The sequence below is a fragment of the Balaenoptera borealis genome (assembly GCF_965194805.1).
Source record: "Balaenoptera borealis genome assembly, chromosome: 6".
Taxonomy (NCBI): domain Eukaryota; kingdom Metazoa; phylum Chordata; class Mammalia; order Artiodactyla; family Balaenopteridae; genus Balaenoptera; species Balaenoptera borealis.
Genome location: NC_138863.1, coordinates 127,003,036 through 127,075,124, shown reverse-complemented (window position 1 = coordinate 127,075,124; position 72,089 = coordinate 127,003,036).

Genomic DNA, 72,089 nt, shown 5'->3' with positions numbered 1-72,089 from the left:
TTATAAATGTAGATGCAAAAATCTTAAACAAAATATGCACAAACTGAATATATATGTAAAAATATATAATCCATAGCAATCAAGTTGGATTTATTCCAGAAATGAGTCTATGTTAACATTAAGAAAATAATCAATTTAACTCATCACATTTATTTAAAAAGGAGAAAAAAATATAATTATCTAAACAGCTACAGAAAAAGCATTTCATAAAATTCAACCCTTATTTGCAATTAACAACAACAACAAACCTAAAACAAAAGTGATACTTATAGGTGAAATATGGAAAGATTTATCCCTGAGATAAGGCACAAAACAAAGGTGTCCACTTCTATTCAACAATTATGTTGTCCAAGACAGTATAACACGGGAAGATGAAGAATAAAATTTACATGGATTTGAAAGGAAAAAAATAAAATATCATTATTTGAAGATGATACAATTGTGCATACAGAGAATCCAAAAAGATATGCATATAGATTACTTGAAGTAATAGGCAAATTTAGCACCTGTGTAAGTTAGACATATTTAGCAATTATTTGCTTCTTCTGCTCACCTCCTGGGAAGAAGCAGATCTGCCTGCCTAACTGATGTTGGACATGGCCATAGGACTTGCTTTGGCCAGTGGAAAGTGGACAGAAATGAGTGCACTTAGGCTTTCGGGGTTTTATGATTGAGCCCTCTGAGAGTTTTCCACCTCCTCCTATCAAAGAACACATAGCAGGTATGTCCACCTGTCTGGTACCCGGGAATGAGACATGTCGAGTAGAGCTGTCACAAACAACTCCCAGATTCTCATTCAGAGGCAGAACAGCCCCAGCTAATTCTCAAGAACACTCTCACTCAGATCTTCATCAGTTTACCCAATATCACTGAACTTTGGGGTGATTTCTTATGCAGCATTCTTATACTGATAGATGATTATTGCAAAAAGACGCTGGGTACAATGTCACTATGTAACATTATATTCCAATTTGATATTCTAACAAAAAGCAATGTTAAAAGAACATTTTAAAACATGACGTAATTTATAAAAGCATAGAACTCAAATTCTTAGGAATAAATTTAACAAAAGATGTGTGACAACTCTACAAAGAAAACAAAAAATACTGAGAGTAAAAAAAAACCTGAATAAATGGAGTAATAAGCCATCTTTGTTTATTGGAAGACAACACCAAAAGATGTCAATTCTCACTCCTAATGATTTATAAACTTTTAATAATTTACAGTTAAGATTTTTAATAACTTACAGTAATTTAAACAGTGCAGGATTAGTGCAGTGAGGAACATGTAGATCAACACAACAAACCTACATATCCACCAAGAGCACAATAACAAATGCTGTCACACACAATCTCTTCACTTAAAGAACAAAGGTGGCAATGCAATGCAGTAGAGAAATCATGCCCTTCTCAAATGGGTTGACTGGATATTCACATGGGAAACGACACTGATCTACCCTTACCTCAAGAACAAAAACAAATTTCTGATGGGTCACATACATGTTTATGAAAGGTAAATACATAAAGCTTCTAATATAAGGAAATATAGGAGAATATATAAGGACTTGGCAAAATGTGCTTAAATGGGACAAATAAGTCCCTGACCACAAAGGAAAAGATTGATAAATTTGATATCAAGAACTTCTGTTTGTTAAAACAACACTAAGAAAACAAAAAAAGCAAGCCATATCTGGATATCCCCCAACAGTATGTTAATAAAATAGACGATGATCATATAGAAAACAAAAAGAATACCTACAAATCGCTAAAAAGGAGTCAGACAATCTTCTACAAAAATTGGCAAAAGTCTTTGAACAGACACTTCAGAAATGGCTAATGGGCAAATGAGACTGGTGCTAAATATAATTAATCATCGAGGAAATTCTAATTAAAACCACAATGAGATACAAGTACACACTCAAGCAAAATGTCTAAAATGTTTTGTAAAATGGCAATACCAAATAATATCAAACATTTGGAAGAACTGAAAATCTCTTTCTCTGCTGGGGGAATATATGTAGAGCAACTACTTTGGAAAACTGTGTAGCAGTACCTATTAATGGTAAATACACACAAATCCTATGACCCAGAAATTCCTCACTCCTAGATATGGGAGAGCAGGTCAGCTTCAGGGAAGGGATGCATCTTTATGGGCAGTAAAGAAACTATTTGCAGATATCTTACAGGTATGCATCACATGTGTTCACCAAAACACATGTGTGAGAATGTCCATAGTGGTTCTATTTATAGTAGCAAGCAGGGTATCTAGTTATAGCCATTGTGGAATTGCTGTTATCAAATAAATTATTGTGCTCTAAACAGGAATTAGATAAAATACATGACAACAACTTGTAGACAGAGAACAATGACTAAATCAGGGCTATTATCCTTGGGAGAAGGGAAGCACATGAGAAGAATTTCACATTCATCCTAGCTTTCTCCGTAGATGCATTTTTCCAAACCAGAGCATAAGGAAATAGAATCCAGGCAAAGAGCAGCACAGGGCATTAAAACTAGAGACCAGGCTGCTGAAGCTGCTGTGATATGCAAGACAGGGTATCAGAGGAGAGTCACAGTAAAGGATTCCCAGAATTCATATAAAAATTCTCGTTGAGCTCTTGACCTCAAGATAGATTACTCATGTGTATGGTAGTAGTCTGGAAGGCCTAGCAGAGCAGATTTACTTGGAGGATGGAGAGTTGTGCAGATATTTTAGAGACTAAACAGTGTTGGGAATTTGTTGAGTTCAGTGCAGTCAAGATGATGACTGAGGGTCCAGAAATGTCACAGTATAAAAACAGGCAATGCCCTCTAGATATAAGGGAAAAAGTGAAACATGCCTGCCTCAACAAACCCTAATGCCAAATCTCAACAAAATCAGGGTGATCTACTGGTGATTTAATTGCCCTCCAGAAAAATGTTAACATTTAACATACTTTGGAAAAGGATTATACAATCCAGAACTTCTAATATGTATCGTCCATATGAATGATCTATGATAAAAATGCACTGGATGCTAGATATATGAATAAGCAGGCAAAATGATTGGAAATCAGTAGTTGAAATAGTCAATAGAAGCAGATCTGGAGATGGTCCAGATATTAAAAAAAGCAAAGACTAACATATTAAATAAAAATAAAGCAAAAGATGAACAAGGATAAAAAATAAAGCACATCAACAGATAATATGAATCTATACAAATCAAATATATATTCTGCAGCTCAGAAAATACAATATCTGAAACTATGAACTCTTTGGAAGGATTTAATAGAAACTAACCACAGTAGAAGACAGGATTAGTAAATACAAACACAGGTCAATAAAGCATATTCAAAGTGAAGCACAAAAAGGTAAAGAATAGAAATGAAGAATAAATAAGTAATGCATGATATTCACAATGGTATGTTATATATCACTTTAAGTGAATGAAATATAGATATAAATAATGTTGAACAGATCTCAACAATACAATTATGACAGATAAAAACAATAGTGGGATGCTGTTTGAATAAATGCAAACACACACACACACACAACAGTTCTATATAACTTTTAGTAATATATACAGACTAAGAGTAAGAGAAAGTATATATTGTAAAGATATTTAGCAAATAGTTTATGACAGTGAAGAGAAAATAAGTAGGTTGAGATTGGGGAGTAAATCAAAGGGTACTTAAATTTACTGTGTATTGTTTTATTCATTTTATTAAAAAGAAAATCTGTATAGAAAATATATGACAATTTTAAAAAAATTCTGTGTGGTGGACACATTGTTAATGTACCTTCATACTTTTCTAAATCTTTCCATTTTTTTCTAAATTAAAAACAAAATTAGTGAATGCACTATGCCCATTGAAAAATATTCAAACAGTGTAAAACATGTAATTCCCCTTTGCCATCAGAGCTCCTTGCATTCCACTCCACAAAGATTCAAAATGTTACTTTGTAACCCTTTCCCATGAAGTTAAAGGAGGCTGTGTTGCTCCAAAATGGGAGAATAAACCAAGAAAGAGGGGACACATAATACAAGAGATCCAACACAGTCAAAGGGAATTCCCAGGATGATGGTGAATGCAGATCCTAGGATAAGAGCTATGTACAACCATAGAAGAAAGGAAGCCATATTGCAGAATATGAGAAAACTTCTGGAGAGATTTCTTCAAGAAGATGGATGGAAATCAGAGAAAAACTGATGCTTCAGAGTGGACTGAGTCTTACTCAGTTTTCCTCTGAGAGGACAATTGGCAAAAAGTTTGGGGCTGAGTCAGAAATAAGTACATTAAAAAAAAAAAGCAATCAAATAAAAGTTAAGAATTATTAATGTCAGGAAAAGTAATATTTTATGTAAATGAGAATAATAATAGAATACCATAATACTCAACTGTATATTCCATTTTATGTCTATAATTTTCTAAATGCTGAATATCAATCTACTAAAAATTATAATACAACTATACTGGGATAACAAGGGCATGAGGAAATTCCATTTATGGAATGAAATGAAATAGATATAAATCATGTTTAATAGTAGGAAGTTAACACATAATATCTGAAACAAACAAAAAACAAGAAAAAAGAAATCAGGTGATTGGCGTTTTCCATAACAGACTGTAGAAATTATGTGACTATTTTAAATCCATGTAGAAATAACTGGAAAAAGTAGACATTTTTAAAAAATGATTAAAGATAATAAATATCTTTATCTTCCTTTTCTATAACACTATCATCAGTCATCTTATCCCTATCTTTTATGCTACTGTTGTGCTGTGTTTTCATTCTGTCTTGGTTTTTAAATTTCAAATTATATTATTGTTGTTATTACTATTATTTTTGCTTTATACAATGGCTTTTTTACATTTGCTTTATTTTATCATTTTTTTTTTTTGCATTTCACATATTCCTTATGATATCATTTTCCTTCTTTTACACATTTAGAATTTCAGTTAGCAAGAGTTTGTTGGTATAAACTCAGGTTTATTTTTGGAAACTTCTTTATTTTGCCTCTATTATAGAAAGGCATGATTGTTTTGTCTATAAATCTATGTTGTCCGTATCTCATCACTTTGAAAATAGCATTTCACTAACTATAGGTATAGGTATGGGTTCATTTTTCATTATCTTGCCTAGAGCTATTTCCTGGTGTCTTTTACCAATTCTGGTAATTTCTTAAACTTTATCTGCTCAAGTACTCCCTTTCCCTCACTCTGTGTTTTTCTCCTCTGTATCTCTGGTAAGATTCATTTATATTAGGGACTTACTCTCTATCACCAATGTTTCTTAAATTCTATTAATTCTTTAAATTTCTTGTCTTTCTGTGCTGTGTTCTACAAAATTTTCTCAAATCTCTCTTCTGGGTTTTTTATTTATTTATTTATTTATTTATTTTTGATGTTTAATCTGCTGTTTAACTTAAATATTGAATTATTTCAATTATTATGACTTTTAACTTCTAAAAGTTCTAATTGTTCTGTTCAAACTTCCATGGTCAATTCTGTAGTCTCTTATTCCTTACATGTATTTTTGCTACCTTCCTTATGTACTTACTTTACATTCTATATCAAATAATTCAAATTTCTAGAGTTTTGTGGGTCTGATTCTTCTGTCTGTTGTTTCTTTTGACACTTACTCATAGTGTTTTATTTCCTATGTCTCAGGTGATTTTATTTAATTATTTTTATAAAATCATGTCTCAATATATTACTTGTGAGAACTCTTTGGAGCCCCAGTTTAAATAGTTTTCTACCTAGGAGAATTTCTTTTTATTTCTATCAGAGCCAGGGAACCACCACCATCAGCACAGCAGAAATTGTTCCTTTCCATAGGACAGGTGCAGCTTCATTTGTTTACCTCTATGGATTTGTTGTTTTGTTTTGGTTTGTTTCTATCTTTGTCTTTTTCCTTTTCCATGAGGAGATTTGGTGCCTTGGAGAATTTCCCATATTCTCTTGCTTGTTCTTTTGTTTTAAAATTATTTAAAAATATTTTATACATCACTTGTTTTAGTACTGAATTATTGTGGATACTTAAACTTCCACAATGAAAAACATTTATAAAAATACCATAAGGAAATCTTTCAATTCAGTCATGCTCACTTCGTGGTGGGGCACTATGGAAGTAATACCCTTTGTTATCCAGTCATCTGGGAGTTTTGCTTGCATCACAAGTAGATGGGAGTGAAGGCAGTTGTTGTTTAGTAAGCGAACACATGGATACCAAGTACGTAAGCTCCTCTTCTCTGCTGTGGAATTCTTCCCATCCAAGATGGCCAATACAATATACATGATACTTTTCTGTTTATATTTTATTTGTTTAAAAAATAATTGCTGCAATAGGAAGTACATTCACATGTTTCAAAATTCAGGAGGTACAAAACAATATACAATAAAAATTCTCACATCATATATTGATAATGAGGGAGGTTATGTACGTGTGTTCAACAGGGCATATGTGGGAAATCTCCATACCTTCCACCTGGTTTTGCTATGAATCTAAAACTGCTCTAAAAATTAAAGTCTATAAAAAGTTCCCCCACCTATTTTCCTGTAAACACTCATTTCTTCTCTACTGATCATCCAATATTGGTTTGCATTTTTTTTAAATATGGAAGCTTTAATATCTCTCAGTACTTAGATATATGTTTTAGAGGAACAAAGCTTTCATGAGCATCTAGTTTTTATAAGGATCTATCCCATTGAATTACCACCAAACAGCTACAATGTTTAAATTGATAGATTAACAAATACTCTACGTGAGAGACCACAGAACTTTTAAATGGCAAAGCAAGGGTTCACACTAAGCCCTGTATGATTTTGAAGCCCATACTCTTCCTATTTCCCTACCTTGCCCATACATGGGTGTTTCTTGATCACCATTTGATGAAGCAGAAGTGAAAGCCCTATTTGAAGTTTGCAGACATGGATTCTCCTGAGAGACCTTTAATTCAGCAGGAACATAAGTGTTAAATGCAATACAGAACTGTTCTCCACTTTTGTTATGCACTTTAGGGCAATCTTGAAGAGGTGAAGCAGATCTCTCATAGCTGCGTTTGCTGTCTCATGAGGCTCCCCCAGGGCAAGTGCACTGTTTGTCAGGTTCATAGCAAGACATGACATTAAAAGAAAGAAAGAGGTTGGCTAAGCTCTATTGGGATGGCTGCCTAGAGTCATTCAAATTACGGGGTAAGTTGGAGGTGGTCTTGTAAGAAGCACCCAACTTGCTGGACTTCATTTCCACCCTGAAGCGCTGGACCAGTTGATGTCCACAGTTTCCTCTAGGTCACATTTTATACAGCAGGAGAGTAAAGAATCATGTTGTTGTCCTTCACCCTTGGGTGAAGGAGCGCTCTCCAGTCCAGAAAGCACAGAGTCTCCCGACAAGGAAACATCTAGGACAGGGCTATCTTCCCTTCCCTGAATAAAGCTGAGCACCCAGGATGTTTGCAGAGACCATGCCAGGGGTCTCTATTCGGATTTAGCTTGTCTGAAAATTAACTTTTCAGGGGATAGTAAGCCAAGTGTTCAAGTCCATATTGCCTGGTTGCACCTGTTTTTTTTTTCGTTTTGAGGTTTTTTTTGAAGCGATACCATGTGGCAGTTTAGAGGGATGTTTAAGAATCAGACCTGAATTCAGGTCCTGGCTCCACCACACCCTCCCCATGTGACCTCTCCCAGTATCGGCTATCTCAGCTGAAAACAAGAATTTGGTAAGCCTCCTAGTGTTTGTTGGGATAATGGAGTAAAGCCTTTGTTAACTGTGTGCCCCCAGTATCTATTACACTCTCTTCCTCCAGTGCACAGTCTGCTCCCGTAGACTCTCCCTCAGGTGTGCTGTACCCATTCACACTTTCTCTCTGGTTTTATTCACACTGCTTCCATTTGTGCACATGCTGGGAGTGAATAACCTTTCCTATCATATCGGATAGTAATTCTCAACACTGGCTGCCCCTAGAACCAACCACTTGGGGAGCTGTTAATAAGCATAGATACCTGGGCTCCACCTCCAGAAATTCTGATTTAATTGCTCCCGCACTGGGAACCTGCTATAGACTGGATGTTTGCATCCCCCAAAATACATATGTTGAAGCCCAAACCCCCCACAGTGATGATATTAGGAAATGAGGTCCTTGGGAGATAATTATGTGAAGATGAGGTTATCATGGTGGAGCTATCATGATGGAATTAGTGCCCTTATAAGAAGAGAAAGATGCACCAGAGCTCTCTGCCAAATTTTTGAAACTTGGTATATTATGGAAAGAAAGATAAATATTTTCTGCAACTAGTAACACCAGAGATTTGGACTGACATTTCCAATTTTCTCAGCAAGTATAAGGGCGCCTACAAACTGTTCACATTCAAGACTCACATAGTTTTCTTTGCTTTTAAGATAAACAGATCACTACAGACTGTTTCTGTGTATTCAAACATGCACCCAGGACTCCACTCAGTCTGAATGTGGTGTGTTTCAAGATCCATTTCATTTCATGTCCTAATTTCTGCAGGAAGTCTTTCTTGATTTTTTTCAACCCACTTAACACTTTTCATTATTCTATAGCTTTTAGCGATGGCATGCTGAATATAAAAATGGGCAATCGCCAGACCATACATGACAGTAGAATTCTAACCCACAACCTCTACAGTAAGCAGCCCCAAATAGTTAGTGATCTCGGATGGCCTCGGACAGCAGTGGCTTGAAGCAGGATCTCAGTTCCCCAACCAGAAATTGAAGCCAGGCCGCAGCAGTGAGAGCACTGAATCCTCGTCACTAGACCATGAGGGCCAGTGGCTGGTGACAAGGCCCTGGCTTGTCTGCTTTGTAGAAATGAATTTCAACAAAAAGATAGAAAGTAGTGAAACAAGTAAAGGGTTTATTAGGTGGGAAAAAAAAAGAGTACATGTCAATTAGGCATTCATGGGCAGGCTCAGAGAGAGAGTCGCCCCTTGTGGTAGTTTAAATCACTTATATGGGACATTTCTTCTGGGTTTCCTCTGGCCAATCATCTTGCTTTGCCTGGCTCTGAGTCCATATATGATATAACTCAGAGTTCTCTCGTGTGTGTGCATGCGTATCTCTTAGCCAAGATGGATGCAGAGGCCTGTGGGAAGGTTGACATCACCTACAATGGGATGGCTCCTCCCTCCCTTTTTGACCCCCGAGGAGCCATTATGTGCATGTGTAGCCTTTCTGTGCATGTGTATACAGGAAGGTCTCCTTGACCTCGAGAATGAGAAATATGTGGTCTCTTTATCTCTTAGCTGAGGAGGACTCAGCTCCTCTCTGCCCCTTCTCTTATCTTTATCTTGGAGTATCTGTCCACAGGGGACAGACTCTAGCTGCTCAGCCTGTGACCCATCTATCTCCTGCCTCATTAGGACTTGATTAATAATTGACAATTCCCCTAATTTTTGCCCCTGCCTCCAACTTTGGACCAGCCAATCACATGGAGTGTCCTGCTTCTAGTTACCTCACTTGCAGCTTCCCCAGGCCCACAGTTTCTAGTCAGGGCACACCTGAAGCCTTCCCTGTTCTCCACTATAAAGTTTTTCCACTCCTCTGCCTGCCTTTGAGTCTCTGCCAAAATGTAAGTGATGTAGTAAGCTCTGAATAAATACTCAGTTCTCATTGACTTCAACAATGATTTCAACCACACAGCAATGTTAATTATTCAGGGGATCTTAATACACTTGGCAACTGGGAGGTTGGACTTTTGCTTTCTCATTCTGACTCTTAGCATTCCCTTAACTGACCACACACCTGGCTGGGAAAGGAGCAGGGATGAGAGAGCATGTGCATTGTGTCAGAAGTCTCTGCCGCAACTAAACTTTATCATGTGAAAAATCAATGGTAGGAGAGTGAGCTTTGAAGTTAGTCAAGCTTGGATAGATGGCTAGCACTGACACTCACTAGCTGTGTGACATTGGACCCAGGACTTACACTTCAGGGCCTCCATCTTTTCACCTACTGAATGGGCAAGAGAAACACCTACCCCCTAGGGTTGTTGGGAAGAGCACAACATAGTCATAAAATCAAGTGGCCAACATGCTTGCCCCAGCAGGAGCTTAAATAATGCCAGTCCCTCATATTCTTCCCTTCCTGGATATTTCTATTTAAATAGGTATCTCATATGAACTTGATTTGTTATTACTCACTTCTTTCAAATCAAAGGGTAACTTGCTACTCATGTGGCCCTTTAATACTAAAGGCTCTTAATACTTATTAACACAGATTATTCCCACAGGACTTTTTTCTACAAGTCAATTGTCTCAATGTTGAGGGAACAGCAATGCCTAAGCCATGCTTCCTGTTTGCTCACAGTTTAATTGAGGAGAAAAGTCATCACTCAAACAATTAAAGTAGATGATGTCATACGATATGCCCGACTAGTGACAAAGGTGACAACTGTTACTAGAGTTCATAGGGAGGGACATCAGGTACGTGGTGACCTGAAAATGATGTGTAGTCAAGTTGGAGTACATCTGGGTGCTGAAACACACATAGAATTGGCTAAAAATCACAAGTGCAGTTTTAAAAATATCACTGTGAAAATAATACATCCTTGTTGTATTGAAATTTTGGAAGACACAAAAAAAGTTAAAAAGAGAAATTATCCATAACCCACATTCTGGAGATAATCACTGGTAATATTTTAATATATTTACTCAATCTTTTTTACTATACATAGTTTAAAAATAATTTGTTAAACAGAGTTATAAAGATTAAATAAATGTGCACATATATACATATATATTGTTTCAGTATGATTTTTCTCAAATAATTCATCACGGGCATTTTCCTATATTATCAGAAGCCTCTGTACTTAGAAATTGAACAGGTGTAATATTCCTCAAAGTTTATGAAGTGGGGTGTAAAGGTCTTCTATTATTCATGTAATCAAATTGTTGTTTATGTTATCCTCTATTATGTATATTTCCATTTTTCAATATTACAAATAAAGCTGATAAATAAGGCAGCACTGTGGATCTTTTCACACAAACTATTTTTCTGAAGTTTAGATTATATATTTAGATTCCCAAAAGTGGGATCACTAGGTCAAAGAGCAAGAGCATCTATGAAGTTCTTGGTACATATTGTAAAATGTTTTTCATAGGGTCAGACACACCCCATCTCAGGATTTCAAGAGAAGTGGGTTACAAGAAAGAGGGGAAGCCATCCCTTGTTACAGAAACAGAATGAGTGAGTAGGTGTTTTTTTTTTTTTATGGGGAACAGGCTGTATCATCAGCAAGACCTAGCCCAGTCCTTGGCATTGAGTATTGGTCCAATAATTACTTGATGAGTAAATGAAAGCTGCAAAGAGGAAGAATTGTGGACAAGTTGGGAAAAGCAGAATGGAAACGTTATTTTGGAGGAGGTGAAGTCTTTGATAAACATTGTGAGACAAGATCGGAGAGGACTGTGGAGGGTCCTGAATACCGGAGTGAGGGCTTTGGATTTGACTCCATAAACCAACGGGAGCCACAGAAGAACTTTGCAAGGGAACAACATGATAAGAATAATGAATTTTGCAAATAATGCTCAGGGTATTTGTGTGAGGGTTGGGGAAGACTGGCTGCAAACAAATAAACCACTGGTGAGCTTATAGGAGTCAAGATTCTCTGTATTCAGTTATCTATTTCAATTATTTAAATGTAAAGTAAGACTATTTGGGATAAGGGAGTGGGGACAGGAATGGAAAAGAGGTTGTGAGAAAATAGTGCAGGAGGATTCCCTGGTGGTCCATTGGTTAGGACTCTGTGCTTTCACTGCCCATGGCCCGGGTTCAATCCCTGGTCAGGGAACTAAGATCCTGCAAACTGTGTGGTGCAGCCATAAATAAATAAATAAGTGGAGTTGATAAGTTACTGGACATGGGGAGAGGGAATGTGGGAGGAGTCTAAATGACCTCTACGGGAACACTAGGATCCTCTTCATAGGCGTGGGGGCTCCAAGAGGGAGCTGGTTTGGACAGATTGATGCTATATGAACACCTGGCATCTGGATCTCAAGAGAGATGGGAAACAGACCTAAGGACGTGGAGGGTCTCATCTATGGAAGAGCAATAGATGCAGGTCTAGAAAACTCTAAGGTTTTGGTTAATAATGGATGCAGGAGGGCTGAGGTCTGATTAAATTAGGGGGACAGTTTTTATGACTCAAAGGAAATCAAAGAAACAAAGGAATAAGTCATAAGATGTTTACACAAATAATTATTGTGAGGTCAGTGATTACAAACAGCAGGGTTTTACTTACTAGTGAAAAGGCTTAGGGCTAACCATCATAAAAAGAAAGAGAATAATAGAACCTAAAAATACAGAAACAAAAAGTCTTTCTGCTGCTGGGCCATCCCAAGCTATAAGAAATTCACTTCATTATTGTTTTCCAATCTATGCTCACAGCCACTATGCCAAAGGAGGTTAAAAGGCTGGAGGACAGATGGGAAAGTTGGCTCCAGGATCACAAATCATCTGTGAAGTCTAGGAAAATGCATCCAATCACCAAGCAGTCTGGAAATCCATGAAGCAAACAGACACCAAAGGACTAAAGCATCAAGAAGTCAGAGGGTTGAGAGGAGAAATACGCACATGGGCCCTTGTTGGAGGCATTTAGCAACCATACCAGACCATTACAGCAATTAGGCATTCTCCTAGCCCTACTGCAGGCATGGTTGTGATGATTCCTCATGGGAGTGTAGAGCACCACCTCCTGTGCGAGGCATGGAAACCACCTTGGCAGTGTCCCAAAGCTGCCCAGGCCGACATCTCATGCACCACATCCTTGCTTGGTAATCTGGTATCAGAAGGGCTGTTCAGCTCCCTTAGGAGGTCACCTTGGTGCAGGAGAACTGCCACCCTAATAGATGTTCTGGCAGGATGGCTGCAGTGACTGCAGGACACTCATATCCAACTCAGATGAACAATGTGTCCTTACAATGAAAACGCAATTACAGAAAGTGAGAAATGAACAAAGCAAACCAAGGATGGCAAGGAGGGGCCTTGTGGGAGTCCAAAGCAAGTCAAGGCAGAAACAGTAAAAGGCTGTGTACTGAGAACTTGCTTGGGCGCTTGTCTCATGTCAGCCGCTTCACATATATCATCTCAACCAATTCACAGAGCTGCCCCACCCTGCAAATGGGGGAAATGAAGCATTAAATAGATGGCTAAAGTTTTGGGGTCTGTGGGGCCCCTAGCATGGACACTCAGCCCCTCTCTGACCTCTCCCCATCGTTGTGGTTCTGTCTGTGTATCTGAGGCTGCAACAGAGGTGGGCAGAGGACTTTGGTCAGTGTTTCCTTCTAGAAATATTCCAATTCTAATTTAAAATTAGCCTACTGTTAGGAGACTTGCCCTCAGCCCAGGCACTGCCCTTCACTTTTCTGTGGTCTTGGGAAATTCACTCTTCCCCTGGGACACTGGTAGCAGGAGAAGGAATCCTGGTGGGAAGAAAGCCTGGCATTCGGTCTGGTTAGAAGATGCATGATAGGGCTGGGCCTCTGCTCTTGTGTCCTAGGACTTGGGTAAGGACCTGACCACCTGGGTCTGGCAATGCCCCTTGTCTGTACATTGGATTAGAATACCCACCTCCTGGAGGAGTTGTAGGGATCAAATGTGAAGTATATAGGAAAGTGCTTTATAAACTCTCAAGGGCTATCCAGGTGTGAAATAAATATTTTTCTAAATGAGTAATAAGTAACATATATCACATCTTGGGCATATGTGAATGCATGGTTCCATCCCAAGATAACACCTTGGGGGACTGCACACTCATCCCAATGACATAATCTGTCCTTGGGACTTCCTGGAGTTTATAGGCCAACTAGGAAGTAAAGACTCTGAGCTCCGTTTGACTCCTAAGGGATGAAAAGCCAGAAGCACAGCAGTGGGAGATGTAAAAGAACTATAAGTGGGAGGCAGAGGAAATAAAGAGCAGGAAGAGCCAGGCTCTGGGGACAGTTATGTCAGGACACAGATCTCTGCCACTTCGCTGCACCTGCCCCAACGAATAACCAAGGACCAAGCCTCTCTGGGCATCCTTGTCTTCATTGGTCGATGAGACAACAGCATCTTAATTGCAGGCTCACATCAAAATGAACTTGGGTAATGTCTCTAACTGCCTGGCAAGACATGGAAACCATGTAATTGAACAGTGGCAAATAAACCAGGAAGAATGTTCTGAGGTCTTCAATCTTCCCACTAAGTCCCTGTGGGCCAGTAGGTCAGTCCCCACTGTCCCTTGGGGACTCCATGTCATCTTGTCCTATGTCAGATCTGCCTTTGGGTTAGAGTTCAAAGATGAAGAAAGGCAGGAACAGGGAGGTTATTGATCAGTGGCGTTATTCTTTCAAGATGGTTTCAGAGCCAAATTAAAAAGCACTGAAAGAAATGTGTTTCATCCTTTGATGACTAAACCTCATTTTTGACCAAATGCACAGTGTCCAGTTGAGGTAACTCCTCAGTGACCAGATCAGGGATGCTAGGATTATTATGTGAGATGATGTAAACGGAAGCATATCTCACACGTGGTCAGTCTATTTATTTAAATTCGAGCAATAATAAGTTCTTTGCAATTGAATTGGCTTTATTGAAAAGGTATCCTGTATAAGAACTGACTAACTTACTGTGTAGCTGGATGGAAGAGAAGAAATATCTATTCCACTATTTTCATTTTGAGGATGTTACCAGAGAGGCACCAAAACTTCCTTAAGGACGTATAATAAATTCAGGATGAACCAGAACTTGAACACTGGTCTACAGAAATCTTACCAGGAAGATTCTTCTATTTTCCCCAATTAAACATGAGAGAATAAGGCTCAGAGAAGTTAAGTAGGTTGTCCAAGGTGACATAGATCATAAATGACAGGGCCAGAATTCAAACTCAGACAGTGTCAAACATAAGGCTATACTGCTTCTGAGTCAAGGCTACCTGGAGGGTAAGTACTGAAATGAAATGGGGCTGGCTTCAAACACCAGTGGAAAAACCATGAAATTGGCTTTTTTTGTCTTAGATGCAGGCTGCAGTTCCAGGGCCAGTATCCAGGTGGTGCTTCCATGGGTTTGCATGCCCCATGGAGTTGTCCTCTCCAAGCAGACTTCTGAATGAGCTGTACACGTGTCCACCTCAACCTCAAATCATCTCTTCTCTTAGTGGTCAGGGAGGGCCTGGCTATTTGTCTTATCACACTGTTCAGAGAGGCCTCTGTCTCTTGCTAGAAAATTTGGGGTGAATTTGATAGCTCTGGGGCCTCTTGAGGCTGAATGATCTGAAGTTTAAAGTTCTGTTAATGTGAGTAACCGTGAGCAAACTGTGAGAAGGGGTGATGAGGGAGTTGGACCTGGGAGTAAAGACAGGTCAATTGAGAAATAGACCTGTCAATTACTTAAACTCTCTTCACATATGGACATTGCAAAGAGATGGGTGGCTAGGTTTTGACTGGAATATCCACTTGTCAGATGAGTAAAATCTGTTAAAAAAAAAAACACCAAAAAAAGAAAACCAAAACAAACAAACAAAAAAACTTCAGGGCACACACCGTAGAGAATTTTTTTTCAAAGTCATTTAGATTTCCACATGTGAAAAATTAAGACATTTCTAAATGCCGAGGGCCTGGAAAGCGAGTGGGCAGAGCTGGCAGCAGAAATGGGACCCTCCCCAGCCCCTCATGCTGCTCTGCACATCCTTTCATGTGCTTGAGGGCTAAGGCCAGTGGGCCAGTGATTTCCATTATATTCTTTCCAAAACACATACACATTCTCATCTCACAAACCTCTGAGCCACAGGTGCTCCCCCTCCCACCCAACCCCCCAGCAGAAGAAGCAGAAGCTCAGCAATGTCATCACGAGGTGTGTTGGCAGCAGAGCCTGGACAAGAACACCTGTCTTCTGACTCGAGGGTCAAAGTTCTTTCCATGATATCTCACAGATCTGAGCCTGCACAACAGAACCCCAGGCATGGCGGTGCATGATCTGGGCTAGCTCCATCTGATACCAGCAGTGGGAGCCTGGAGAACACCAAGGTACTCTGGTCTGCTTCCTCATATGTGTACTGGGCTGATGGCCCCCACCTGTAGATGTGCATGAGCAAGCAGGTGAGATGATGAGGTCAGTGACCCAGCACCTGGCAGGTGTGCAACATTTGGTAGTTCCCATTCATGCAACTGACATTTCCCAGCAATCCCAATATTCCAGTTTCCACAGTAGGTTCTGGGATGCCAAAGATGGCAAGAAGAGCTCCAGCTTCCAAAGAGCTGCCAATGTACAGGAGAGCCAGGGAAGTAGGCAGCTGTGTATTACAGGTGCTCTACCAATGTCCCAGGGAAAATGGGTCAGGAAGGTTGTGAATAGAGGAAATGCCATATTGGTGCATAAAGCATTGATGCCTACACACCTGCAGGTCTCACTATTCTCCCCAGCTTCGTTCTTAGGAACAGGAAGAGGCTGTCGGTATGGAGTGACCTCAAGGTGGCCCGGAAGCTGACCTGAACCATAAAAGTTCTCTCACAACTCAAAAAGACCAGCTGGTGGAAAGGTATCCTCTGGTGGGTCGAGAAATATGAGTAAGACTGTGTTTTCTTTGAAGAAATGCCACCTTACACTATCAGTTACTGACACCTTACTGCAGATTATTTAATCAAGGTGTTTCACTGATAGGGAAGTACGTCACAGCTCACATTTTACCAGCTCGGGAAGCTTGCACTGACTATTCTCTTTGGAAGGGTTCAAAGTTCATATTTATATCAGGGAGATTCATCATTCTCTTTGAAGAGCAATCCCAGATCCATTTTTTTTTCCATGTGTCCTTGAAATAGCTCATCAAGACAGATACCGCGGTGGTAATTTCAAACACAGTATAAATGATGCCATAACTGTGAGAGCTCAAGCCTTCAGAGCCTCAAGTAGAAGTAAACCAAGCAAGAGGTTTGTCAAGCCCCGGAGGGAAAATAAATAAAACTGCAATCTTGGTACACATTCAGATCTCTGACTGATTTGTAAGCTTTCAGCTGAAAACTTAGGGATGTGTGTGTGTCTGTGTGTGTGTGTGTACACTCATCTTCCCAGCTATATCAATGTCACTAGATACCAATGGTGATGAGTCCCAAAAGTGAATTATCTGTAAGATGAGGAAATAAATGACTTTCAAATAAAATATAACTTATTTACTGTATAGATTTAAATGAATACAATCTATTATCTTTTTTCTTTTTAACATCTTTATTGGAGTATAATTGCTTTACAATGGTGTGTTAGTTTCCGCTTTTTAACAAAGTGAATCAGCTATACATATACATATATCCCCATATCTCTTCCCTCTTGCATCTCCCTCCCTCCCACCCTCCCTATCCCACCCCTCTAGGTGGTCACAAAGCACAGAGCTGATCACCCTCTGCTATGCGGCTGCTTCCCACTACCTATCGGTTTTACATTTGGAAGTGTATATATGTCCATGCCACTCTCTCACCTTGTCCCAGCTTACCCTTCCCCCTCTCCGTGTCCTCAAGTCCATTCTCTGGTAGGTCTGCGTCTTTATTCCCTTCCTGCCCCTAGATTCTTCATGACCATTATTTATTAATTTTTTTTTAGATTCCATATATATATGTGTTAGCATACGGTATTTGTTTTTCTCTTTCTGACTTACTTCACTCTGTATGACAGACTCTAGGTCCATCTACCTCACTACAAATAACTCAATTTCATTTCTTTTTATGGCTGAGTAACATTCCATTGCATATATGTGCCACATCTTCTTTATCCATTCATCTGTTGATGGACACTTAGATTGCTTCCATGTCCTGGCTATTGTAAATAGTGCTGCAATGAACATTGTGGTACATGACGCTTTTTGAATTATGGTTTTCTCAGGATATATACCCAGTAGCGGGATTGCTGGGTCGTATGGTAGTTCTATTTTTAGTTTTTTAAGGAAACTCCATACTGTTCTCCATAGTGGCTGTATCAATTTACATTCCCACGAACAGTGCAAGAGGGTACCCTTTTCTCCACACCCTCTCCAGCATTTGTTGTTTCTGGATCTTTTGATGATGGCCATTCTGACTGGTGTGAGGTGATATCGCATTGTAATTTTGATTTGCATTTCTCTGAAGATTAATGATGTTGAGCTTTCTTTTACCTGGTTGTTGGCAATCTGTATATCTTCTTTGGAGAAATGTCTATTTAGGTCTTCTGCCCATTTTTGGATTGAGTTTTCGGTTTTTTGTTACGGAGCAGGATGAGCTGCTTGTAAATTTTGGAGATTAATCCTTTGTCAGTTGCTTCATTTGCAAATATTTTCTCCCATTCTGAGGGTTGTCTTTTTGTCTTCTTTATGTTTTCCTTTGCTGTGCCAAAGCTTTTAAGTTTCATTAGATCCCATTTGTTTATTTTTGTCTTTATTTCCATTTCTCTAGGAGGTGGGAAAAAAGGATCTTGCTGTAATTTATGTCATAGAGTTTTCTGCCTATGTTTTCCTCTAAGAGTTTTATAGTGTCTGCCTTATGTTTAGGTCTTTAATCCATTTTGAGTTTATTTTTGTGTATGGTATTAGGGAGTGTTCTAATTTCATTATTTTACATGTAGCTGTCCAGTTTTCCCAGGACCACTTATTGAAGAAGCTGTCCTTTCTGCATTGTATATTCTTGCCTCCTTTGTCAAAGACAAGGTGACCATATGTGTGTGGGTTTATCTCTGGGCTTTCTGTCCTGTTCCATTGATCTATATTTCTGTTTTTGTGTCAGTACCCAACTGTCTTGATTACTGTAGCTATGTAGTATAGTCTGAACTCCAGGAGCCAGACTCCTCCAGCTCCATTTTTCTTTCTCAAGATTGCTTTGGCTACTCGGGGTCTTTTGTGTTTCCATACAAATTGTGAAATTTTTTGTTCTAGTTCTGTAAAAAATTCCATTGGTACTTTGATAAGGATTGCACTGAATCTGTAGATTGCTTTGGGTAGTATAGTCATTTTCACAATGTTGATTCTTCCAATCCAAGAACATGGTATATCTCTCCATCTGTTGGTATCATCTTTAATTTCTTTCATCAGTGTCTTATAGTTTTCTGCATACAGGTCTTTTGTCTCCTTAGGTACGTTTATTCCTATGAATTTTATTCTTTTTGCTGCGATGGTAAATGGAGTGTTTCCTTAATTTCACTTTCAGATTTTTCATCATTAGTGTATAGGAATGCAAGAGATTTCTGTGCATTAATTTTGTATCCTGCTACTTTACCAGATTCATTGATTAGGTCTAGTAGTTTTCTGGTAGCATCTTTAGGATTCTATATGTATAGTATCGTGTCATCTGCAAACAGTGAGAGCTTTACTTCTTCTTTTCTGATTTGGCTTCCTTTTATTTATTTTTCTTCTCTGATTGCTGTGGCTAAAACTTTCAAAACAACGTTGAATAATAATGGTGAGAGTGGGCAACCTTGTCTTGTTCCTGATCTTAGGGGAAATGGTTTCAGTTTTTCACCATTGAGGACGATGTTGGATGGGTGTTTGTCATATACAGCCTTTATTATGTTGAGGTAAGTTCCCTCTATGTCTGCTTTTTGGAGGGTTTTTAACATAAATGGGTGTTGTTGAATATTGTCAAAGCCTTTTTGGCATCTATTGAGATGATCATAAGGTTTTTATTCTTGAGTTTGTTAATATGGTGTGTCACATTGATTGATTTGTGTATATTGAAGAATCCTTGCATTCCTGGGATAAACCCCACTTGATCATGGTGTCTGATCCTTTTAATGTGCCGTTGGATTCTGTTTGCTAGTATTTTGTTGAGGATTTTTGCATCTATATTCATCAGTGATATTGACCTGTAGTTTTCTTTCTTTGTGACATCTTTGTGTAGCAGGGTAATGGTGGCCTCGTAGAATGAGTTTGGGAGTGTTCTTCCCCCTGTTATATTTTGGAAGAGTTTGAGAAGGATAGGTGTTAGCTCTTCTCTAAATATTTGATAGAATTTGCCTGTGAGGCCATCTGGTCCTGGGCTTTTGTTTGTTGGAAGATTTGTAATCACAGTTTCAATTTCAGTGCTTGTGATTGGTCTGTTCATATTTTCTATTTCTTTCTGGTTCAGTCTCAGAAGATTGTGCTTTTCTAAGAATTTGTCCATTTCTTCCAGGTTGTCCATTTTATTGGCATATAGTTGCTTGTAGTAATCTCTCATGATCCTTTGTATTTCTGCAGTGTCATTTGTTATGTCTCCTTTTTCATTTCTAATTCTATTGATTTGAGTCTTTTCCCTTTTTTTCTTGATGAGTCTGGTTAATGGTTTATCAATTTTGTTTATCTTCTCAAAGAACCGCTTTTAGTTTTATGGATCTTTGTTATTGTTTCCTTCATTTCTTTTCATTTATTTCTGATCTGATCTTTATTATTTCTTTCCTTCTGCTAACTTTGGGGGTTTTTTGTTCTTCTTTCTCTAATTGCTTTTGGTGTAAGGTTAAGTTGTTTATTTGAGATTTTTCTTGTTTCTTAAGGTAGTACTGTATTGCTATAAACTTCCCTCTTAGAACTGCTTTTGCTGTATCCCATAGATTTTGGGTTATCGTGTTTTCATTGCCATTTGTTTCTAGGTATTTTTTGATTTCCTCTTTGATTTCTTCAGTGATCTCTTGGTTATTAAGTAGTGTATATTTTAGCCTCCATGTGTTTGTATTTTTTACAGATTTTTTTCCTGTAATTGATATCTAGTCTCATAGTGTTGTGGTCGGAAAGATACTTGATACGATTTCAATTTTCTTAAATTTACCAAGGCTTGATTTGTGACCCAAGATATGATTTATCCTGGAGAATGTTCCATGAGCACTTGAGAAGAAACTGTATTCTGTTGTTTTTGTATAGAATGTCCTTTAAATATCAATAAAGTCCATCTTTTAATGTATCATTGAAAGCTGTGTTTCCTTATTTATTTTCATTTTGGATGTTCTGTCCATTGGTGAATGTTGGGTGTAAAAGTCCCCTACTATTATTGTGTTGCTGTCGATTTCCCTTTTTATGGCTGTTAGCATTTGCCTTATGTATTCAGGTTCTCCTGTGTTGCATGCATAAATATTTACAATAGTTATATCTTCTTCCTGGATTGATCCCTTGATCATTATATAGTGTCATTCTTTGTCTCTTGTAATAGTCTTTGTTTTAAAGTCTATTTTGTCTGCTATGAGAATTACTACCCCAGCTTTCTTTTGATTTCCATTTGCATGGAATATGTTTTTCTATCCCCTAACTTTCAGTCTTTATGTGTCCCTAGGTCAGAAGTGGGTCTCTTGTAGACAGAATATATAGGGGTCTTGTTTTTGTATCCATTCAACAAATCTATGTCTTTTGGTTGGAGCATTTACTCCATTTACATTTATGGTAATTATAGATATGTATGTTCCTATTACCATTTTCTTAATTGTTTTGGGTTTGCTATTGTAGGTTTTTTCCTTCTCTTGTGTTTCCTGCCTAGAGAAGTTCCTTTAGCATTTGTTGTAAAGCTGGTTTGGTGGTGCTGAATTCTCCCAGCTTTTGCTTGTCTGTAAATGTTTTAATTGCTCCATTGAATCTGAATGAGATCCTTGCTGGGTAGAGTAATCTTGGCTGTAGGTTTTTCCCTTTCATCACTTTAAATATGTCCTGCCACTCCCTTCTGGCTTGTAGAGTCTCTGCTGAAAGATCAGCTGTTAACCTAATGGGGATTCCCTTGTATGTTATTTGTTGTTATTCCCTTGATATTTTTAATATTTTTTCTTTGTCTTAATTTGTGATAGCTTGAATAATATGTGTCTTGTTGTTTTTCTCCTTGGATTATCCTGTATGGGACTTCTGTGCTTCCTGGACTTGATTAACTATTCCCTTTCCCATATTAGGGAAGTTTTCAACTATAATCTCTTCAAGTATTTCCTCAGTCTCTTTCTTTCTGTCTTCTTCTTCTGGGACCCCTATAATTCGAATGTTGGTGCATTTAATGTTGTCCCAGAGGTCTCTGAGACTGTCCTCAATTTTTTTCATTCTTTTTTCTTTATTCTGCACTGCAGTAATTATTTCCATTATTTTATCTTCCAGGTCACTTATCCGTTCTTCTGCTTCAGTTATTCTGCTAATGATCCCTTCTAGAGAATTTTAAATTTCATTTATTGTGTTGTTCATCATTGTTTGTTTGCTATTTAGTTCTTCTAGTTCTTTGTTAAATGTTTCTTTTATTTTCTCCATTCTATTTCCAAAATTTTGGATCATTTTTACTATCATTACTCTGAATTCTTTTTTAGGTATACTGCCTATTTCCTCTTCATTTGTTTGGTCTGGTGGGTTTTTACCTTCCTCCTGCATCTGCTGTGTTTTTCTCTGTCTTCTCATTTTGCTTAACTTCCTGTGTTTTGGGTCTCCTTTTCACAGACTGCAGGTTTGTAGTTCCCATTATTTTTGATGTCTGCCTCCAGTGCCTAAGGTTGGTCAGTGGGTTATGTAGGCTTCCTGTTGGAGGGGACTAGCGCCGGTGTTCTGGTGGATTAGGCTGGATCTTGTCTTTCTGGTGGAGGTCCATGTCCGGTGGTGTGTTTTTGGGTGTCTATGACCTTATTATGATTTTAGGCAGCCTCTCTGCAAATGGGTGTGGCCGTGTTCCTGTCTTGCTAGTTGTTTGGCATAAGGTGTCCAGCACTGTAGCTTGCTGGTCGTTGAGTGGAGCTGGGTTTTGACATTGAGTTGGATATCTCTGGGAGATTTTCACCATTTGATATTACATGGAGCTATGAGGTCTCTGGTGGACCAATGTCCTGAACTCGGCTCTCCCACCTCAGAGGCACAGGCCTGATGCCCTGCCAGAGCATCAAGACACTGTCATCCACATGGCTCAGAATAAAAGGGAGGAAAAAAGAAAAAATTAAATTAAATTAAATTACAAAGTTATTAAATTAAAAAATAAAAAATAATTATTAAAATTTTAAAATTAAAAAGTAATTAAAAAAAGAAAGAAAGAAAGAAGAGAGCAACCAAACTAAAAAACAAATCCACCAATGTTAACATGTGCTAAAAACTCTACTAAAAAAAAAAAAAAAGGACAGATAGAACCCTAGGACAAATGGTAAAAGCAAAGCTATACAGACAAAATCACACACAGAAGCATACACATACACACTCACAGAAATAGAACTGGAATAAATATATATATTGTAGCTCCCAAAGTTCACCACCCCAATTTTGGGATTATTCATTGTCTATTCAGGTATTCCACAGATGCAGGGTACACCAAGTTGACTGTGGAGATTTAATCCACCGCTCCTGAGGCTGCTGGGAGAGATCTCCCTTTCTCTTCTTTGTTCGTACAGCTCCCAGCCATTCAGCTTTGGATTTGGGCCCGCCTCTGCGTGTAGGTCGCCTGAGGGCGTCTGTTCTTCGCTCAGACAGGACGGGGTTAAAGGAGCAGCTGCGTCTGGGGCTCTGGCTCACTCAGGCCGGGGGGAGGGAGGGGTACGGAGGAGGCGGGGCGAGCCTGCGGCGGCAGAGGCCGGCGTGACATTGCAACAGCCTGAGGCGCGCCATGGGTTCTCCTGGGGAAGTTGTCCCTGGATCACGGGACCCTGGCGGTGGTGGGCTGCACAGGCTCCCGGCAGGGGTGGTGAGGATAGTGACCTGGGCTTGCACACAGGTTTCTTGGTGGCGGCAGCGGCAGCCTTAGTGTTTCATGCCCGTCTCTGGGGTCCGCGCTGATAGCCGCGGCTCACGCCCGTCTCTGGAGCTCCTTTAAGCAGCGCTCTTAACCCCCTCTCCTCGCGCACCAGGAAACAAAAGGGCAAGAAAAAGTCTCTTGCCTCTTCGGCAGGTCCAAACCTTTTCCCGGATTCCCTCCTGGCTAGCCGTGGTGCACTAACCCCTTCAGGCTGTGTTCACTCCGCCAACCCCAGTCCTCTCCCTGCGATCCAACCGAAGCCCGAGCCTCAGCTCCCAGCCCCGCCCGCCCCGGCGGGTGAGCAGACAAGCCTCTTGGGCTGGTGAGTGCTGCTCGGCACTGGTCCTCTGTGCGGGAATCTCTCCACTTTGCCCTCCGCACCCCTGTGGCTGCACTCTCCTCCGTGGCTCCGAAGCTTCCCCCCTCCGCCACCCCTGTCTCCCCCCGCGAGGGGGCTTCCTAGTGTGTGGAAACCTTTCCTCCTTCACAGCTCCCTCCCACTGGTGCAGGTCCTGTCCTTATTCTTTTGTCTCTGTTTTTTCTTGTTTCTTTTGCCCCACCCAGGTGCGTGGGGAGTTTCTTGCCTTTTGGGAGGTCTGAGTTCTTCTGCCAGCATTTAGTAGGTGTTCTGTAAGAGTTGTTCCACGTGTAGGTGTATTTCTGATGTATTTGTGGGGAGGAAAGTGATCTCCCCTTCTTATTCTTCTGCCATCTTGAGACTCCTCCCCTCTATTCTCTTTTATATGTCATCAGTTGAACTATGTACTCTTTTAAACCATTTTATCTGAAATAAAAATAAATAAAAAAACTGACATAGCAAGCAATTTATCTTTGCTTTCAGAGAGTGTTTGGAGGTTTGCTTCTTTGAGGAATTAGTGCAATAATAATTTTTGATTTTCGTTTTGCAACTTGACACTTCTGTCGTTAAGACTTATAAGAGCAGGCAGTGAACCACAGTCTCCAAGGACAGATCTGCAATCCTTCTCTCTCATGAGTGCCTGGCAGCCTGGCTGGTACTACTCCCATATCTGCAACAAGTAGAGATGCAAAAGAAGCACACACACACCCCACCCCCCATGCAAACCTTCTGCCGTCCAGAGTACACTTCTCCCCTCCGATTTGCCTGGGGATTCATTTCTAGTTGTCTTTAAGCTCCAGTGTAAGTACAGCCTTCCCTAGGGTTGTCATTTCCAGCCCAACTTGGGCTCAATGCCTGTCCCCAGCTCCCCCTGGTCCCTGCACAGACTGCTGCATATATGTTCTCTTTTTACTGCTGTCTCCCTCACTGGGCCTCGCTCATTCTTATACCTCGAGGGTTGGCACTCACTGACTGGCCAGGCCGACCACACAGACTAGATCCCTGGGGCCAACTGTCTAGAGTCAGATTCCATACCAACCCTTACTTAGCCTAACTCCCCCCTCTTACCACACTGCCCCAACCTCTAACCCTCTGCTTCATGTTTGATTTGACTAATAACTGTGTTACATAGTACTTTATAGTTTACAAAGCATTCATGTGTTTGTCATTTGGTTTCATGCCCTAGATAATATCATGACTTTGTGCCTCCAGGGGAAGCTGAGGCTTAAGGAGATAGTCACTTTGTAGAGCCCAGGCCTTTGGACACCAATTTCACTGTTCTTCCAGCAGGAGTGCCCAGTGCTGCCTCTCTAGACCCTGAGAGCAGAATGCTCCCACCCTGGTCAGGTTCCTCCAGGCCCAACATCCAGCAAGATCCCTCTTCCTTCAGCCCTGGTGCCCACAGAACAATACTTCTCCCTTCTGCTGGTTATTTTTATGGTGACACCTGCTCCTGTAATAGTGGCCTTTGGGTGATGTGTCAATCTCCAAATACACCCCCCCACACACAGATACATACACCGCTCCACACAGATATCTACCTAGTCATACACACACATACACCCCCACACACATATCCACATATGCATGTATCTATCCACACATACATACTCATATACATGCATGCATATACACATATACATATGCATATAAGCACACACATGCACACACACACATACCCATCCCTAGCTCTTTGACTTTGAGATACTTGTTTCCTGTTCTTATAATGCACCAAGAACTTAGTATGAAACCAGCCATATGGGAGGTGCAAAGTGAAGATCGGGTCTGTTATGTTTGATTTCCAGGGCAGCACATATTTCCAGGACAGAATATCCAGCTCAGTGGTGCTTCAGTGCCCACACAAACCCACCTGGACCCTAATAAGTCAGGTTCTTTCCTTTCATGGCTGCCCTTCAAAGAAATCCTCCCCAAAATTTTCTTTGTGGTGCTGCCCTTAAGCAGAAAGTCAGGAACAGAGTCAACAGGAGGTTTAACTGTGTCCCTATGAGAAAGAGATCAATTCATTTTTCATTCCCCGTGGAGTCTGCATCATTTAAAAAGTAATTGAAACCACGGTGGATACATACCATTATACATTTATCCAAACCCATAGACTGTGAAACACCAAGAGTGAACCCTAATGTAAACTGTGGACTCCGGGTGACAATGACGTGTCAGTGTAGAATCATTAATTGTAACAAACACACCACTGTGGTGGGGATGTTGATAATGAAGAGGCTGTGCTTGTGTGGGGACAGGGGGTAAATGGGAAATCTCTGTTCCTTCTGCTAAATTTTGCTGTGAACCTAAAACTGCTCTAAAACATAACGTCTATTTTAATAATTATAATTGAAACCAAGGCTGGAGAAATACACAAATTGTTTAGCCAGTACTAAAATGGGTGTCAGCTGACTCCCACTGTTTATCGAGAAAGAACTGTCCACAGAAGGTATACACAGCATAGAGAAGCCACAGGCAAAGCCAAGGAGGAAGATTGCCTTGTGACATTAGGAATCTGGGACACAGTGAACTAGGGCTGCCATTGTATCTCTGAGGGAAGTGCTCTCATGGGGGCTCAGAGTGGCATGGGCAAGGGTATTTACTTCAGCATTCGGCAAGCAACCTAAATGCCCTTCAGTACTGGAGAGCAGTGAATGAACCATGATGCATCCATACTGGGGAAAACTATGCAACATTATAAAATGTGTCTTAGAGATGATCTCTAATTAATTATTGATTAGAAAAATAGAACCATAAGTAGAAGGACCCTATTTATAATACACACACACACACACTCATTGCATATTTAATGTCAATCTAGATACCTTTGGGGTAAAGTTGTATTGGGAGTTTGTAGTGAAGAAGGATAGCTTGCACATTTTCTGTGTGTTTTGAACTCTTGGAATAATAACACATTCATAATTTATTTATAGGAATTATAAAAGGAGTAAATTGTTTACTGTATATAAAAATTTCACAAAAATTTTTTTTATTATCTACTGCATTTGAGGGACTGAATATAAGTTATTGCTGATTTTCATACATAATCAGGCAAAGCAAAAAAATGTCATCTCATTTCTCTTGTGAGGGATTTGAGGCACACAGGGTTAAAGGCGTTTACTTAAGTTCACGAGACCAGGAGCACCATCCAGGGCTGCCAGCTCTTTGTGCACTGTGTCTGCAATTCTTCAGCCAAATACACCATCTTTGAGGTGCAGATATTGTCATAAACTTCAAACTCTAAAGCTCACAGCTGAGTATGAGGTTTCAAGGTGGACACAGGAGGGCTGGTCAGTGCAAAGGTAGGAAATCATACAAAATTAATCCTGGACTCTTCCCATTTTTATTTTAGAAGCTCTGCTACAATCCTCTTAAACTCCTGGCTCCCCCAAGGTTCTATTTCATACCCCTACCCAGAAGGTTTAAAGAAGAGTCTAACTCATTGCCCAGGTTAAAAGGTTCTTACACAGAGTATTGATTTATTAAGTATTTGTCAGATTTCTCCTTCCTCAACTCTGTCAGTATTTACTAAGTTCTTCTATTCTGGGCACTATGCTAGTTAATGGGCCAAATATAAAGGAGATACAGACCTTACCTTTAAAGAGTTTAATGTACATTGGGAAACAGTCTAGGCTTCATTAAGTTATGAATGTATTCATTCATATACCTATAAATACAACTATGTGAATATGCTGGGAATAGGGCCACATTAAAAGAGAAAGAACATTTTTACCCTAAAGGAGCTTAGGACAAAACAAAAAGTAATTGAGCCTCCATAACTTCAGGTATTGTATTACTTAGTGAAGCAGCAGTTGAGGAGCACTTACTCTGTGAGGCACACTTTGCCAAGTGCCTGAGAAGCTGGTGTGCACCATGCAGTCCTTGCCCCCCAGGTGATTAGAGTCTGGTAGGGACAGGAATGCCAGCTGACAATGGCAGCAGTGCAATTCTTACTCAGGGCTCATAGACACATACTTCAGCTTCCCCTGGATTAGATCACATGTTAAGAAGGGAATGTAACTACTGAGAGAGGCAGACATTGAAGAACCATATACTACAGCCCACATGCACACCAAGCCAGCTCCCATTGGACCTGGTCTTCACCCTCCTCTTCCTCCTGTCAGGGTTTGTCTGAACACCTGCCCCAGTGCTCTAAAGATTGATCCCCCACTGCCTTGATGTCCTCAGGGTCCAAATGATCTCTGCTCTGTTCAAAATCCTGCCCTTCCTCCAGGTGATGCAGGATCCAACATTCCTGGGTATGAGCCTAAATATCCTCCTTATCTATGGTTTGAAGTCTTTCTTCAGCTGTTCTGTCTAGTTTAAGCTGAATAAGCAAAACTACCTCCTGGTCCAGCAGACACCAGAACATATTAATTTTTCCCAGCCCCAAGAACAGGACTCAGTATCAAATTCTTGCCATGGTAGAATTCTCTGTCAGCTGTTTCTCCTCATCACATCCTTTCCAGTTCATTGCACAATTCTTCATGTGGATCCCCACATTTATCTGCCTGATATATCATCATGTAGGAATGTGATTATTTACAGAGACTGAACACCCAGTATGAGGGAGGCTGCTATGGATACCTCATGAAGTGCTTGCCCCCTTTTTAATGAACCCAGCTTCATAATGTTTAATAAGATTACTATCTTGCTCTACTGCAGAGTCTTGTTAACATGAAAAAGTGGTCTTCACTAACAGCATGAAGTATCTCAGATAACCAACATGAAGAATGCCATGTAACAAAGGCACAAAGTAACAAAATAATCAGTTTTTGCACTCAGATGTCTTCTAATATTGCTCACACTTTTATAAGATCAGCAACAACTGTAATAAATAATGCAGAGGCTTGGTGTGTCCCAAGCTCTCTGTCACCAGCCAGGACTGAATTGTGGAATGAAAATATTTCATTTGAGGTACTCTGTACACAACCATATATTTGTCAATGTTTTTATAACTCTTAAGACTTCATGAATATAATCAGCCCTGTATCCTTTCACAGACTGAGGACATCAAAATATATGTAAAAAGACAGGTCTGATGATGCTCTAATTCCCCTTATTGCAGTGGCAACACCGTTAAGGGTTTGCATGCAGTTTTATTGAGTACTACTGTTATAGGAGTTTATCAGTTGGCTATGAAAAAAAAAAAGTTCTTTTGGAATAAAACTTATACTAGGACACATTTTGTAAAACTATAATTTTAAAACAATTTTGTGTATCCATTTGAAAAATGACAGCATTTTGTGGTTCCTAAAATCTATTACGTTCATTAGGTTACACTGTTACAAGAGGTTATAAACCACTTCTCTTCCCCCAAAATAAGGAATGAAATAGCAAAAACAACCCTCCCAGCCCCTCCTTCACATGGAGATGTTCCAATTCACTCTCAGAAAAGCACTGAAACTTAGGACTGGGAGAAAACAGAAATATTCTTCTTACCCATTTCCTTGCTTTGGGTTGGAGAAAAATATTACTTCGTCAAGTGAGGTGAAAACCTAGTTATAAAATCATTAAAAGGGAATAAAAAATCTTTATCCATCTCCTGTCACCAGTTCTAACTGTTCATACTCAGTGTCAAGAAATACTTTTCTCCTATTTAAACTCTGCCAATGTCATGGTTCTCTGGGTTCCACTTCATCAGCCAACCCAACAGGAGGCTCCCAGAAGTGACTCTGAAACACCCAGTGCTCATTCATCAGCTGGTACCACTAGACTTCCGGATGGATGGTTGCATGGATGGATAGATGAATGGATGTGTAGATGGATGGGTAGATGGGTAGATGGATGGGTGGATAGATGGGTGGATGAATGATGGATGGAGGGATTGGTGGATGGTTGGATGGCTGGATGGCTGGGTAGGAGGGTGAGTGAGTGGATGATGGATGGATGGATGAGTGTGTGCTCAGAAGCTGGGGCTTTGAAGTAAGTCAGACAAGTTTGACGTTGGCCAAGCCAACTTTCACTTTCATGTGCTGAGCCAGCCCCCTCCAGGAGACAGAGCCTATAATTCCTGTGTCACAGACTAGCTGTGCCAGTTTAACAAGATAATGCATGCATGGGGTGTGCTAACAATGGGCCTAGCTCATCACAGGCCTCAGGGTATGAGGACTGCTGTTGTCTGATTACCATGGTTACTATGTTGAGTGCATTACATTCTTCTCTCCTCAGGGTATCAATCTTTCCTAAGCTTCAACACGTCTATGCAAAGCATCTTGTTCTTTTTGTCAAGTAAAATTATTTTTGTTTCTGGTGGTTTTATCTTCTTTTGTAAACTTCTCCTCACATTCTCCTTAATACCGAAGTTCTACTTATCTCTCTTCTCTTAGGCAGACCAGGACTCACTAAGTGAGGCCTCAGCTCCCCAGCAGGCTTTCCTGGTAGCCTGCTGAGTCACAGCTTTCTGGTGCATCCATGACTCAGCATCAAATTAGATTTTATCTTAAATGTGCGTTTGTTGAGCACCTGACCTACATTCTAGGCCTCACGTCTGTTTAGACTTCTCATGATCAGCCCAGAAAGCAAGGCTGAAGCAAACTACATTTATCTTCTGGAGTCATGTTAATGCACAGGCAAGACATGGTTTTGCTAGATTGGTTTGTGTTTGTGGTTATTATCATACTTGGCTTGGAAAGTTGGTACTGAAGAATTTCCCTATCTCTTAGATCACCTAATATAGGATGTAGGGCCTTTATGTGTTTCAGTCTTTATCTGGGTCATGTATGTGAATAGATTCCAAATATATCAGAAGGGCACTTTTAGGATATATCACTACCAAGAAAGCGGGACTTTTCTAAATTTTATCAAATGCATTTTTCTAACCATACTGGTATGAAATTAGAAATCAATTACAAGAAGAAAACTGAAAAATTAATAAATGTGTGAAGATTAAACAACATGCTACTGAACAACCAATGGGTCAGGGAAGAAATTTTTTAATAAGAAATTTAAAAAAAACAAGATAAATGAAAATAGAAATGCAACATGACAAGCTTATGGAATGCAGCATAAGCAGTTCTAAGAGGGAAGCTCATAGCAATAAATGTTACTTCAACAAACAAGAAAAATATCAAATAGACAAATTAACACTACATCACAAAGAACAAGAAAAATAAGAAGAAATAAAGCTCAAAGTTGGTAGAAGAAAGGACATAAGAGGGTACTATGTACATGAATAAATTGTACAACCTAGAAGAAATGGATAAATTCCTAGAAACATACAAACTACCAAGCCTGATTCATGAATAAATAGAAAATCTGAGCAGATCAATCACTAATAAGGAGATTGAATCTGTAATTAAAAACCTCCCAATAAACAAAAGTCCAGGACCAGACGGCAAGGACACCACAAGTAAAAAAAAAAAAAAATTACAGGTCATTATCCCTGATAAAATAGATGTAAAAGTTAAATGATGCAAAAACTCTCAACAAAATATTAGCAAACCAAATTCAATAATATATTAAAAAGATCATATACCATGATTGTGTGGGATTTATTCCAAGCATGTAAAGATGGTTCAACATTCACAAATCAATCAATGTACTATAACATATTAAAAATAGAGTATAAATCATATGATCATCTTAATAGACACAGAAAAAACATTTGACAAAATTCAAAAATGATAAAAAACTCTCAACAAAGTGGGTGTAGAGGGATATACCTCACACAATAAAGGCCATATATGACAAGACCACAGCTAACATAATACTCAATGGTGAAAAGCTGAAAGCTTTTCCTCCAAGATCAGGAACAAGACAAGGTCGCCCACTCTTGCCACTTTTATTCAACATAGTATTGAAGTCCTAGCTAGAGCAATTAAGATAAATAAAAGCCATCCCAACTGAAAAAAGAAGAAGTAAAACCATCACCCTTTGCAGATGACATGATATTATAGATAGAAAACCCTAAAGATTTCATAAAAAATCTGTTAGAATTAGTAAATTCAGTAAAAGTGCAGGATACAAAATCAATACACAAAAAACCTGTTGTGTTTCTTTACATTAATATTAAACAGTCAGAAAAAGAAATTAAGAAAACAATCCCATTTACAATTGCATCAACAAGAATAAAATACCTAGTAATAGATTTAATCAAGCAGGTGAAAGACCTGTACACTGAAAACTATAAGACATGGATGAAAGAAATTGAAGAAGACACAAAAAATGAAAAGATAGTCTGTGTTAATGGATTGAAGGAATGAATATTATTAAAATGTCCATATGCAAATCTACAGAATGCCCAAAGCAATCTACAGTTCAGTGCAATTTCTATCAAAATTCCAATGGCATATTTCACAGAAATAAAACAAAAAATCTTAAAATTTTCATGGATCCACAAAAGGTCCCAAATAGCCAAAGAAATCTTGAGGAAGAAGACCAAAGTGGGAAGCATCACATTCTTTGATTTCAAACTACACTACAAGGCTATAGTAATCAAAACAGTATGGTACCAGCACAAAAAGAGGCACAGATCAATGGAACAGAATAGAAAGTCCAGAATAAACCTACACATATATGGTCAACAAATATACAACGAAGGAGCCAAGAATATATACGGGGGAAAGGACAGTCTCTTTTATAAAACTGGATGGCCACATGCAAAAGAATGAAACTGGACCACTATCTTACACCATACATAGAAATAAACTCAAAATGGTTTAAAGACTTGACTGTAAGAATTGAAACCACAAAACTCCTAGAAGTAAATATAGGCAGTAAGCTCCTTGATAGGGGTCTTGACAATGACTTTCTGAATTTCACACGAAAAACAAAGGCAACAAAAGCATAAGTAAATGAAAGTACGTCAAAGTAAAAAGCTTCTGCACATCAACAAAATGAAAAAAACAACTTACTGAATGGAAGAAAATATTTGCAAATCAAATATCTGGTAACAGGTTAATATCCAAAATATATATAGAAGTGATACAACTCAAGAGCAAAAAAAAAAAAAAAGAAAAAAATCCAATTTAAAAAATGGGAGGAGGATGTAAATAGACAGTTTTCCAAAGAAGACATACACATGGTCACAGGTACACTAAAAGGTGCTCAACATCACTAATCATCAGGGAAATGCAAATCCAAATCACAATGAGACATCACCTCATACTTATTAGAATGGCTATTATCAAAAAGACAAGAAATAAAAAATATTGGTGAGGATGTGGAGAAAAGGGGATTCCCTGTTTGTGGGAACATAAATTGGTACAGCTTCTATGAAAAACAGTATGTAGGTTCTTCAAAAACTTAAAAACAGACCTACCATATAATCCAGCAATTCCACTTCCAAGTGTATGTCCAAAGAAATCAAAAGCACGAATTTGAAAAGATATATGCATTCCCCATGTTCACTGCAGCATAATTTAAAATAGCCAAGATACAGAAGCAACCTAAGTGTCCCTTGATGGATGAATGGATAAAGAAAATGTGATATTATATATATACATATATGATATTATTCAGTCACAAAGAAACAGGAAATATTGCCATTTGCAACAACATGGATAGATCTTGCGGGAATTATGTTAAGTGAAATAATTTAGACAAAGAAAGATAAATACTGTATGATATCACTTATATGTGGAATCGAAAAATAAAACAAACAAACCAACAAAAACTCAGCTCACAGATACAAAGAACAGATTGGTGGCTGCCAGAGGGGTGGAAAACTGTGAGGGGAGGCTTTAAATGGGTGAAGGGGGTCAAAAGGTACAAACTTTCAGTTATAAAATAAATAAGTGCTGGGGATGTAATGTACAGCATGGTGACTATAGTTAGTAACACTGTATTGTATACTTGAAAGTTGCTAAGAGAGTAGATCTTAAAAGTTCTCATCACAAGAAAAAAATTTGGAACTCTATATGGTGATAAATGTTAACTAGACTCACTGCAGTGATCATTTCACAATATAAACAAATATGAAATCACTATGTTGTATACATGAAATTAATATAATGCTATATAGAAATTATATTCCAATTAAAAAATGTGTATGGGCTTCTAAATAATTCAATGTAAGAGGAAAGGCCATGGTTAATTTGGCTTTAAATGCCATCCTTGTATAATTCCAGGCACGCAGTATCTACTCAAACATTTTGATGCATGAACCAGGAAGTAAACAGCAAACTTTTTCTCTGGCTCAGTTCTGTGAATGAAATTTGGGGTCCAACATAATAAATTTCAATAGGCCACAAGCCCAGTACAGCTTAAGGCACCCTGAATCCAGCTTCTTTGCATTTCTGCAGTCACCTATTTATGCTTCTACCGTGAAGCCAGGACTGTAAATCCCATTTCCTAGCAAAGTAGATGAAAAGGCAGTAGCTACTCTAAGGACCATCTTGAATGTGGGCCAAATCAGGTGAGGTCAGGTGGGATAAATAGGCTGAGGCCATGGCCTCATATGTGCCTATGTCCTACAAGGGCAAGCTAGAGTCCTTCCAGCCTCTGGAAGCAACCCTACCAAAAAACGGGAAGGAAGTCCTGCCATTCCAAACTCTGTGAATCTGTGAAACTTCTCAGTGTGGACTCAAGATTATTTCACTGGTCCCAGCACACAGGATAATCCCTGTGATTCAGGAAGAGCCTCAGCTACCGGAATATAGCTAGCCACTGTGTGTCTGTGTGATGCACAGCCATCCTGCAATGAGGCACATGAGTAAACAGAACAGAGTACAGGGGATCAGACTGGAGGATTTCATGCAAAAGTAAAATAGATTACTCTGCTACAAGGGATTTTGAATCATCTTCTCTATTTAAAAACAGTGTTATATGTATTCATTAGCTGTGACAAATGTACCATGGTAATGTAAGATGTTAACAATAGGGGAAAATTGGTTGGGGTATATGGAAACCCTGTACTATCTTAGCAAATTTTCTGTAATTCTATTCTAAACATTTTTAAAGTTTATTTTTAAAAATAGTCTTAATGCGGGTCATATGGTAGTTCTACATTTAGCTTTTTAAGGAAAATCCATACTGTTCTCCTTAGTGACTGTATCAATTTACATCCCCACGAACAGTGCAAGAGGGTTCCCTTTTCTCCACGTCTTCTTCAGCATTTATTGTTTGCAGATTTTTGATGATGGCCATTCTGACCAGGGTGAGGTGATAGCTCACTGCAGTTTTGATTTGAATTTCTCTAATAATTAGTGATGTTGAGCATCTTTTCATGTGTTTGCTGGCTATCTGTATGTCTTCTTTGGAGAAATGTTTATTTAGATCTTCTACCCATTTTTTGATTGGGTTTCTTTGTTTGTTTTGGTGAATGAGAATAGCCCTTTAAGGGCCGTTTTTTATTTTTTATTTATTTATTTTTTGAAGTTTTGAATTTTATTTTATTTTATTTTTTATACAGCAGGTTTTTATTAGTCATCAATTTTATACACATCAGTGTACACATGTCAATCCCAATCACCCAATTCATCACACCACCACTCCCACCCCCCCACAGCTTTCCCCCCTTGGTGTCCATACATTTGTTCTCTACATCTGTGTCTCAACTTCTGCCCTGCAAACTGGTTCATCTGCACCATTTTTCTAGGTTCCACATATATGCGTTAATATATATTTGTTTTTCTCTTTCTGACCTACTTCACTCTGTATGACAGTCTCTAGATCCATCCATGTCTCAACAAACGACCCAATTTCACTCCTTTTTATGGCTGAGTAATATTCCATTGTATATATGTACCACATCTTCTTTACCCATTCGTCTGTTGATGGGCATTTAGGTGGCTTCCATGACCTGGCTATTGTAAATAGTGCTGCAATGAACATTGGGGTGCATGTGTCTTTTTGAATTATAGTTTTCTCTGGGCATATGTCCAGTAGTGGGATTGCTGGGTCATATGGTAATTCTATTTTTAGTTTTTTAAGGAACCTCCATACTGTTCTCCATAGTGGCTGTATCATTTACATTCCCACCAACAGTGCAAGAGGGTTCCCTTTTCACCACACCCTCTCCAGCATTTGTTGTTTGTAGATTTTCTGATGATGCCCATTGTAACTGGTGTGAGGTGATACCTCATTGTCGTTTTGATTTGAATTTCTCTAATAATTAGTGATGTTGAGCAGCTTTTCATGTGCTTCTCAGCCATCTGTATGTCTTCTTTGGAGAAATGTCTATTTAGGTCTTCTGCCCATTTTTGGATTGGGTTGTTTGTTTTCTTAATAGTGAGCTGCACGAGCCGTTTATATATTTTGAAGATTAAGCCTTTGTCCGTTGATTCATTTGCAAATATTTTCTCCCCTTCTGAGGGTTGTCTTTTCATATTGTTTATGGTTTCCTTTGCTGTGCAAAAGCTTTGAAGTTTCATTAGGTCCCATTTGTTTTTATTTCCATTACTCTAAGAGGTGGATCAAAAAAGATCTTGCTGTGATTTATGTCAAAGAGTGTTCTTCCTATGTTTTCCTCTAAGAGTTTTATAGTGTCCGGTCTTACATTTAGGACTCTAAACCATTTTGAGTTTATTTTTCTGTATGGTGTTAGGGATTGTTCTAGTTTCATTCTTTTACGTGTAGCTGTCCAGTTTTCCAAACACCACTTATTGAAGAGAATGTCTTTTCTCCATTGTATATCCTTGCCTCCTTTGTCATAGATTAGTTGACCATAGGTGTGTGAGTTTATCTCTGTGCTTTCTATCTTGTACCATTGATCTATGTTTCTGCTTTTGTTCCTGTACCATATTGTCTTGATTACTGTAGCTTTGTAGTATAGTCTGAAGTCAGGGGGTCTGATTCCTCCAGCTCCGATTTTTCCCTCAAGACTGCTTTGCCTATTCGGGGTCTTTTGTGTCTCCATACCAATTTTAAGATTCTTTGTTCTAGTTCCATAAAATTGCCATTGGTACTTTGATAAGGATAACATTGAATCTGTAGATTGCTTTGGGTAGTATAGTCATTTTCACAATGTTGATTCTTCCAATCCAAGAACATGGTATATCTCTCCATCTGTCGGTATCATCTTTAATTTCTTTCATCACTGTCTTACAGTTTTCTGCATTCAGGTCTTTTGTCTCTCTAGGTAGGTTTATTCCTAGGTATTTTATTCTTTTTGTTACAGTGGTAAATGGGAGTGTTTCTTTAATTTCTCTTTCAGGTTTTTCTTCATTAGTGTATAGGAATGCAAGAGATTTCTGTTCATTAATTTTGTATCCTGCAACTTTACTAAATTCATTGATTAGCTCTAGTAGTTTTCTGGTGGCATCTTTAGGATTCTCTATGTATAGTATCATGTCATCTGCAAACAGTGGCTGATTTACTTCTTCTTTTCCAATTTGTATTCCTTTTATTTCTTTTTCTTCTCTGATTGCCATGGCTAGGACTTCCAAAGCTATGTTGAATAATAGTGGTGAGAGTGGACATCCTTGTCTCGTTCCTGATCTTAGAGGAAATGCTTTCAGTTTTTCACTGTTGAGAATGATGTTTGCTGTGGGTTTGTCATATATGTCCTTCATTATGTTGAGGAAAGTTCCCTCTCTGCCCACTTTCTGGAGAGTTTTTATCATAAATGGGTGTTGAATTTTGTCAAAGGCTTTTTCTGCATCTATTGAGATGATCATATGGTTTTTAATCTTCAATTTGTTAATATGATGGGTCACATTGATTGATTTGCGTATATTGAAGAATCCTTGCATCCCTGGGATAAATCCCACTTGATCGTGGTGTATGATCCTTTTAATATGTTGTTGGATTCTCTTTGCTAGTATTCTGGTGAGGATTTTTGCATCCATATTCATCAGTGATGTTGGCCTGTAATTTTCTTTTTTTGTAGTATCTTTGTCTGGTTTTGGTATCAGGGTGATGGTGGCCTCATAGAATGAGTTTGGGAGTGTTCCTTCCTCCACAATTTTTTGGAAGAGTTTGAGAAGGATGGGTGTTAGCCTTCTCTAAATATTTGATAGGATTCACCTGTGAAGCCATCTTGTCCTAGGCTTTTGTTTGTTGGAAGATTTTTAATCACAGTTTCAATTTCATTACTTGTGATTGGTCTGTTCATATTTTCTATTTCTTCCTGGTTCAGTCTTGGAAGGTTATACCTTTCTAAGAATTTGTCCATTTCTTCCAGGTTGTCCATTTTATTGGCATAGAGTTGTTTGTAGTAGTCTCTTAGGATGCTTTGTATTTCTGTGGTGTCTGTTGTAACTTCTCCTTTTTCATTTCTAATTTTACTGAGTCCTCTCCCTCTTTTGCTTGATGAGTCTGGCTAATGGTTTGTAAATTTTGGTTATCTTCTCATAGAACCAGCTTTTAGTTTTATTGATCTTTGTTATTGTTTCCTTTGTTTCTATTTCATTTATTTATGCTCTGATCTTTATGATTTCTTTCCTTCTGCTACCTTTGGGTTTTGTTTGTTCTTCTTTCTCTAGTTCCTTTAGGTGTAAGGTTAGATTGTTTATTTCAGATTTTTCTTGTTTCTTGAGGTAGGCTTGTATAGCTATAAACTTCCCTCTTAGAACTGCTTTTGCTGCATCCCATAGGTTTTGGATCATCGTGTTTTCATTGTCATTTGTCTCTAGGTATGTTTTGATTTCCTCTTTGATTTCTTCAGTGATCTCTTGGTTATTTAGTAATATATTGTTTAGCCTCCATGTGTTTGTGTTTTTTACGTTTTTTTCCCTGTAATTGATTTTTAATCTCATAGTGTTGTGGTCAGAAAAGATGCTTGATATGATTTCAATTTTCTTAAATTTACTGAGGCTTGATTTGTGACCCAAGATGTGATCTATCCTGGAAAATGTTCCATGTGCACTTGAGAAGCAAGTGTAATCTGCTCTTTTTGGATAGAATATCCTATAAATATCAATTAAATCTATCTGGTCTATTGTGTCATTTAAAGCTTCTGTTTCCTTATTTATTTTCATTTTGGATGATCCGTCCATTGGTGAAAGTGGGGTGTTAAAGTCCCCCACTATTATTTTGTTACTGTCAATTTCCTCTTTCATAGCTGTTAGCAGTTGCCTTATGTATGGAGGTGCTCCTATGTTGGGTGCATATATATTTATACTTGTTATATCTTCTTCTTGGTTTGATCCCTTGATCATTATGTAGTGTCCTTCCTTGTCTCTTGTAACATTCTTTATTTTAAAGTCTATTTTATCTGATATGAGTATTGCTACTCCCGCTTTGTTTTTATTTCCATTTGCGTGGAATATCTTTTTCCATCCCCTTATTTTCAGTCTGTATGTGTCCCTAGGTCTGAAGTGGGTCTCTTGTAGATAGCATATATATGAGTCTTGTTTTTGTATCCAATCAGCAAGCCTGTGTCTTTTGGTTGGGGCATTTAATCCATTCACGTTTAAGGTAATTATCGATATGTATGTTTCTATGACCATTTTCTTAATTGTTTTGGGTTTGTTTTTGTAGGTCTTTTTCTTCTCTTGTGTTTCCCACTTAACGAAGTTCCTTTAGCATTTGTTGTAGAGCTGGTTTGGTGGTGCTGAATTCCCCCAGCTTTTGCTTGTCTGTAAATGTTTTTGATTGCTCCATTGAATCTGAATGAGATCCTTTCTGGGTAGAGTAATCTTGGTTGTAGGTTCTTCCCTTTCATCACTTTAAGTATATCATGCTACTCCCTTCTGGTTTGTAGAGTTTCTGCTGAGAAATTAGCTGTTAACCTTATGGGAGTTCCCTTGTATATTTTTTGTCATTTTTAACTTGCTGCTTTCAATAATTTTTCTTTGTCTTTAATTTCTGCCAATTTGATTACTATGTGTCTCAGCATGTTTCTCCTTGGGTTTATCCTGTATGGGACTCTCTGCACTTCCTGGACTTGGGTGGCTATTTCCTTTCCCATGTTAGGGAAGTTTTCAACTATAATCTCTTCAAATATTTTCTGGGGTCCTTTCTCTCTCTCTTCTCCTTCTGGGACCCTTATAATGTGAATGTTGTTGTGTTTAATGTTTTTCCAGAGGTCTCTTAGTCTGTCTTCATTTCTTTTCATTCTTTTTTCTTTATTCTGTTCCACAGCAGTGAATTCCACCATTCTGTCTTCCAGGTCACTTCTCTGTTCTTCTGCCTCAGTTATTCTGCTATTGATTCCTTCTAATGTAGTTTTCATTTCAGTTATTGTATTGTTCATCTTTGTTTGTTTGTTCTTTAATTCTTCTAAGTCTTTGTTAAACATTTCTTGCATCTTCTCACTCTTTGCCTCCATTCTTTTTCCGAGGTCCTGGATCATCTTCACTATCATTATTCTGAATTCTTTTTCTGGAAGGTTGCCTATCTCCACTTCATTTAGTGGTTTTTCTGAGGTTTTATCTTGTTCCTTCATCTGGTACAGAGCCCTCTGCCTTTTCTTCTTTTCTATCTTTCTGTGAATGTGGTTTTTGTTCCACTGGCTGCAGGATTGTAATTCTTCTTGCTTCTGCTCTCTGTCCTCTGGTGGATGAGGCTATCCAAGAGGCTTTGTTTGTTTTTTTGATATTGAGCTATATGTGCTGTTTGTATATTTTGGAGATTAATCCCTTGTCAGTCCCTTTGTTTGCAACTATTTTCACTACTATATGACCCAGCAATCCCACTCCTAGGCATATACTCAGAGAAAACCATAATTCCAAAAGATACATGCACCCAATATTCATTGCAGCACTATTTACAATAGCCAGGACATGGAAGCAACCTAAATGTCTATAAAACAGAGAAATAGATAAAGAAGTTGTGGTACGTATGTACAATAGACTATTACTCAGCCATAAAAAGGAACGAAATTGTACCATTTGCATAGATGTGGATGGAACTAGAGACTGTCATACAGAGTGAAGTTAGTCAGAAAGAGAAAAACACATATTGTATATCAGCACATATATGTGGAATTTAGAAAAATGGTACAGAAGAACCTATTTGCAAAGTAGAAATAAAGACATAGATGTAGAGAAGAAATGTTTGGACAGTAAGCAGGGAAACAGAAGGTGGGATGAATTGGGAGATGGGGATTGACATATATACACTACCATGTGTAAAACAGAGAACTAATGAGAACCTACTGTATAGCACAGGGAGCTCTACTCAGTGCTCTGTGGTGGCCTAAATGGGAAGAAAATCTAAAACAAGAATGGATATATATTCTCCTCCAACACCCCACTCCCGCTCAGGTGCACAGGGATTGCAGGGCTATGATTGGAGGCCTGTGGGGCCTGAGGAGTCTGAGGGCCAGCTGGGTCCTGGGTTACTTGTTCTCTCCCTGATGATGGCAGGGCAGGGTCTGGCGACCTGTCCCTGAAGGTGCCACCAGCAGAGATCCGCCTCCTCAGCCAGGCCTGGGCACTGGTGGGAGGACCCAGTCTGGACAACCGCTCAGGGGCAGCACGATCACTCGGTGCGAGGACATCCCACCCCCACCCCTGCTTAGCAAGGACCTGGCCCTCGGAGGGCAAAAGGACCTTGAACAAGTAAAATGAGGGTTTATCATTTCAGGAGTCTCCATAATAAGAGTAGCAAGGCATCCATCTCAATGTGTGCTTCCATGTGCTATGATCACAAACATCTTATGCATAATTGTTGTAATTATTGTGATAGTTTTAACAGTAATGGAGTTGTCTTCTTTTGAGTCTGTGTCATATAGTAATTATGGACAAGCGAAACTTGGGAGAGAAATTTCATGTGTTTACTGGGCTTCTACCCCTTGGAATTTTGCACTGCATTCACATATACAATCTTCAGCTGTGTTGGTTTGTGTCGCAAAAATGATGCTCATACACTGTTACAGAGGAAGCAGAGAGTGCTTTTTAAAAACCTTAGAAATGTGAGAATTTTCCTGATGTGGACCTAATGATATATCTGTGTAACAAAGCTGCTACATAGTCCACAGATTTTGTGCAAAAGAAAATATAAAACAAGTTGAATTTTTCTTTTCAATATTTAAGAAAATTCTTCACACATATTTTTGTAGGCTCCAGTTGAAAAGCTTTTCCCTAATTAAATATGATATTATTACATGAATTTATTTTCTAGGTACTCTGAACAGCTGTCAACTCTTCCTAATGGAGCTTTTGTAAGACACCGTAAAAAAAGATTTGCGATTGTCTCTAGAACACAAGCTACACAGACTTGGAGGATGATATTGTGTAACTCTCAGGAGAATTTCAAATAATTTATGCCTCTACAGGTAAAGAGTATATTTCAGTCTGAGTTCTTCTACCTGAGGTAGCTATCTGAACAAAGTATGAATCAAAATGCATCCAATTAATTCCCTTCATTGACTGCTCCTCTCCTCATTAAAGTTCTTTCTTGCCCTGAAAAAAAAAAAAAAGAAGGGATATATGTATACATATAACTGATTCAGTTTGCAGTACAGCAGAAACTAACACAATGTTGTAAAGCAACTATACTCCAATAAAATTTTTTTTAAATAGTCTTAATCCATTTTCTCCCAGGGTTTTGTTAATGCAATTTTTATTTGTTTCTCAAAATTTAAATAATGTTGCGTCTATAATTTTGAGTCCTATATTTTCAACTTGTATACTAAAGTAAGCACTTTCATGTTGTTATAAAACATTTGTGAACATTATTTTTAATGGCCTCATCATGATCATTAAACAGATGTATAATAGTTTAATTACACACTTTCCTATGTTGAATACTTAAAAAGAAAAACACTAACAATTCTTCCCAGGGAAGCTTTGGTTGCATAGAGATCAACACTGTGCCAAAATCTTCTCCTTCCTTCCTTGTCTGATGCTTTGAGGTACATAGCCTTTCTGGGCTAGGTTACTGGTGGTAAGTTTGGCCTGGTTTTCACTATATGGGTTAATTTCTTTATAATGTGTGGATGAGATTCTGCGATCTGGCTCGTCTCGCAGAAGTTTTTACCTGTCACATAAACCACAGGACATGTAAGACTTACTCAAAGGCACTTTTGACAATTGCACTATTATATCCATTAAACCCAGACATCATCCCAGATACTGCGTTAGTATCAGTCTCCCAACACAGTAGACCTGGAAGCTGAGGCCAGCCTCCCACAGGCAGCTGAGAAAGGGAAATCAGACACCAAGGCTCTGCTGAGTGATGACCTTGACCCCAAAGACTCCTATCAGGTTATCTGTCTCTCATGAATGGCTCTTGTATGCAAGGCTACCACTCAGTGGGGCTTTGGCTACTGCCCACTGAAATCATGGGATAAAATCAGTCTTCCAGTCCCTGGAAAACCAGGTGAGAAGTGAAATCAGCCACTGGTTGGATTCAGGAAACAGGGCTGCTGCCACTGAACTTTGTCATCAAGAGAGGCCATGGCATGTCACAGGGAGCACAGCTGATATGCATCAGCCAGGCAACAGAAAAGTCCAAGAGAACAGTATACTCTCTCTCCCACTGAGACACTTCCACAAGATGGTTTGGTCTTGGTACTGGAATCATTTTCCTGGTGGTGACAGCTCCCTTCCCCTTTCCAAGGTAAGTATACTGTCCTGGCTACTTAAAAATATCAGTGCCAGTTTTTCTTTTATAACAGGCTTCATAGATATTCTGTCCCAGTCTTGGGTACAATTTTTGAGTGATAAAAATTGTATTGCTGGGCTCCTCTTGAGAGCCCATTTTGTGCTCTGCTAGCAAAGGATTAATGGAGAGATGTGATTTGCCTCATTAATTAACCCACCCCCAGTTCCTTCCACCATCCAACCCCATCTCCCTCAAAAAATTTCATGGGTATAATGCCAACGAACTGTATTTCTTGATGCTCATTTCTTTTCCTGGCCACTCCAAATTTGTACAGGGTAGAGACTGTTTCCCATTTCAAGTTATAATGTACTGTAACTGTTCCCTGACAAGAGTCTTTTAAGTGGAATTGCTCTTGTTACGGCTCTACTAAAATCCATCAAGAAGATGAAAAGCCAGCCATTATGGGCTCATGTCTTTTCCTTCTCAGGTGAGATTCTTACACATAGAAAGTTTTATAGCACATTAACATTTTTAATGTTATCCCAGGTTTGCAATCTGAATAGCCAGGAGAGCTCTTGAAACCCCGAATGGAGAGCCCTGCAGCTGAAGCCGAGCTGACTCCAGGCCAGGCCCCCTGTGCCGCAGGCATGCAGAGCGTTGTGGTCCTGGAGGAGCTGCTTTCCTTCCTTCCTTCAGTGTCTCCTGGATTTCCCTGAGGCTGTGCCAGGAATCTAGTCTTCCCAAGGCATTCCTGAGACTGTTAAGGGGTGACTGAGGAAGAAGGGGGAAAACCTGCCAAACAAGGAATGGGCTGGGAAACTCTTCGACAAAGATGTCAAGGATGTATGTGTAATTGATTTGGAGTGATTGACTATATCATTGTGTCTCAGAGAAAAATTCTATTCTTCATCTGTGCTCAGCAGAAAAAAGAGCCACGTGTGCCACGCATGCAGGGGTGAGGGAGGGAGGAGTCGAGGTACATGTGCTTCTCAGCCCTGTCTCTGCCTTCCCTGATCCAGGAAGGCAGACTGAACATTACTTACCCTGCACCCACACAAAGACAGAAAGACAGGCAAACATCAGCCAATACAGAAAAATTAGCCTGCTCCTATGTAATAACAGGAACTGTGACAGGCCTCATCTGTGATTAAAGGCTGGGGTTATCACCAATGGCACCAAGATGCTGCCGAATATGCCTTCCAGTGGGAAGAGCAGCCCTGGGATGGGGGCGAGGAGGCCCGAATTCTCATTCCCTCATCCTTTCCCTTAATCAGTGATGATTTAGTGAGCATCTTCTCTGTGCCGTGCAATGTGCTAGACATAAATGTAGACAGGAAGACAAAAAAAGTGGTTAGGATGATTTTATCTTCATTCTTCTTTAACACCAACATTTTACATTTTTGTTGAGATGCATCAGAAGGAAATCCACTCAGCAGGAACATATTGTGGACCAATATGAATCAAGCACTAGGCCAGGAATGGGAGACACAGAGTGAATGGAACAAGGCAGCACCCTGGCCTCCCAGCACTTGGAGTGGAAAAGCAGGGAGATGTGTGACCTTGGAGATGCTCCTGGAGGGTTCTGCAGTTAGACATGGACACAGAGGTGGGGCATGCCTGCCTGGGAAGAGAGTTGGGATAGTGTTCAAGAAAGACTTTGTAGGTACCAGTACCCACCAGGTAGGAAAGGGCATTGTCTGTAAGAAGAAAGGTTTAAGCAAAGGTCCAAAGGTGAGAAAATGCACCAGGCATGTGCCATCTCACAAATAGCTTTGTACTGCTGGTTGTCAGCTGCCGAAATGCAGAGAAGAGCCAGGAGACCTGGCAGGGTCAGACCTGGGAGCATCTTGCTCCAAGCTCAGAGTGTCAACTTCATCCTAAAGGGCAGAGTGCAGTCACATTTTGTCTTGGAAAGCATTTTTACTCACAGCATGGAAGAAGCAAGGCTGGAGGGTGGCACTGGAGGTAGGCGGGCCCAAGAGTCTCTGTCCATGGCTACAGTCCAAGAGGGAGGGAATGAGGACCACGCTCCTGCATCTGGCACAGGGCCTGGCACACACCAATGTCAATAGTTGCTGAGTTGATGGATTAGCGGAGAGAAAGTGGGTCAGTGAAATGACACTGGCAGTAGAAACGGAGGAGTGGGCATTGACACTGTCAAGAGGGGAACAATGGGACCATCACCAACTGGAGGGTGGAGTTTAGGAGGGAGGGGCCATTAAGAAACCCTCCTCTCTCTAAGCCTTTCTTCCTTATTTGTGGGATAACAGGGCATGTCTACAATTTTCTGTTGTTCTCTCAGATCTAATGACTGTCACTTGGTAAACAGCAAGTCAGTCGTCTACAGGAATTAGCAGAAGTGATTTGTCTGACAGCAACTCTGCCAGCACTCAAGACAAGGAAATAAGCTCTCTAAGTCAATGCCTCTCAAACTTACATGCCTGAAAACCACACAGATCCCTGGGACCAACATCAGGGCAGGTCTGAGATGACCTGGACAACATGTGTGTCTGACGTAGTCCAGGTCACATGATGCCAATGGTCCCCTCCTTCAAGGAGCACTGCTCCAAATGGCAGAACCCCAGGTTCTGGGATAAGCTGGGGGGACAGGACTAAGGAAAGTTGGACAGTTTCTCCCCTCAGGTTTAAACTTTCAGATTCGGAATTTTCCAAGGCCCCTGAGCCTGAGTCAAGAGCTAGAGATCAGATCCCAGGGGCAGAAAGTCTTCAGAGTCTGAAAAATTTCTCACTCCCTCTTCTGTATGTGTGTTTTGTTAAGTCCTTGTCCATTTTGCTTCAGGAATAAGTAGGAGTAAGCAGCAAAACGCTTAAAGCCTAAAAGGCCTATGCACTTGGCTCAGAGGGAAAAGGGGGATTGGGGAAACCACACCTTCTGCAGCCAGGGTTCCAAATAGAGGAACCTGTTATTTTTTTAAGGAGAGATGGACCATCACATTTCACAAAGGAGGCCAGTGAGACCAGAGATTGGGACCAGGGACGTAGACCAGAGCTACTGTGAGGAGGACCTAGGGAAGGAAAGGTGCCTGTCGGTGACTCCTCAGTGGGCTTGTGTTCTCTGTGGGTAGACCAGGGCCCCTGGTGTGAGCCTTGAAGAACAGGGGTTTCATGTATGGACAACTTTTTCTCAAGGACATTCTTCCTTGAATTCCTTCCTCTGAGATTTTTTAACTTACTTTCTTCTTCAGTAAGTCTGCCCTATGCTAGGACATCTACCATCATGTGGCCGCGGACAGTGGTGCTGGATTTCGTGAGTGAGCTGCAGTTTCATGCAAACCCAATGCCCCTTGGAACATGGTTTCTGTTTAAGGAAGGCTTTTTCTATCAGTCCAGGCACAGGTTCCAAGGACTCTCTCCAGTTAATTCCCAGACTACTTTCTTGGTCAAAACTTACAACATGACAGCATGCTTTGTGATCAGCAGTCCTCTCTTTCACCCATTCTTATTGGGCACCTTAAGAAGCTCAAACTAACCAAGTCTTTTCAGCCTTGCACATAACACACCCTATACCCTGGATTTCTGAATCAACCTGACACACCTGGAACACCTGTACATCGTTCTCACCACTGAACCTGTGCCCTCACCCAGCTCCAGGGCAGAATTCCTCTCCTGCCCTCTCCTCAGTGAGCTGAAGACAAAATGTTGTAGGAAAAACTGGGGCACGAGAGAATGGACACGTCCCAAATCTTGGGTGAGTCCCTGGGACGGTGCTAAGTGAGGGTCCTTGGCTTCACACAGGAAAGAATTCAAGAGCAAGGCAGAGAAAATTGAAAGCACATTTATTTATAGAGATACACAATCCTTAGACAGAGCTTGGGCCACCTCAAAAGGCAAGAGGTGGTGCCAGGGTATGGGGTCGTCTCGGAAAGCAAGAGAGGCGCTGCAAGAAACACACCCCACAGACAGAGTGTGGACCATCTCAGAAGGCAAGAGTGGCCTTGAGGTGTGGAGGTGGTTAGCTTTTATGGGCTGGTTAATTTCATAGGCTAACAAATGGGAGGATCATTCCAACTGTTTTGGAGAAGGGGCAGAGATTTCCAGGAATTGGTACACCACCCACTTTTTGGCTTTTTATGGTCGATCATGGTGTCTGTGGGTGTGTCATAAAGTAATGTATTACAATGAGCACATAATGAGGCTCAAGGTCCACTAGAAGTCAATTCTTCTGCCATGTTAGACCTAGTTGGTTCTAACAACTTTATGTTGTATTCTTTTTTTTTAATTATTAATTTTTATTGGAGTATAGTTGCTTTACAACGTTGTGTTAGTTTCTGCTGTATAGCAAAGTGATTCAGCTATACATATACATATATCCCCTCTTTTTTGGATTTCCTTCCCATTCAGATTACCCCAGAGCACTGAGTAAAGTTCCCTGTGCTATACAGTAGTACTACTATGTATAAAATAGATAACTAATGTCGTATCATGTTCTTAATGGTTATACCCTGTCCCCTTCCTTCCTGTCTCAAAAGTATCAGACTCTCTTCTCTGTAGAGACCTCAGAGTTTGGTTGGAGAAAAAGCAAATGCACATAAAAGACTAAGGGAGGTGATACCTGACTGGGGTCTACCCATGTGTGTACCTTGCACGTCTGCGAGATGGGAATTATCATGGACATTTTCAAAGATGCAGAGGTTCAGTCCACTAGATAATTTGCCTAAGATCACACAGGAAGTACAGAACCTTGGTTTAAATGCTGGCCTTAAGGGTCTGTCCCTCCCTCATCACCTCCCATTACTGACAACAGGATCACCCCCAGGGGCAGGCAGAAGGAAAGGACGACCCAGGTACAGAGGAGCACAGACTGGAATTCCACCTGTAGTCCCAAGGAATAAGAAGACTTCTTAACCTGCCCACCAAATTCCCTGGGGCAAGTAGCCTCTGAGGTTCTGACCTTGGAGAGCCCAGCTGCCCAGCGCCTGCTGACAGCTGCTTATCTCCCCATCAAAGGCCTGGGCGTGGCTTCTAAGTAAGGGGTCATGCACTTCTGTTCACCCAAGACAACTGATCCAGCATAGTTATTAACAGCACATCGTTTCGTGTCCAAAAATGTCCTGGTTTGAATAAATTACAGGTTTATCCTACTTAAGGGGAAAGTGGCCACCAGTCAACCTGCCTTCCTGCTGGTGGTCTTGCCTCCCAGAGGCTGGGGCTCCTTCTCTCCATGACAGGTGTGTCCACCTCTGTCCTGTGTCCACACCAGGAGCAGTAGTACGTGGTCTCCCCAGGCTTTCAGATGCACAGGTTGTGTTCCAATGGGTCAGATTCCTCTTTCACCCTAAAGCAAGCCTTCCCACTCATCACCTGGTGAGTTGTCCTCAAAGGCCCTTGTGCTCCCACCACGTTTGCCATTGTTGGGTCAGGGCTCCCTTAGTGGGACTCACCCTGTTGATTGTGATGCATTTATGAAGGGACCACAGCTGCTTCCCTCATCACTGTGCCCCCAAATCTCACCCAGGCTCTGACACAAGAGAAGAGAACAATGAAGTCTTCTTGAGCAGATAAATGCATTAATGTTGCCTTGTGTCTTCCGTCCTTCAATGCTGGGACCATTTCTCTCTGCTTTTGGTCCCCAGTACCCACACAAGTGGCTAAGACAGGTGTGCAGCCAGTAGACACCTGCTGAATTGGCTGACACCAAACTTGGGAAATAGCATTGCACCATGACCTGAGCCAGGAACACACTGTCTGCTGTTTGTTTCTCAAGCCTACCTGCAGGAGGAAACTTCTTCCTTGAGCTAGAACCAGCCTGGTTTCATAAGCATCACTTACCATCAGCAGTCAGAAAACTAGGGTTTAAGGATTTTCCCTGACCCTTGGGAGATGTGCGACTTAGTAACAATCACTTAAATGTTCCAAACCTCAGCTGTAAAAACTAAGGAAAATGACTGGATTTACTCCAGGATGATTTAAAGAATCATGCCCTCCCCTCCACCACCCCAAATCTCCCATCCCTTCCTGTTGCTCACGAGGTCGGTTGGCACTAAAGTTCAGGTGCAGGAATTCATGAGTCCTGACTTTTCCACCATTGCCCTCAGCTCACATGGCTCCTGCCTGGGGCCTCTTCTCTTCCACACCTGAAGCCAGCCCCTGCATCCCTCAGTGCTTGGCCTCCATCCCGCTGTTCTCTGCGGAGGTGAACTTCTTCCCCTGCAACCGTGTGCCCTTCACGCCTGTATGGCTGCGTCTAACCAGCTGCTCACCACGCATCTCTACACCACACATCTCCCTTTGTAGGCGCCTCAGGGAGGTGGCCACCGGCCATGTGCAGGTTCATAGGCCCCCCAATGCACAGAGGGCCCTGGGCATGGCAGGCCTTCACTAGGTTCTTGCTGACTGGAGTCTCCTGCTGAGTTCCATGTGCCGTGGTTTTAGCTCATTTCCTCCAGCCCTGTGATCAAGAACGCGGAGTCTCAGAGCAGGCACGGCCTTGAGTCCCCCAGTCTGCCTGCTGCACTCAGATAGGGCAAGGCCGGCCCTGAATCACACGTGAGTCCCCAGGGCAGGGGCCACACCCAGAAGTCCCCACACTTCAGTCTCTTTCTCATTCACCACGGGGCCTTTGTTCTCAGCAAAAAATGGAATATTGTTGATCAAAGCCCTCTGGACAATTATTCTTGTTGTGGCTTTTCATGAGACACAGCTTGTTTTGTTTTTCTCATCTTCTGACTTCTGGTTCAATTTCTTAAATGGATTATTTGTTAAGAAAAGATAAACTTTGTACAACATAAACTGCAAAGCAGCACTGTGATTTACAATGAGAAAAAGCACTTTGAGCAACTCTGGCTTCCTTGAGCAAGAGCTCTCCAACACTCCCAGTGAAGGAGGGCATGAGAAAGTCAGGTGGAGTGTCACCGCCCCCCTGGCGGTGCCCCGGGAGCGCTGTCCCCTGCAGGCGTGGGGCAGGGGCTCCAGGTCCTGAGCTTCTGCCGAGTACTGTATCTGCTACTTTCACAGATGATAAGACTGGGGCTCAGGGAGGGTTGGGAGCCCGAGGGGGTGGCTGGAGAAGTCAATCCCTGGAACTGTTTAAACCTGTGTTGTCATGTTCTCCACCCCCCCAGGGCAGTGGAGAAAGTACTGCCAAGGGTTTCAGGCTGGGAAAGCAATACTTGAAACTTCAGGGTGATTTCTTCATCACTCCAGATAAGGAAACATCCCACAGACCCGGGGAGGACAGCAGGGGTAACCCCTACTGCAGAAAGAAGAACTGCCAGGCTGGCACAGCCCACACATGCAGGGCCAAACGTGGACCAGATCACCTGGCTGCCTCTCCTGGCCCTGGGCCTGCCTCGGGCCCCTGTGGGATGCTGTCACTGACACAGATGTCTGCTCCCCCGGCTCCGTGCTGCCCAGCTCACCTCCGCCTCCCCACCCTCTGGCTTTGCATTTCCGATCTGCTCCTGAGCACTGCTGGGCATCTGCTCCCCACAGCCTGTGTAGGAGGACGCTGAGCTCCCCCTGGGCACAGCGGAGGCTGCAGCAAAGGGAGCAGCAGAGCAGGGGCTTTGGAGATGGAGTCCAGTGGGCCTGGCTCATAGGCCCCTTCTCTGCCCCTCTCCTTTCATCCTCCTTACCCCTTTCCAAGCCCAAACCTTCCTGATGATGACGGTCTGGTTCTCATCAAACTCCAGGACCTCTGGCAGACAAAGTGAATCAGAATTTCCAGGAGAGTGTTCCAGAGTATTAACAAGGATTCCAGGTGATTCTGAAGATCAAACAGTGGCTCACATTCCAGATTCAGGCTGGGCCACGTACCTACGGATGGAAACAGCTGTGCTTCGGGAGTCATTGCATCCAGGTGTGAATACGGCTGCCCTTCTGCCTTCCCCTCTCTGCGCTGGGACTTGAGGCCTGGGAGCAGCCCCCATGCAGGGTGATGCCTGCTGTGGTCCTCTCTTTTGCTCTACCAGCTGGAGCTATAGGGCGGGGCTGGACTTTGCCCTGGGCCAGCTTACACCTGGCTCTGTGCATCTACCCTGCAACTCTCCTCCCCTCAAGGTGAGATTTGGATCTGGCAGATGGGGGCATGTGAGGGTGGTATTGGGGCTCACTGACAGAGCAGCTGGTCTGACAGACTTTGTTGGCCTGAAGCCATTTACACTTAACCGGCTTAGGAAAAATGGCTTTCTCTACATGAATCCCCCTCCCCGGATGACCAGTGTGTCAAAGCTGCAGGTAAAGATAAACGTTACTTGGCCTCCCCTTAGTCACTATTCCTGTGCCTTTATGGCTCTGCAGGAAAGAAGTGTAGTCTGGGTAGATTCTGGCCTCCCTGGGCACCTTGGCTAACAGTACACAGGTACAATCCAATCTTCCAAGGGCACTTTGGGAACTAAATGAGTGTGCATATCTCAAACACCAGCATATACAGGTGCTATATAAATTATAGTTTCCTGAGCTGCACTGAAGGGAAAGAACCATGTATTTTCCATAATAAACTTCTAAGCAGTTTTTTGATTTGTTTTTGTCTTTTTTCTTTCCTGCTTAAACCAGAGGTTCTCAGACTATAATGTACCTGTTAAGCTTGTGGAAAGTGCAGATTTTTAGTTCTCACCCGCAGACATCCTGAATGTTTAGGTATGAATGGAGCCTAGGAACATGCAGTTTTAACAAGTGTTGCAGGTGATCTGGAAGTATCCTTAGGGAAGGACCACCCTTAGGGAAGCCAGAGTGGGGCTGGGAAAGGCCACAGCTGCACCAGGCAGGGCTGGAGGTGGGAGCTGCGTCTGAAGCCCAAGCAAGGGGGTCCATGCATGGAGGGGTCAGGGGTCACAGTCAAGGCTCTTAGCAAACCCCAGTGGTAAGGTTTAGTTTAAAGCATGGGGCAGGGTTAGAGGCTGGGCAGCCTGGAATTGGGGAAGCTGGAGGAGCCCAGGCGTTTGCTGACAAGTGAGCCTCTTGCCACCTGCCTCTGCTGGTGTGTGTACTGCAGAGCTGAGGCTAGCTAAAGCAGATGGGCCAGGCGATGTCCCCAGCACCCAGTGCTCTGCCTGACACAGAAAAGGTGCTCACAATATATTTGTTGGTGAGAGAAAGGAATGAAAGAAGGAAGGAAAGAAAATGTTAAGTGTTCCAATGTAGCCACTGGACATTGTACATCACTTTATAATTGCCCTCTCCCTCAAAGTGCCTTGGTCATGCTGTCCCAAAGCCTGGGGTCCTGCACAGCCGTAGACCCGGCAGAATGTAGGGAGAAGGTGGCTCGAGAGGTGGGTCAGCTGAAGAGTCAGACAAGGCAGGTGGAGGGAGGAAAGGCCATGAGGGACCACAGTCCATGGCCTGCCACCACCCAGGATGCCCTCAGACAAGAAGATCAAATGGGACCACGTATGTGAAAGCATTTTCAAAACTGCCTTACCCTGTATATATGTGATGAAGTATTCAATTATTTGATGACCAGAATATTGTCATGAATAAATGAAAGTTAAAATTAATTAATTAATTAAACTATTAAAAAGTCATTTGGGAAAATGCTTAAACTGAAAAGAATTATAACGGAATGTAATCATTGCCCCAAAGGTATTCCCTAATTGCCCCTGAAAGGCAGTTGAAAAGTGTATCTTTAGAAAGCCTATGTGCCTGCATCGTAAATAATATTGTTTATTAAACAAAGATGGAAAAGGCCACAATGATGCTATAATAAAGCCACCCAATTAAAAATATCAAACCAGGATCCAGGAAGGTTAGAATTCTCTGGTAACGTAATCTTGCTCATAATAACATAATTTTCCCTTGCAAAAGTTGACTGACGTAGATACTAAACTACAAAATTAACATGTCTTTTTCAATATCAAATATGTTTCATTATGAGAAAAATCATCCTATCTGTTTCTATAGTTTGTGTACTAAAATTTATAACTTCCTCAATAAAGTTCCCTGTTTCATCACTCAGGGATTTGTTAAGATGTAATAAATGTCTTTGCTGCTAAAACAGAAGAGTGAAAACTAAACACTGACCAAGGTGAGTTTGGCCAAGGATGTGCCAATCAGGGGAGAGCAAATATTAAGTGAGGCACTTGAGGGAGTTGAAAACCAGCTAAAGACTCTTTCAGGAAGCCAGGGCAGCTCCCAGAGGGCACCAGGCAGATTTAGTTAGTGGCTTTGCAGACACATCCTGAAATGAAAGGTCACTGGTGGCCCTGCTTCACAGGAAGTGCACTCTGATCTTCCTTACACGTCCATTTGTTGAGAAAGCAAAGAGGAATGATGACTGCAGTCAGCAGGAGGTGTTACAGATGGCCTGGGAGGGCCTGGTCTAGAGAGTGTGACCTCAGGACCTGTGCATCTCCCCTTAGCCCACCATCCTTCTTTCTTTCTTTCCAGCTTTGAGATAGAATTCACATACCATAAAATTTACCTAGTTAAATGTACAATTCAATGGGTTTTTTCATCTCTGCAGAGATGTGCAACCTCAGCACAATTCATTTTAGAATATTTTAATCATCCTGAAAATAAACTTGACACCCAGTAGCAGTCACTTCCAAATCTTCCTGTCCCCAGGCAAATACCAGTCTACTTTCTGTCTCTATGGATTTGCCTATTTGAGACATTTCACATGAACGGAATCATACAATATGTGGTCCTTTGTGACTGGCTTCTTCCATGGAGCATAATGTTTTCAAGAGATCATCCATGTTGTTCCTTTTTATGGCCAAATAATATTCAATTATATGGATATACCACATTTTATTTAACCATTCATAAGTCAGACATTTGGATGTTTTCCACTTTCTAGGTATTATGAATAATGGTGCTATGAAAATTCATGTACAAAGTTTTTTGTTTTTGGCCATGTGGTAATTCTATGCTTAACTTTTTGAGGAACTGCCAAACTATTTTTCACAATGGTTGCATCTTTTTACATCACCACTAGGAATGCCTGAGTGCTCCTACTTCTCCACATTCCTCACCAACACTTATTTTCACTTTTTTTTTTTAATAGCCATCCTGATTGGTATGATGTGGTATCTTATTCTGCCTTTGATTTGCATTTCCTTAATGACCAGTGATGTTGAACATCTTTTCATGAGCTTACTGGCCATTTGTTTATCTTTTTTTGAGAAACATCTAAGTCATTTACCCATTTTTTAAAAATTGTTTATCGTTCTGTTGTTGAAGTGTAGAAGTTTGTTATATATTCTGGCTGTTAAACTTTTATCAGATACATGATATACAAGCATTTTCTCCCACTCTAGTTTGTCTTTTCACTTTCTTGGTAATGTCCTTTAATACACAAAAGTTTTTAATTTTGATGAAGTTCAGTTTATCTATATTTTCCTTTGTTGCTCATGCTTTTGGTGTCAAATCTGAGAATCCATTGCCTAACCCAAAGTCACAAAGATTTCTTTATGATTTCTTTAAGAGTTTTATAGTTTTAGCTTCTACATTTAGTTCCATAAGTTAATTTTTAAGTAATATGTGAGGAAGGGCTCTAACTTTATTCTTTTTTATTTGCAAATGGATATCCAATTATCCCAGTATCAATTTTTTTCCCATTGAATTGTTGGCACCCTCATCAAAAATCTATTGACCATAAATGTAAGGATTTATTTCTGGTATTATTTAATACCTCAACATATTTTCTTGATCTGCCACACCACACCATCATGATTACTGTAGTTTTGTAATAAATTTTGAAATTGGGAACTATGTGTCCTCCTTATGTACTTTTTCAAGAATATTTTTCCCTATTCTGTGTCCCTTACAGTTTTGTATGAATTTTAGAATCAGTTTATCAACTTTTGTTTTAAAAAGCCAGCTAGAATCTTGACAGGGATTGAGTTGAATCTCTAGCTCAGTTCAGGGAACGTTGCTGTCTAAACAATATTATGTTCTGATCCATGAACATAGGATGTCTTTCTGTTTATTTAGATCTTTAATTTCAACAATGTTTTGTAGTTTTTAACATACAAATCTTGCACTTCTTTCATTAATATAGTCCTTATTTTATTTATTTTTTTTTTGAAAGGCAAATAACCCAATTAGGATTTTTACAAATTTAAAAAAAAAATTTTTTTTGTTTATTTATTTATTTATGGCTGTGTTGAGTCTTCGTTTCTGTGCGAGGGCTTTCTCTAGTTGAGGCAAGTGGGGGCCACTCTTCATCGCGGTGCGCGGGCCTCTCACTTTTGCAGCCTCTCTTGTTGCGGAGCACAGGCTCCAGACGCGCAGGCTCAGCAATTGTGGCTCATGGACCCAGTTGCTCCGCGGCATGCGGGATCTTCCCAGACCAGGGCTCGAACCCGTGTCCCCTGCATTGGCAGGCAGATTCTCAACCACTGTGCCACCAGGGAAGCCCCTATTTTATTCTTTTTGATGCTATGGTAAATAAAATTGTATTCTTAATCTCATTTTTGGATTGTTCATTGATCTTGTACGTGTGAATTTTCTTGTACCACGTGAATTGGCTCTATGAGATTCTTAGTGGAATCCTTAGGATTTTCTTTATGTAAGATCATGTCATATATGAGTAGAGATAATTTTACTTGTTCCTTTCCAGTCTGGATGCCCTTTGTTTCTTTTTTTGCAGCCACACCACCTTCCAATATATATTGGAAACTGCAGGAGAGTGTTTTCCTCCTACCAGCACCCTCTACTGAAAAGCATAACATTGATATCACTGTGGAGGAGAAATGCTCAGTGAAATTTCATTGTTTATCACAGAGCATATACTGAAGGGTGCGTTCAGAGCTGAGAGGCAATAAACTGATAACTGACACACTCCCACAAGTAAAATCCGCAGGTCTTTTTCTAGATAGTGGGGAAGTGAAAGAAATATTAATATTTGAAGAACACATGCAGTTGTCTTATGTATTACAATTTTTAATTTTCACAACCCTTAAAAGATAGGCATGCATAGCCCCATTTTACACTTATGGAAATGGAAGCACAGAAGTATTACAATTATTATTCCAAAGTCATATGCATGACTTTGTATCATGTATCGTATTACACTGTCTTCAGTATCACACTGAAGACAGTGTGATATGATACATGATACAATACAAGACAGTGTGATACAAGGGCAGTGATACACTGCCCTTGTATCACACTGTTTTCAGTTAATACCTGTTACAAAGACTAAATTTTTTTGGAGGCTTCCAATCTAGTAGATGAAAGAAGTAGAAACACCTCCCCCAAATCTGATGGCAAAGGGATGAGAACATCCAATGTTTTCAATGCCCACATCAAACAAGAAATCAGTGACCAATGTGACAAATAAAACAATTCATTCACTGTACCGAGAGTCATTGTGTTTTACTGTTAGAACTGGTGGAATGTAACTTAGATGATTTTCTCTGTGTCATACTGAATTTCTCATTTGGACCAAATTTTAGGGCTGCTAACAATAACAGATGGAAGATTCTACACTTTTTTATGCTACAGTGAGAAAATGTAAAAGTATGACGTCACATAAAATAACGGATGCTCAATCTAATGAAAAAGTATAACCTGCTCCAACAGAAGCATAGCTACCCAAGAGTCTCTTCTTTGACTTTCCCAATTTATAGTGCCATAGTCATTGCAAGAAGGTTTGCTCTTCTTCTCCAGTCTTCTGGGGGAGAATTTCAGAGATGTGGCACTAACAGCCAGACTGACACATTGGCTGAAGTATTTACTGGTAAGGACAGATCGTGTGTCAGATTCCAGTGGGTCAGAACTGAAATGATAGCCCTACCTCCTTACAGATGATCTTTTCCTCAGCAAATAAAGTTTCACCCATCTGAAAAATATCATTTGAGTGGGTAACACATGTAAAGCATTGGGAGAAACACTCAGGGGCTCTAAATTGAATCAGAAATCCTGTGCTCAAGAGCATACATTAAAAGTCTCCTACAAAGTAGGCAAATGGTAAATGTTTTATGCAAGCCCAAGGAAGGAAATTTTGATCACATAGATACTTCCACTTGGTCATAGTTTCTAAAATAAAATGTAAGCTCAGGACCAAAAATCATGCAGCTATAGAATGGGTATAGTAACTCACGTCCTGTGCAGCTGCCAGGAGGCTAAAATAAGCTGGTCGACTTAAAGGGCCCAGTGCATAGTTGGGGACCAACACATCTCTACTCACCTTTTCCCCTTCTACAACACACAACTGGAAAATCCCAGAAGAGACCAACTTCAGTTGAAATTTTAAACACGTTTATTACAAGCACAATGGGTTGTGCCACCTCAGCTCTCCCAGGCTGGGTGTTGAGGCAATGTGTTAACAGACCCACTGGGAGGACCCCAGCACTGGGCATACAGAGGCCCAGGCTCACTCGAACTTATAATTTCAACCTTGGGTGCCTATAACCATTCTTAAATGACTACTACGAGAAATGATTATAATGAATTGGAAAAATTCTTAATCATATGTATGTTCTTAATCACAGGTATGATTAAACACTAAGATAATATTAAATAATATCTCCTAATAACACAGAGACAGGTGGCTGTCACTAACTGACTGCTCCCTAAAGGCCCAGGACCTGAGTAGCATGTTTTAGATAAATTATTCCATCTAATTTAATCTTCACAGCAGTCTACGAATAAAGTATTGTCTCATTTTTCTGATTGACAGAGGGGAATGGGAGTTCCTGGGTCTCCTGGACGGTTATAAGATTTTGTTTTGTTTTGTTTTTTGTTGTTTGTTTTTTTGTTTTCATTTGAGTATAGTTGATTTACAATGTTGTGTTAGTTTCAGGTGTACAGCAAAATGAATCAGTTATACATATACATATATCCACTCTTTTTTGGATTCTTTACCTATGTAGGTCATTACAGAGTATTGAGTAGACTTCCCTGTGCTACACAGTAGCTTTTAAGTGGTAAAGCTGAGATGGAAATCAGCTCTTACTGACCACAGAGTCTGTCTCCTCTGTTTTTACCACTGACCGATCTCTGTCAACAGCAACATTATACTTCCTGACAGGAACCTGACAGGCATCTCGCACCCTTCATAACTCAGCCATAACCCACTTAAGGATATTTTACCTTAATTAGGCTAAATATGTCATCTTTACATACTAATCAGTCTCCAGGCTACAGGACGTGCTCCTGGAATACCATCTGTGGCCTCAGCAAGGGGCTGTGTGGGGGGTGCAGAAGGGCTGGAGCCAGAGGGTGGGCCTGGACTCAATGACTTCTCTCCTGCTAGCAGGGGCCTCATGCGACCGCCTTGGCTTCTCAGAGCTCTGTGACGACAACGGGCTCCCCACCTCACAGGGCTTCTGGGGGGATGTGCTCACACCTTCTGAATAAAAAAATCTCTCGACCAAGGACTCCTGAGGGGAAGCAGCAAGTATCATTTGGACCTGATTGTATAAGCAAGTCTTACCACAAAGTAGGTGCTCAAACACCTATTAAATTGAACTAAAGAACTAACAAATATAACATTATTATTAGTAAATAAGCATACAGTAAAACACTTATAATTTTGTGAAGTTTAATACTTGTATGATTAAAATGAACAGGATAATTGGACTCAGAACAGTTCCAACACCCCAAATACCCATTTGTTCCATCTCTTTGAAGTCATATCCCTTTCCTCTCCCTAATCGCCAATCTGTTCTCTGTCACTATAGTTTTGTCTCTTCAAGGATGTAATAGAAAGGATACAATAGATAACCTTCTGAGACTGGCTTCTTTCCCTCATCACAATGCCTCTGAAAGTCATCCAAATCACTGTGTGTATCAATAGTTTATTCCTTTGTATTGCTGTGTAGTAGCCCATTGTGTGGATGTACTGCAATCGCTCAGCCAGCCACCAGGTGGAGTGCTTTTGGGTTGTCTTCAGTTGCTGGTGATTGAGAGGAGAGCTACTAAAACATCTGTGCACAGATATTTGTGTAAACGAAATTGTTAGTTCACTTGGGTAAATAACAAGGAGTGTGATTGTTGAGACCTATGATAAGTGTGTGTTTTTCAGAGTGGCTATAATATTTTACATTTTCACAGCAACCTATCATAATCTAGCTGCTACAAATCCTCACCCACACTCAATGTGGCCAGTATTTATTTTTAGTCGTTCTGATAAGTGTGTGTTTGTATCTCATTGTGGTTTTAATTTGCATTTCTATAATGATTGAACATCTTTTCTTGTACTTATTTCCCATCTGTATATACTCTTTGATAAAATGTCTATTCAGATCTTTTGCCCACTTTTTAGTCAGGTAGTTTGTTTTCTTATTCTTGAGTTTTGAGAACTCTTTATATAATCTGGACACAAATCCTTTGCTGTATTTGTGATATGCAAATATTTTCTCCCAATCTGCTATCTATCTTTTTATTCTCTTAACTGTGTATTTTGCATAACAAAAGTTGTTCTTTTTCTTATTTGGATGAATTCCAATGAATTAGTTTTTTGCTTCTATGGATTGTGCATTTATGTGCCATGTGTAAGTACTCACTGCCTAACCCCAGGTCAAGGAGATTTACGCCTACATTTCTTCTAAAATTGTATAGTTTTAAGTTATATATTTAAATCTATAATGCATTTTTAGTTAAATTTTTACATCAAACCTTTTTATGCATATGGTTGTACAATTGATCAAATATCACTTGTTGAATAAACTATCCTTTCCCATTCTGTTTCTGTACTCCTGTCAAAAAACAATTGGATGGGTTTACATGGACTTTCTATTCTATTTTTTTGATTAGTATGTTTATCCTCTTGGAAATACCAACTGACTTCATTACTGTGGCTTTACAGTAAGTCTGAGTATTAGGTAATGTGATTCCTCTGACTTTCTTCTTTTTTGCAAAATATTTGGGTTACTCTAGTTCTTTAGGCTTTCCACATAATTTTTATTTATTTATTTATTTATTTTAAAAATTTTTTTCACACACACACACTGTATTTTATTTTTACAAGAGATAAATAGACTGACACCAAGCATTGTACATGGATGACCACAACAAAAACAACAATGATTGCAATTACCAAACACGAAACACATTCATACTATCTACATAATTTTTTAATCAGCTTGTATATATCTATAAATAACCCTGCCAGGATTTTGACTGGTATTATATTTAATCTATAAATCAATTTGGGGAGAAATGGCATCGTTTTACTCTTACATTTTTCAATCCATAAATATGGTATAACCCTCCATTTATTTAGGTATAAATAAGAAATCAGATATTTTTTTCATCAACATGTGGTAGCTATTAGCATTCAGATTACCTACTTGTTCTGTTAGGTTTATACCTAGGAAGTACATTTGTTAGAGTTATTGTAAATGGTATTATTATTTAAATTTATTTTCCAATTGTACATTGCAGGTAAATAGAAATATGATTGCTTTTTGCATATGACTTTGAAAACCACAACTTTTCTGATCCCTCTTATTAGTTCTAGGAAGGGTGTTTGTGTGTGTGTGTGTGTGTGTTTGTGTTGTTAAGTATTTGAGATTTTCTACACAATCATGTCATCTGAGAATAGAAACAGTTTTGTTTCTTCCATTCCAATCTGTATGCCTTGTGTTTGTTTTTCTTAGTTTACTGTAGTGACATAATTACTGCACAATGTTGATAGGAACCGTGAGCCCTGCTTTGTTCCTAATGTGGGGGACAAAACATTCCATCTTTCATCATTAAAACATATTGAGAGCTGAAGGTTTTTAGTAGAGTCCCTTTATCAGGTTGAGGAAGTTCCCATCTATCCTTAGTTTTCTTAGAGTTTTTATCATTAATGGAGGTTGCATTTTGTCCAGTGCATATTCTGACACTGAGGGAATAATGTGTATTTCCTTCTTCAGACCATTAATATCATGGATTACAGATTTTAGAATATTGAACCAGCCTTGAATTCCCAGGATAAATCCCTATTTGTCCATGGTATTATTTTTTTATATATTGCTGGACATTTATTTATTAATATTTTGTTGTGGAGTTTATGTCAGTTTCTCATGAGGAATATCGGTTGGTAATTTTTTCTTCTTGTACTGCCTTTGCCTGGTTTTTGTATGAGAATAATTTCTAGCCTCATAAAACAAGATGGGAGGTTTTCCCTCCTCCTCAATTTTCTGGAAGAGGTGTGTTTAATTGGTTTGATTTTATCTTTAAATGTTTCATAAACACCTCCAGTAAAACTATATGAGCTTGAAGATTTTTGTTATTGGAAGGTTTTTAACTAAAAATTCATGTCTTTCATCATTCTAGCACCATTTATCTATTTAGTCTTACATGAGTTTTGGCAGTTTGTAGGTCTCCAGGAATTGGTCTTCTTTAACTCACTTATAGAATTTATGTGCCTAGAGTTATTCATAGGGTTCCTTATTAGCCTATAGGCACCCTTATTAGGGGTCCTAGACAAACTCTGTAGAGATATCTCTTCTTTAATTCCTCATAGTGGTAATTTATGTCTTCTCTCCTTTCTGTTGGTTAGCCTTGCTACACACATCAATTTTCTTGCTTTTTCTAAGAACCAAATTTGGATTTGCTAATTTTTTTTCAACTTTCAATTTCTTTTATTTCTGTTTTATGGTTACTAATTCCTTATTTGTACTTGCTTTGAGTTTTTTTTTATTTGTTTTGTTTTAATTTTTCTAGTTTATTGAGGTGCAGCTTAGATTCTTGATATGAGGATTTTTTTCTTTTTTAAATTGAGGTATAATTGACATATAACACTGTATCAAGCATACAACACAATGATTTCATATTTGTATATTTGGCACAATGATCAACACAATAAGTTTAGTTATCCATCACCATACATGTTACAAAAAAATGTTTTTCTTCTGATGAGAATTTTGAAGATCAACTCTCAGAAACTTTCAAATATGTAACACAGTATTATTAACTGTAATCACCATACTGTATATTATGTGCCCATGACATGTTTATTTTATAACTGGACTCCCTTTACCCATGTCATCCACTCCTGTGTCTGGCAACCACAAATTTGTTCTCTGTATCTATGAGCTAGGAGTTTTGTTGTTGTTAGATTTTACATAACTGAGATCATATGGTATTTGTCTTTCTCTGTGTGACTAATATCACCTAGCATAATGCTCTCAAAATCCATCCATGTTGTTACAAATAGCAAAATTTCCTCATTTTTTTCTGGCTATATCCCATATATTCAATGGGATAGCATTCATTGACAAAATATATAATATTATACATATCATATATAATTATGTATTAATATTATAAATACATTATATTTAATATATCATATATATTTATATATTAATATTATATATACATTATATATAACATATATAATTATATATTAATATTATATATAAATATATACATTATATAAAAAAGTATCATTTACAATTATATATTAATATTACATGTAAGTAAATTTATACATTATATATAATGCATTCTATATAATTTATTATATATATTTATAATTATATATGTTCTATATTATTATATAATATATTATATAATAGTATGTGTTTAATATATTAATATTTTTATATATCATATAATAAATATATAATGTATTATATATTGTATATTATTATACATAATACAAGATATTATTATGGTGTATTATATAATATATAATTTAATATATTATAATATAATATTAATATTATATTATAATATATTATATTACTATAACAATATTATTATATAATTACATTATTGTATTAATAACACATTAATTATATTAAAATAATAATTATTAATATAATAATAATCTATTAATATAACAATGTTATAATTAATAATATTATATTATATTATTATATACTATATAACTATATTATATTATATAATAATATATAATAATATGATAATATGATTTATTACATTATAATTAAATAATATAATATATATTATATATTATATAATATATATTATATTATATAAATATTTTATAGATTATATAAATTATATATTATATAAAGTGTATTATACATATTATTTAAATATTGTATATTATATAAATTGTATATTACACATAATGTATCATATATAATATATAATTATATATGATACATAATGTATATGTTACATAATATTATTCTATTATTATTAATATATGTCATATTAATATATTTTAACATATTATATATAATATGTTATATACATATTATATAATACGTAATATTATTCTCCCCTCCCTCACCAATACATGTTATTTCTTGTCCTTTTTAAAACAGACATTCTAACAGGTGTGAAGTGATATCTCATTGTGGTTTTGATTTGCATTTCCCTGATGATTAGTGAAGTTCTGACCTTTTCATGTACTTACTGGCCATGTTTATGTCTTCTTTGGAGAACTGTCTATTCAAATTATCAGCCCATTTTTTAATCAGATTTTTTTTGCTCTTGAGTTTTATGAGTTCTTTATATATTTAGAATATTAATCCTTTACCAAATATGTGGTGTGCAACCATTTTCTCCCACTAGGTAAATTGCTTTTTCATTTGTTAATGGTTTTTTCTGCCGTTCAGAAGTTTTTTAGTTTGATGTCATTCCACTGTTTATTTTTGCTTTTGTTGCCTTTGCTTTTGGTGTCAGATCCAAAACAATCATTGCCAAATTCAGTGTTAAAGAGCTTATTGCCTATGTATTCTTCTAGGAGTTTTATGGTTTCAGGTCTTATGATCATCCTTAATACATTTTGAGTTCATTTTTATGTATGGTGTAAGACAGTGGTCCTGTTTCATTCTTTTGCCTGTAGCTGTCCAGTTTTTCCATCACCATTTATTTAAGAGACATCCTTTCCTTGTTATATATTATTGGACCCTTTGATATAAATTAAGTGACCATTTATGTGTGGGTTTATTTCTGGTCCCTTTATTCTCTTCCATTGATCTATGTGTCTGTTTTATGCCATAACCACACCGTTTTGATTTACTATAGTTTGTAACATAGTTTGACATCAGGGACTGTGATGCCTCCCACTTTGGTCTTCTTTCTCGAGATTGCTTTGGCTATTTGGGGCCTTTTGTGGGTCCATGTAAATTTTAGAATTGTTTGTTCTAATTCTATGAAAAATACCATTGGTATTTTATAGAGATTGCATTGAATCTGCAGATTGATGTGGACATTCTGTAAATTTGCATATGGACATTTTAATAATATTAACTCCTTTAATCCATAGTACAGAATACCTTTCCTTTATTTATGTCTTCTTCAATTTTTTTATCCATGTCTTGTAGTTTTCAGTGCACAGGACTTTCACCTGCTTGATTAAATTTATTACTAGGTATTTTATTCTTTTTTTTTTTTAGGTATTTTATTCTTATCAATGCATTTTTTTGTTTTTTTTTTGTGTTTTTTTGGATATGAATGTTTGCTGTTATTTTTTAATTTTTTTTTACATCTTTATTGGAGTATAAATGCTTTACAATGTTGTGTTAGTTTCTGCTGTATAATGAAGTGAATCAGCTTTATGTATACATATATCCCCATAACTCCTCCCTCTTGCATCTCCCTCCCACCCGCCTTATCCCACTCCTTTAGGTTGACACAAGCACCGAGCTGATCTCCCTGTGCTTTGTGGCTGCTTCCCACTAGCTATCTATTTTACATTTGGTAGTGTATATACGTAAATGCTACTCTATCACTTGGTCCCAGCTTACCCTTACCCCTCCCCATGTCCTCAAGTCCATTCTCACGTCTGTGTCTTTTTCCTGTCCTGTCCCTAAGTTCATCAGAACCCTTTTTTTTTTTTTACATTCCATATATATGTGTTAGCATATGGTATTTGTTTTCCTCTTTCTGACTTCACTCTGTATGACAAACTCTGGGTCCACCCACCCCACTACAAATAACTCAAATTCATTTCTTTTTATGGCTGAGTAATATTCCATTGTATATGTGTACCACATCTTCTTTATCCATTCATCTGTCGATGGACACTTAGGTTGCTTCCATGTCCTGGCTCTTGTAAATAGTGCTGCAATGAACATTGTGGTACATGACTCTTTTTGAATTATGATTTTCCCAGGGTATATGCCCAATAGCGGTATTCCTGGGTCATATGGTACCTCTATTTTAGTTTTTTATGGAACCTCCATATTGTTCTCAATAGTGGCTGTATCAATGTACATTCCCACCAACAGTGCAAAAGGATTCACTTTTCTCCACACCCTCTCCAGCATTTCTTGTTTGTAGATGCTTTGCTGATGGCCATTCTGACCAGTGTGAGGTGATACCTCATTGTAGTGTTGATTTGCATTTCTCTAATAATTAGTCATGTTGAGCATACTTTCATGTGTTTGTTGGCAATCTGTATATCTTCTCTGGAGAAATGTCGATTTAGGTTTTCTGTCCATTTTTGGATTTGGTTGTTTTTTTTTTTTTTTGATATTGAGCTGTATGAGCTGCTTCTAAATTTTGGAGATTAATCCTTTGTCAGTTGCTTCATTTGCAAGTATTTTCTCCCATTCTGAGTGTTGTCTTTTTGTCTTGTTTATGGTTTCCTTTGCTGTGCCAAAGCTTTTAAGTTTCATTAGGTCCCATTTGTATATTTTTGTTTTTATTTCCAATTCTCTAGGAGGTGGGTCAAAAAGGATTTTGCTGTGATTTATGTCATAGGGTGTTCTGCCTATGTTTTCCTCTAAGAGTTTTATAGTGTCTGGCCCTACATTTAGGTCTTTAATCCATTTTGAGTTTTTTTTGTGTGTATTGTGTTAGGGAGAGTTCTAATTTCATTCTTTTACATGTAGCTGTCCAGTTTTCCCAGCACCACTTATTGAAGAGGCTCTCTTTTCTTCATTGAATATTCTTGCTTCCTTTATCAAAGATAAGCTGACCATATGTGTGTGGGTTTATCTCTGGGGTGTCTGTCCTCTTCCATTGATCGATATTTCTGTTTTTGTGCCAGTACCATACTGTCTTGATTACTGTAGCTTTGTAGTGTAATCTGAAGTCTGGAGACTGATTCCTCCAGCTCCATTTTTCTTTCTCAAGCTTACTTTTGTTACTCGGGGTCTTTTGTGTTTCCATACAAATTGAGAAATTTTTTGTTCTAGTTCTGTGAAAAATGCCACTGGTAGTTTGATAGGGATTTCATTTAATCTGTAGATTGCTTTGTATATTATAGTCATTTTCACAATGTTGATTCTTCCAATCCAAGAACATGGTATATCTCTCCATCTGTTTGTATTGTCTTTAATTTCTTTCATCAGTGTCTTATAGTTTTCTGCATACAGGTTTTTTGTCTCCTTAGGTAGGTTTACTCCTAGGCATTTTATTTTTTTTGTTGCAATGGTAAATGGGAGTGTTTCTTTACTTTCTCTTTCATATTTTTCATTGTTAGTGTATAGGAATGTAACAGATTTCTGTGCATTAATTACGTATCCTGCTACTTTACCAAATTCATGCTTAGCTCTAGTAGTTTTCTGGTAGCATCTTTAGAATTCGTTATGTATAGTATCATGTCATCTGCAAACAGTGACAGTTTTACTTCTTCTTTTCCGATGTGGATTCCCTTTATTTATTTTCCTTCTCTGACCTCTGTGGCTAAAACTTCCAAAACTATGTTGAATAATAGTGGTGAGAGTGGGCAACCTTGTCTTGCTCCTGCTCTTAGAGGAAATGGTTTCATTAGAGATCACTGAAGAAATCAAAGAGGAAATCAAAAAATACCTAGAAACAAATAAAAATGAAAACATGATGACCCAAAACCTATGGGATGCAGCAAAAGCAGTTATAAGAAGAAAGTTTATAGCAATACAATCCTACCTCATGAAATAAGAAACATCTCAAATAAACAACCTAACCTTACACCTAAAGCAATGAGAGAAAGAAGAAAAAAAAAACAAAAACCCAAAGTTCACAGAAGGAAAGAAATCATAAAAATCAGATCAGAAATAAATGAAACCGAAATGAAGGAAATGATACAAAGATCAATAAAACTGAAAGCAGATTCTTTGAGAAGATAAACAAAATTGATAAACCATTAGCCAGACTCATCAAGAAAAAAAGGGAGGAGACTGAAATCAATAGAATTAGAAATGAAAAAGGAGAAGTAACAACTGACACTGTAGAAATACAAAGGATCATGAGAGATTACTACAAGTCACTATATGCCAATAAAATGGACAACCTAGAAGAAATGGACAAATTCTTAGAAAAGCACAATCTTCTCAGACTGAACCAGGAAGAAAAAGAAAATATAAACAGACAAATCACAAGGACTGTAATTGAAACTATGATTACAAATCTTCCAACAAACAAAAACCCAGGACCAGATGGCCTCACAGGCGAATTCTATCAAATATTTAGAGAAGAGCTAACATTTCTCCTTCTCAAGCTCTTCCAGAGAGAGGAACACTCCCAAACTCGTTCTACAAGGCCACCATCACCCTGATACCAATACCAGGCAAAGATGTCACAAAGACAGAAAACTACAAGCCAATATCACTGATGAACATAGATGCAAATATCCTCAACCAAATACTAGCAAACAGAATCCAACAGCATGTTAAAAGGATCATACACCATGATCAAGTGGGGTTTACCCCAGGAAGGCAAGGATTCTTCAGTATACACAAATCAATCAATGTGATACACCATATTAACAATTTGTAGGATAAAAACCATATGATCATCTCAATAGATGCAGAAAAATCTTTCAGCAAATTTCAACACCGATTTATGATAAAAACTCTCCAGAAAGTAGGCATACAGGGAAGTTACCTCAACATAATAAAGCCATATATGACAAACCCACAGCCAACATCATTATCAATGCCTTTGTAATTGCAATTGTTTTCATAAAATTTGCTCTTCTAAGTATTAATATTACAAATTTCTATCTATTCAGTGCTTTTGCTATATCCAACAAATATTGATGTTTCACTTTCATTTTTGCTCAGTTCAAAATATTTTCTTTTTTTTTTTTACAAATGCTGGGTACCATTTATTTACTTCTAATATTTCTCTCTCTTCTAGTTCAATCTAGATAGATAGATATCTCATATCTTTGGTTGTTTTAACCTTTCCCAGAATCCAGCTTCTTTAGAAGCTTTTCCTTTTTTTTTTTTTTTTATACAGCAGGTTCTTATTAGTCATCAATTTTATACACATTAGTGTATACATGTAAATCCCAATCGCCCAATTCACCACACCACCACCCCCATGCCCCCACGGCTTTCCCCCCTTGGTGTCCATACGTTTGTTCTCTACATCTGTGTCTCAATTTCTGCCCTGCAAACCGGTTCATCTGTACCATTTTTCTAGGTTCCACATATATGTGTTAATATATGATTTTTTTTTCTCTTTCTGACTTACTTCACCCTGTGTGACAGTCTCTACATCCATCTATGTCTCAACAAATGACCCAATTTCGTTCCTTTTTATGGCTGAGTAATATTCCATTGTATATATGTACTACATCTTTATCCATTCATCTGTCAATGGGCATTTAGGTTGCTTCCATGACCTGGCTATTGTAAATAGTGCTGCAATGAACATTGGGGTGCATGTGTCTTTTTGATTTGTGGTTTTCTCTGGGTATATGCCCAGTAGTGGGATTGCTGGATCATATGGTAATTCTATTTTTAGTTTTTTAAGGAACCTCCATACTGTTCTCCATAGTGGCTGTATCAATTTACATTCCCACCAACAGTGCAAGAGGGTTCCCTTTTCTCCACACCCTCTCCAGCATTTGTTGTTTGTAGATTTTCTGATGATGCCCATTCTAACTGGTGTGAGGTGATACCTCATTGTCGTTTTGATTTGCATTTCTCTAATAATTAGTCATGTTGAACAGCTTTTCATGTGCTTCTTGGCCATCTGTATGTCTTCTTTAGAGAAATGTCTATTTAGGCCTTCTGCCCATTTTTGGATTGGGTTGTTTGCTTTATTAATATTGAGCTTCATGAGCTGTTTATATATTTTGGAGATTAATCCTTTGTCCGTTGATTCATTTGCAAATATTTTCTCCCATTCTGAGGGTTGTCTTTTCATCTTGTTTATGGTTTCCTTTGCTGTGCAAAAGCTTTGAGGTTTCATTAGGTCCCATTTGTTTATTTTTGTTTTTATTTCCATTAGTCTAGGAGGTAGATCAAAAAAGATCTTGCTGTGATTTATGTCAAAGAGTGTTCTTCCTGTGTTTTCCTCTAAGGGTTTTATAGTGTCCGGTCTTACATTTAGGTCTCTAATCCATTTTGAGTTTATTTTTGTGTATGGTGTTAGGGAGTGTTCTAATTTCATTCTTTTACATGTAGCTGTCCAGTTTTGCTAGCATCACTTATTGAAGAGACTGTCTTTTCTCCATTGTATATCCTTGCCTCCTTTGTCATAGATTAGTTGACCATAGGTGCATGAGTTTATCTCTGGGCTTTCTATCTTGTTCCATTGATCTATATTTCTGTTTTTGTGCCAGTACCATATTTTCTTTATTACTGTAGGTTTGTAGTATAGTCTGAAGTCAGGGGGTCTGATTCCTCCAGCTATGTTTTTTTTCCCCTCAAGACTGCTTTGGCTATTAAGAAAAGTTCCAATTTTTATACATCCTTGTAGACACTCTTTTCTGTTTGTTTGTTTTTATATAGTAACCATCCTGTGTTTAATATACCTCATACACCTGTCTTATGTCTCCTCTCACTTCTCTGTATTCCCTTCTCTCCCTGTCTTACTAAACTGTATGGTTTCCACTCTGTCTTTCAGCATCTAGCACAGCACTTTCTATACAGTAGGAGTCAATGAATATTTGGTGAATATATGAATGGTTGAATAAATGAAAGCCTGTGAGATTAAGTGGGGTAAGTAGTGTTTCTAGCTCATTGCTTTGCTACTCCATTTACCCCATTTTCCAGGTATGATTTTTGGCCCAGCATGAGGTCTGTATAGGTGAATTGTCCATGTGAGCTTGAGAAAAATGTGCCTTCTGCTGTTGTTGAATGGTATGGTGTTCTACAAATCAATTAGATAAAGTTGATTGACAGTGGTGGGCTTTACTGACTTCAACCTGCTGGACCTATCAATTATTAAAAGAGAGGTGTTGAAATCATCAACTAACAGTGGATTCATAGATTTATAATTTTGGTTCTCTCTACTTTTACCTCACATATTTTAACACTGTTGTTAGATGCATGCACATTTAGAATGATTTTATGTCTTCTTGGAGAATTGTTGCTTTTATCATTATATAATTATTCTCTATATGCCTGATAATTTTCCTCATTCTGAAGTCTGCTTTGTCTAGAATTTATATATATAAATTCTATATATATAGAATTGTCTAATATATATATATATATACATATATATATATAGTCCAGGTTTTTATTAGTGTGAACATAGTATATTCTTTTTCATCCATTTACTTTTTTTAACCTATCTGAACCTTTATATTTATAGTGAGTTTCTTTTAGATGATGGGTAGTTGGATCTTGTTTATTTTTTATACACTCTAACAATCTTTGTCTTTTAATTGTTGTATTTAGACAATTCACATTTAAAGTGACTATTGATAAAATTAGACATATATTCATCATGTTGGTTATTGTTTAATATGATTTTAATTTATTATTTATTTTCCTATTTTTCCCACCATCTCTGGTTTTAATTATGTTACATGATCTCATTTTATCTCCTCTAGTAGCATATCAATTATACTTGAAAAAAATTTAGTGGTTTTCTGAGACTGTGAAATATACATTTTTAAACTAATCTAAGTTCACTTTCAAATAACATTATACCTCTTGATGTGTCGTGTAGATTTTATTTTTAATTTTATTTATTTATTTATTTATTGGCTGCATTGGGTCTTCATTGCTGCATGAGGGCTTTCTGTAGTTGTGGCGAGTGGGGACTACCCTTCAGTGTCGTGCACGGGCTTCTCATTTTGGTGGCTTCTGTTGTTGCGGAGCATGGGCTCTAGGCATGTGGGCGTCAGTAGTTGTGGCTTGTGGGCACTAGAGCACAGGCTCAGTAGTGGTGGTGTATGGGCTTAGTTGCTCCACGGCATGTGGGATCTTCCTGGACCAGGGCTCAAACCTGTGTCCCCTGCGTTGGCAGGCAGATTCTCAACCACTAAGCCACCAGGGAAGCCCTGTGCAGGTATTTTTGAGCAAAGTATTCCCAGTTCCTTTCTTCCACCCATTATGGCATAGCTTTCATTCATTTCATTTTTCACATCCTGTAATTGACTAATATATTGTTATTATCACTTTAAACAAAATCTTTAATTCAATTAAAGATAAAAATTATTTTATCTTCATTTATTTCTTCTCCAACACTGTTCCTTTCTTTATATAGATATAAGTTTCTGATCTGTACCATTTCCTTCTCCCAGAAGAACTTGTGTCAACATCTCTTGCAGGGTAGATAGAAGTCCTTTAGTTTTTGTTTCTCCTTTACTATGAAGGATAATTTTGCTGGATATAGAATTCTACATTGTGGATATTTTCTTTCAACATTTTAATTATTTTACTTCAATCTTCTAGAAAAGTCCAATGTAATGTTTATTCTTGTACTAAACTAATGTTTATTCTTGTTACTAAATATTTCCCCCCTCAGTCTTATTTCAAGATTTTCTTTTTGTCTTTGGCTTCCATCAGCCTGAATATCATATGCCTAGGTGTACATTTGTTTCAGTGTTCTCTAGGCTTCTGGGGTCTGTGTTTAGGTGTCTGCCATTGATTTTGGATAGTTCTTGGCCATTATTACCTTAAATATTTCTTCTACTTCAACTCTTTCTTTTCTTCCTGACATTCCAATTTTGCATAAGTTACACATTTGGAAAATTTCCCACCATTCTTAGATGTTCTGCTTTTTGGGGTTTTTATT